Source organism: Xenopus laevis, chromosome 6L (assembly GCF_017654675.1).
Source record: "Xenopus laevis strain J_2021 chromosome 6L, Xenopus_laevis_v10.1, whole genome shotgun sequence".
NCBI lineage: Eukaryota > Metazoa > Chordata > Amphibia > Anura > Pipidae > Xenopus > Xenopus laevis.
In genome coordinates, this window is record NC_054381.1 from 114953071 (window position 1) to 115018618 (window position 65548).

At 38.3% G+C, this 65548-nt stretch overlaps 1 protein-coding gene across 1 annotated transcript; it reads left to right on the forward strand.

Moving 5' to 3' along the window:
• Window positions 1-8139: 8139 nt before the first annotated feature.
• Window positions 8140-58511, forward strand: yes1.L (YES proto-oncogene 1, Src family tyrosine kinase L homeolog; the record flags this gene model as incomplete). The annotated part of the gene is given in 12 exon segments (NM_001086469.1): window positions 8140-8185; window positions 35062-35319; window positions 42819-42918; window positions 48247-48345; window positions 49713-49816; window positions 51790-51939; window positions 52351-52506; window positions 53768-53947; window positions 54157-54233; window positions 54320-54473; window positions 55247-55378; window positions 56851-58511. Coding segments are annotated over 11 exon segments (1614 nt in total). The 3' UTR covers window positions 57060-58511.
• Window positions 58512-65548: the final 7037 nt, after the last annotated feature.

Here is a 65548-nt window from a genome sequence, read left to right on the forward strand (position 1 = left end):
CATTCCGTTTTAGCACAGTTGTTTTGCAGAGCACAGGATACCAACACTGCTCCCATTTGAGGGAGTAGGAAGTGAACCCGGATGGAGGATGTTTTGACTGTGTCACAAGGAGCGCTGTGTGGAATGCTGTATTGCCATGTATAAACAGTCAATGGAAACCAAATGGAAGATATCAGTTAGTTTTAAACGTCTATAGGTCTCATAAACACAAACATCACAATAAACAAGGGGTTACAGTAAGTGCTTGATTATTGTACAGTTGTAAACACTCAGTTAATTTTGGCATTTACCATACAGGGAATAATTAGAAAAATATACACAGATCTGTATGTCAAATTCAGTGTCGGACTGGGACACCAGTGGTCCACCAAAAAACTTCAAACTAGGGATCCACCCTCAGTACTATTTTATTCCTCTCCTCACTCAACCTCTATTCTCCTAGTCTCTTTTCTTTACATACTATAATCTATTATTCCATCAATTAAGTCTTTTTTTCTCATAGAAATAAGGAATGACCATGAAATAGTCCACTGACACCTGGGCCCACCGGGAGTTTTCCTGGTATCCCTGTGGGCCAGTCCGACACTGGTCAAAGTCTTATAACTTCCTGGCACATGTTGAAGTCCAGAAGTGATTACAGAAGTTTAAGCAGCAGGGCTTGACAGCATACATCTTCAATTATTCAAGACGCTAAGTTCAATTATAGTAAAACAACTCTTTTTAATTATTAACAGTAGGTTTTCCGCCTTTGGGTCCAACATATTGACAGAGCCCTTCTTTATCTCTTAACAAATTGACCTTTAAATTAAACATGTTTCTTCAGACCTCTTGCAATGTTCTAGATTAGAACCATCCTGTATAGTAAAGAAGCGATAACTCTGTGTTTTGCCTTTAGGCTGCTCTTCCAGAAACAAAGGGATTTGGGCAGCCCAAAATTGATAATGAGGTTAAGGACAATGTAAACTGTATTCCCCATTCCCCCTTAAAAGGCAAGTCAACCCCATAAAATAAAAAAATTGCATAATAAAATAAAACATAATGCTAAATATACTTTCCGATATACTATACGTATTAACATTTTTCAGTGCGCTTCATTTGAAAAACAATTTCTATTAAAAGCAGCCTTTGCTTAAAGGTGTTGTTCACCGTTGAGTTAACTTTTAGTATGCTGTAGAGGGGGGTAGTTTTTGAGTTATATATATATATATATATAGCTACCCTTCACAAATAAAACAGTGAACTTGCTAGCTGTTGACGCTACAGTCATTGTAAACATTTTTGAGATCTAGGGGTCTACTCTTACAAGAACCACCCAAAACTTCCATTTAAACTATGATATAAGGGAAAACTCCAACTTGGAATCTTCAATAGAGTAATTTGTTAGATTTTACCATTTTCTTGGTTTGAGATGTCTTCCAGCACAGGACTGGAACTTTTCTAGAAACATTGTCTATGTGACCAGTCATTGCTGGGTTTTAGAAATTATATGACATTTTTGCTTCATTTCACTTTTTTATAGGTAATCAATTATATCCTTCTGTTTTGACCCTTACAGATTTATTTTTAGCATCCTTTCTCTTGTCTAAAGCACATATCTCAAGGGAACATATGGGACATATGAACGTACGAATGGACATATTCCCTACTATTTGGCTGAAGTTTTTTTTTTTCTCCTGCCCATAACAGGACAGTTAACACAGTTCCCAAGATACTTTGCCAAAACTGAATTACATAAAATCACAAACATTTTAAACATATATATATATATATATATATATATATATATATATATATATATATACTCGCAATGTCTTTTATAAGGAATTCTATTAATATTCAGCCACAAGGGAATCAGACAAGATCGAGGAGGACCATTGAACTTCCCTCCAGCCTACCAAATGCCCAAGCAGCTTTACCAGGAGTTGGATTTTGAGATCAAAAGTGGCTGCGTAAGTTGTAGGCATGAAAGAAGATGACAGAATAAAAGAGGACAAAAAACAGATTGACGAGAAAATGTAAACTTCAAATAAAAGTATATATAACATGTTTCTAACCATATATAATGTGCTTAGGGTACTATTACACACACTGGCTCTCACTGTATATTGTACTTGGTGTGCCAGTAACCCCTGCCTCTCAAAGTCAAAGTAAACTTTATTGTCATCTCAACAGTATATGAATACAAAGTGTCACATTGGGTATCCCAAAACCCAATACAGATGCCAAGGTTCTGTTCACAGCAGAACCAAGGTTCTGTTCATAAGAATATTAAAGGCCGTCTTCCATTCGTCTCTCTCCCTCATCGGATTTAAATTACAAGCTCCCCTCAGATCAAGCTTAGAAAAATGTATGGCCTCCATAACTCTGTCAAAGAGATCGGAAATCAAGGGAAGGATGTAACCATTTTCAATCCTGATCTTATTCAGACCTCTATAATCAATACATGGCCTTAGGCCACCATTTTTCTCTACAAAAAAGAAGACAGCACCCACAGGTGAGGAGGAAGGCCTTATGAACCCCCTTTCAGATTTTCCTTAATATACTCCTCTATGGCCTTATATTCTGGTACATAAAAAGGGTATGTCCTACCCCTAGGGGGAGAGGAACCTGGAATTAAATAGCACAGTCCACTAAAGGTTGAAAAAGAGGAGAGCACTCATACGCAGATTAACCGCTTGTGATTATTTATTATTCATGCTGCTTTACACGACATGTTTCGGGCAGGTGTTGCCCTTTCTCAAGTGTCAAGGCTATCTTTGATCAGAACCCCCACTCTGAACTGACTGCGTAAGGCGTATTATTCCAGGACATCTCTACCACCCAGCTGCGGAATTCAGTACAATACTACTCGACCAACCGTTCACCCTGCCTGAGGTTACGGATTGCAGAATCAGCTGAAGCAGAACGATCAGGGTCGTCATAGATAATAGCCATGGCCTTAAAAAAGAGTCAAGAAAGATAGGCTGGATCTGAAGGGGATAAGCTAAAAGCCCATAAGTGGGGATCCCCTTGAAGTAAAATAGCAAAATTTACCCTAGACTCATTGCTGGGAAAGGAGCAGGGTAGGAAAGCAAAATTTAGTTTACACATCTCGTGAAAGGCGAAAAATTTACTACAGTCCCCAGTGAATTTTTTGGGGTACCAGATCTTGGGTTCCAATGCAGAGCTAGCCAGGCAAGTTGTAGTGGTCTGCTTTCCAGGACAGGTGCTGGGACAGAAGAAACAGGTTGTTGTTGTATAACATCCAACCTTACAGACAGTCTTTAAAGATATTGGACAATTTAAAACTGCTTAGCCTCTTGTTCCCAAAGACACTGGAGGAGACTTGCCAGGATTGTTTCAGTGGTAGTGAGAGAAGCAGCTGCTCTTCGGCATCCATGTTAGGCCCAATGTAATGTCACGTTTGGTATCCCAAAACCCAGAAGAGAAGCCAAGGTCTCGGTTGCAGCTCACACTTCCATCTATAACAGTCGCCTTTGGCTTCCGGAGGAGCCAGCCGCTACTCGGATGTTGCCCGGTCTTGAAGTGAGAGAACCAAGGCGAGAGTTTTGGGAACCATAACTTGTGACTGGAGGGATGGGTTAAGAGAGAATAAACTTCAGGAGCATTGGAGGATTGTACTTCCTGGTCAGACCTCCACCCAATCCTTACCCACGATTGTTGGCCAAGTTTTAACCCAAACCTGCAGGTCACCACGGTCAACCTGCACACTACCCCAGAGTGTCCTAAAAACATATTCTATTGCCCATGCCTGTGTCATTCTCCTGCCAGTGTTCTTTGATTGCTGTGACGTTGTAGGAGAATGAAGTGCTTTTAACTGCCAATGATGGACACTACGATACCAGCAAAAAAAAAGTCCAGAACTTTAAAAAAAAAAATTATTAAGCATTACACAAATACCAGAGCCGCTATTGTAACTGGCAGTTAGTGTCTCTTTTTTTGCACAAATTACATTGCAAATAAGTGCTGAAGGGAGCACTTTCTACATATATCCTATAATTTACTAGTGTTTACATGCACTTTGGCAAGAACACATTTTACATCATTCCTTTTCTTCCAGACTCTGTATAATCACTTTGGGAAGAGGGGATATTTTAGTTAATTCTCCAATATTTTAGAGTTCAGCAGAAAAAGAATATTGTAAAGCATATTCCAAAGGTGAGAGAATTAGCACTTCCCCACAATGTAATAACGCCTCCAGTTAGCTGAGAGGTAATATTCCCTTAAAATTTCAAGCTCCTAGAAAAATTAAAGCATTACAATAAGTCACTTTCTCCTGCATTTCAAATAACTTATTTCATCTCCTAGCATAGTTAAAAAGGCCACAGAAATGAAAATTTATTTTTTTTCCAGGCTGAACGGTCATGGTAGATTGTTCAGTAATAAGACATGGTACCATAAGGGCACTGGTAGGCAAGGAGATTAGTCAGCAGAGAAAAATCTTCGCTACCATGGGCGACTAATCTCCCACAAATGCCCCCTTGCGAGGCTTCTTTGGTGGCTTCGGGAAAAAAGAAGAGCCGCATACTAGATTTTGTTAAGTAAGGGTACTGACAAAAAAGGCGATTATTTGCCCAAATCTTCGCTGCTGCGGGCAACTAATATTCTGCAAATGCTTTCCCGATGGCAATAATGTAAATCACTAGTGGGAAAGCATTTGCAGGACATCAGGTAGCGAAGATTTATCACAGGCAAATAATCTCATCGTCTGTCTGTACCCTTAAAGGGATCCGGTCATCTGAAAACATGTTTTTTTCAAAACACATCAGTTAAAAGTGCTACCCCAGCAGAATTCTGCACTGAAATCCATTTCTCAAAAGAGCAAACAGATTTTTTTATATTCAATTTTGAAATCTGACATGGGGCTAGACATTTTGTCAATTTCCCAGCTGCCCCAGTCATGTGACTTGTGCCTGCACTTTAGGAGAGAAATGCTTTCTGGCAGGCTGCTGTTTTTCCTTCTCAATGTAACTGAATGTGTCTCAGTGGGACATGGGTTTTTACTATTGAGTGTTGTTCTTAGATCTACCAGGCAGCTGTTATCTTGTGTTAGGGAGCTGCTATCTGGTTACCTTCCCATTGTTCTTTTGTTTGGCTACTGGGGGGAAAAGGGGAGAGGGGTGATATCACTCTAACTTGCAGTACAACAGTAAAGAGTGATTGAAGTTTATCAGAGCACAAGTCACATGACTATATGTCTAGCCTCATGTGAGATTTCAAAATTGAATATAAAAAAATCTGTTTGCTCTTTTAAGAAATGGATTAGTGCAGAATTCTGCGGGAACAGCGCTATTAACTGATTCATTTTGAAAAAAAAATTTTTTCCCATGACAGTATCCCTTTAAACAAAATCTAATACAGATTTGAAGATAGAAACAAAGTGATTTTCAAATTCAAAATACACGTACTGAATCCTGTAAAGTGACATTTTCAAACCTGCCCAATGAAAATGTAGATGCTTCCGACTACTCTTTGCATACCTTCCAACTGTCCCATTTTTCACAGGACAGTCCCGATTTTGACAGCTCAACCAGCAGTCCTGGATTGTACTGAAATGTCCCGACTTTGTTTTTGATCTCCTGCACTGAACAGCCAAAAAAGATACAAAGTTTCTAAAACGTAATTGGCTTTTTGGCCCTGCCAGAATATGTGGCAGGTGCACTTATATACATTTGTAATAATTTAAGATAAGCAAAGACACAATTGTAACTATTTAAGATAAGCAGGGCTTTTGGGGAAACTGTGACTTGCAGATTAAATGGCAATTCACCTTCATTAGCAAAATTGTAATAACATAGAAACCACAGAAATGTTTTAAAATTTTCATAACCTGGCCACAAAAACGGGCATGGTCAAAAAAATGTGACCACACTCTGCACGGCAAATCTTTTTGTCCCTCTTTCTTTTTCTAAAATATTGGGAAATATGTCTTTGTACCCTTGGGATCATCAGGGTTGCCATCTGGCTGGTATTTTACCAGACTGGTTGTTAGAAATGATGACCAATACTAACGTTATTAATAGGCATAAGATAGAAAAATATAGAAAGGTCAGTGTTCTAAGTACAATAATTATAGGAAGTGGTGCCTAAAACACATTATACAAGCACTGCCAAAATAAGGTAATGCAGTCACAAAAAAATAATAATAAATGAAGAGAAGAACTCACAATTCACCCAGTCCAGGTGCACATAAATAAACCGCAAATCTCAGAAGTAAGAATCTTCAAAAATTACATATGCTAAATTAGTAAAAATAAAGCAACATTTATTTGGACATAAGAGACAATGCCCAACACGTTTCGTGCCTACTGGGGCACTTACTCATAGGCTGGGCATTGTCTAGGAGGGCTACTAGTTACTGGGGGTGCCTATCAACACCCAAATGTTTCTCCCATTCCCTCTCCTATACCAATAGTAAAACAAACATTACACACAACACACACTGTATATATATGTTTATCTGTGTATCTGACTTGCAATAATAGTTACAACTGTCTGGGTACTCAGATCCTGTGGGCATCATCCCAATTTCTTCAGCTAATATAAAGCTCACACTCAAAATATTCATTATTAGTTTTGACACCAATGTGTGTTTTTTTTAATCCCCTGGCCACCAATGTATTATTTTAATACTCTATAGGCCCCTGCCACCAATGTTTTTTTTTTAAAAAAATATTCTCTGGGGCCCCAATTTTTTTTTAACTTGTAAGAGTGGCCCTGACGCCAATGTTTTTTTTAAAAAAATATTCTCTGGGCCCCAATTTTTTTTCACTTGTAAGGGGGGCCTTGGCACCAAAGTTTTTTTTTAGTGCTTTTTTTAGCAATACTGTTTTGTGAATAAACTATTACTGAAAATTACCACTTTCGTTGGTGTCTGCTTGGAGGAGGTAAGTCCACTACTACCTCCTCTGAATTACCCATTGGGTTTTTAAGTGCTTTTAGCTAATTTTATCCTTTTTGGCGCCTCTGTTTTGTCTTACTACTATATCGAGTCCACCCCGAGTGGAGGGGTATCATCCCCTTTTTCTTCTTCTACAGAGAGCGACGTCTTATTCCTGAGTGGGGTCAGGATAATCTCCCCACCTGCCTATACAGTGGTTGCCTATCGGTAACCCTGGTTTGTGAGTATTAACTTGTTTACTCTACCATTACTCCCTGTAAAAACATATTACACTATTGGGGCTCTTGGTGTTCCTTTTTGTCTTCTTTTTAGTGCTGATGTCTGTGTGGTCTTCTTACTGTGGGGTGGGCGGGCCCCAAAAATGTTGTTGGGCGGGGCCCCAAAAATGTTGCATGCCCGTGATTTCTAATGGAGGCCCTGTATACTATATTTGTCTCTGTTATCTGACTTGCAATTATAACTACGTCTAGGTACTAAGACCCTGTGGGCATCACCCCAATTTCTTCAGAAAATATAAAGCTCACACTCAAAATGTTCATTATTAGTTTGGTCTCCTAATCAGCTGGTTTCCTATGGTAACACATAGAACTCTTAACTGTGGTGAGACTGATTTATGAATTCAAGGCACGTTACCCACAGAGATGGCAAAGTAGGAGCAGAAGAGCGCCTTTTATTGTGACAGGGAGTGCTATGCCTGTGTACTCGGCAGAGTGAGAGGTTTCAGTCAGAGAAGCTGGAAATTGAAGCCGCGCGACAGCTGGTGGTGGAGGTTTTTACTTCCATAGTAGGAAGACAGCGCACGTTTTATCTCCAGCTCAGGTGCCCCTCCCCCTTTGCTGGGAGCAAACCACTCACAAGAGGAGAAGGGGGGAATCCTACTCTCCTCTGCTAACAGCAAAAGCACCACCCAGTAAGTTTGCACCTTGCCACCGCTTGCTCTCCTGTATTTTCCTGCCTTTGCACTTCCTGCTGGAGCAGTTGCTTCATTGCGTTCTTCCTGTTGCCGAGCGCAGGATCTGGGAGAGGACTGGCTGTGGGAGCAGTCCCTGGATGTGTCAGTCTGTGATTTCCCGGAGTAGGAGGGGGAAAGGAATCAGCGTGCGCCCATAGACAACATGGAGTGAGAGAGAGGCTCAGGCAGCAACTCCAGTCCGTCCTGCACTCTCCATAGCGCTTCTCTGCCTTCATAGGGACACGGGAGGGGAAGTCTGTGCTGCTTATCGTTCATCTCAGGAGGAAAAGGAACTTACATGAGTCTCCAGAGGGATAGAGACATATAGGCAGGTAAGCGAGGCTCGTTCACAGTGTGAGGATTGTGTGAGGATTGCCTAAGCAATGCTTCCTTTTATTTTATCATGCACTGCCTGTTTAATTGCATCGGGTCATTTTCTGAAGGCCTCTTCTACTGCTGTTTTTGCTTGCCATCAAGGTGTTCAAAGGTATCGAAGTCCATCCCTTTGTCCCAGTCAATTCTTGGAAAACTTACAGAAAGATTGTTTGTAAAGCTGAGAGTTGTAGTTCAGACACACCTAGTGGGCAGGACGCTATTGGCATTTGCTGGCTTGTTTCCTCTGTCTTTTAACTGCTGTGATTGGGGACAATCCCACTCCTAGGCCCGTGTATCCCAGCCCTTCCCCAGTCTTCCTTCCTGAACTGGCCCTTAGGATAAGCAATATCCTCATTGCAGCTAGGACTGGCTCATAGAGGTGTGGTGCCTGGAGATCACAGAAACAAACTGCTGCTAACTATCCTACTCTGCTGTCACTTCTCATTAGCTAAGGATAAAGGCCTGAGCCTTGCAGTGATTCTGCTGAATGAATGCCAGCCATTAAAATGCAGCTAAAAGGAGACTGAAAGGTTAAATCTCTGGGGAGGGGTGTGATTGTAGAGTAAATAAAGTACCCCCTCTTGTAAAATATAAAGATATTAGTTACCAAGGAGTTGCATGACCATATAAAAACACAAGGCCGAGCTGACTTCTAATATCCTCATATTTTGCAACAAGGGGTACTTTATTTATTATAATACACAAGTTTCAATAAGTCATGTGACAGAAATGAAATCACTAAGCTCCGATTATAACATGACATCACTAAGAACCGTTTAGTGAATAAAGTACCCTCTCTTAAATTATAAGGATATTATTTATTATAAGGATATTTTAAGTTACCGAGGAGTTCTATGATAAAATGAGACTGACGGCCGAGTGTTTTTATACAACATGGAACGCCGAGGTAACTTCTAATATCCTCATATTTTCCAACAGGGGGCACTTTATTATAATACACAAGATTCAGTGAGTCATGAATGAAATGACATCAGAACTCACCGTTTATAACTGATGACATCAGTACTCCCCATTTATAAGGATATAATTTACAAGATATTAATGGCTTTTGTGTATTATATAGTGAATAAAGTACCCCCTCTTGTAGATTATAATGATATTATAAGTTACCGAGGAGTTTCATGACCATATAAAAGTACCAGGCTGAAAGCCGAGCTTCCACGCTGGCACCATTCCCGAACCCCAAAAAAGTTTATTAGTTAGTAGAATCCAGGAGTCCAAAATTTTTTATAAAGTAATAAAAAATCTTTATTTACATCTTGTATAAAAAAATAATAGCCTGACACGTTTCGTGTCCCCACAGGACACCTATGGGGACACGAAACGAGTATTCAGTTTACAAGGTCGGCGACCCTCTCTCCCAGAAAAAGGACACTACAATTTACATTTCAATATTAGAAAAACGGTGACATACTGAAAATAAAAAGTAATTTGGAAAAAGTCGTTATTTCTGCTGATCCATCTGAAAAAGACTAGTTGTTTGAAGGTGAACAACCCCTTTAAGTTTGGGTTTTCAGTCCACTGCACATGTGCGCCCTGTGTGCGAAGCAGGAAGATGGCCGCCCCATGGTGCTCATTTCATAATACCTCAGGTCAGTTCAGTTTTCTGCTAACAGGAGCTTCAGCTTATTTGCCATCCCCAGTGATTTAAAGGGTTCTTCACCCTTGAGTTAACTGTTAGTATTATGCAGAGAATGATCTGTCAAATCAGGCGATTTGCAATAGTTTCTTTTTTTATTTGGTTTTTGAGTTATCTTTTTATTCAGCCGCTCTCCAATTTGCAATTTCAGTAATCTGCTTGCTAGAGTCCAAATTCCCCTAGCAGTCATGCAATGATTTAAATAACAGACTGGAATATGAATAGGGCAGCACCTGAATAAATAAGATGCATTGAAAAGTTCCTTGGAACTGACCATTCTAGATAGCAAAATTAACTTAAAGGAGAACAACCCCTTTCATCTTTCCTCCGTTAAGGAAAATTACTTAAATGCTGAAGTTAAATTGTAAAGTACTGGGCAACAGTGCCTTATTAGTCCAGTGAGGGTTAAGCCTACTTCAGTGTAATTTACATTTAGGTAATTTACTGTTCCTGTGTGTCCCTGATTCTCTCTTTGAACTATAATCGCTAAACTAAAGGTGGCCATAGATGCAAAGATCCTATCGTACGAAGCGAGGATTTTCGGACCGTGTGTAGAGTCCCGACATATTTTGTGTCCGGCGGAGATTGGTCGTTTGGACAGGTTTGATTTTGTTCCGACCGCCCCGCTGGAGCCCATTGCACTCTCATCGTAATCTGATCATTCGGCCATAGGGCCGTACGCAGTAGCGTAACTACTGGGGGAGCAGGGGGTGAAATTGGGCCCGCACCCCCGCAGGGCCCCCCGGCAGTCATGCTGGCTGGAGTCGGCTGCAGCGCCGCATGGACGAGGGTGGGGGGCGGGTCCCGGCTGCACGGCCCACACCAGGGCCCGCCCCCACCTAGTTCCGTCACTGGCCGTACGTTCAGATTACCCCCGATATAGCCATGCCCGTTAGTGGCATATCTGGGAAAGATAGGCTCGTTTGGCGATGTCGCCAAACGAACAGATCTTTTCGTCTATGGCTATCTTAGTTGTAGTGGGGTAGGATTAATAGCTGCCGTATTCAGTGCTCAGATCTTGCTTGCTTTCACACATAAAGATTTGGAGCTCCCAAGGGAGCATTATAAACACTGCTTACAGTTTCAAGGTCTAATATATTTTACCCCCTTTTTTCTGCCTTGACAGTCCTTCTTATTTTGGCTGTGCCTAACATGACTTTGCTTATAGAGTCATCACGCTTTCCCACTGTGCCCTGTTATAATTAAACACTAGTGTAGGGCATTGGCTTTTGAGAGGTTTAAAGGCTTGTGTGTTTGGAGAGGAAATAAATCCCATAATCTTGCTTTTGACCCACTTCCACATGAATAGTCGCAGAGAAGGAAGAGGAAAGGAATTCATTCATAAATGCCACCCCCCTTCATGCTTACAAGTGAACTGCTGTCCTGTCTAGTGACAGCTGAGAACAACTGCTTTCAAAGAATCACTGGTCTCTTTCTTCTCACAGTTTGACTGAAGATGACAAAAAATAAATATTTATATGGGGTTTTCACTTGATTACGTTTTCAGTACACATTGATTTAGTGTGTGACCGGGTACTGTTGCCCACTTTCTAACTTATCCATGCAAATTAAAAAAAAAATATTCTACATCTGTAAAGAGTTGCTGCTATACAGCAACACAAACAGAGCAAAACTAAATGCTAACAGAATAAATCCAAATGATGAGGCTTGTTCTGGCAAATGACCGAGGGGCTGCTGTAAGATGCTGTAGACAGTCACCATTTATTGGGCTGGTCGGGAGTTGTTTTTGGGACTCTTGGTACTTAAAATGCCAGGGGCTATTTTGAAACCCAGTCCAGACCTGCAATTGATCTTTCGTATAGGTAGCTTTGTTGCAGTCACTAGCTGTCCCCCATTTATGTTGCAGTAGAATGAGTTGTAGCCCGTTGGGCAAAATAATGTTGACATCTTTGTAAAAAGCAATTGGATGGGGGCGTATCTTCTGCCTGAGATAAGTTTATTAACTTGCTTCATGGCTGGAGCACCCCTGCTATCAAAATTGGGCACAGATATGCTGATATTGCAAAGATTTGTACTGCACACATGCTTGCCCATAGCAACACAGGGGGTGATTCTTCTCATAAGCTACTTGGGATAAGCTACTCGAGTTACTGGGGCACCCCCCAAATGTTTCTTTCTCCCATTCCTTCTCCTTTAACAATAGCAACACAATTATCACACACTAGTCACACTATTAACCTATGTTTATCTTTACAACTGACTGTGCAATAATAGTCTTGCCTGTCTGGATACTGAGAGCCTTGTGGGTGAATATTTTATAAAGTTCTTGGAAAGCATGATCCCAAATTCTTCTGGGAAACTGAAAGCTGAAAATCTGGGTGTATTTTTATCAGTTGGTATCCCAAATCAGCTGGTTTCCAATGGTCACACATAGAAGTCTCATTAAGTGTGGTGAAACTATTCAAAGCAGCCACAGAGATGCAAAGGAAAAGACGGAGCAGAAAAGCAGCATTTATTGTAAAAGTATTTGCTATCCATGTGGCAGAGTGAGAGGTTTCAGCAGGAGATGGTGGAAATTGTAGCCATGTGACAGCTGGAGGTGGCCGCTCTCCACAGTAAGGAAGACAACACACATTTTATCTCCAGCTCAGGTGCCCCTCCTCCTCTTCCCATAGAGCTGGGAGCAAACCACTCACAAGAACAGGAGGAGGGGGATCGTACTCTGCTAACGGCAAAAGCACCACCCAGTAAGTTTGCACCTTGCCACCGCTTGCTCTCTTGTATTTTCCTGCCTTTGCACTTCCTGCTGGAGCAGTTGCTTCATCGTGACCTTCCTCTTGCCGAGCGCAGGATCTGGGAGTCGGGCTGGGAGAGGACTGGCTGTGGGAGCAGACCCTGGATGTGTCAGTCTGTGATTTCCCGGTGATTTCCTGGAGTAGGAGGGGGAAAGGGATCAGTTGCGCCCATATTCAACATGGAATGAGAGAGAGGCTTAGGCAGCAACTCCAGTCTGTCCTGCACTCTCTATAGCGCTTCTCTGCCTTCATAGGGACACGGGAGGGGAAGTCTGTGCTGCTGGCTGTTTAACGTTCATCTCAGGAGGAAAGGAACTTACATGAGTCTCCAGGATAGAGCTATATAGGCAGGTAAGGGAGTCTCGCTCTCAGTGTGGGGATTTGCCTTAAGGTATCTATAAGATGACACCATGAAAAGCAATATTTCCTTTATAAGGCACAGCCATACTGCTGGTGTATTTGCCAAGGGGTCAAGTCAGTTTCCTGGAGGCCTCTTCTGTTTTGCTTGCCGATCCAGGTGGTCAATGGTATAGAAGTCCTCCAGTTTAACCAGTCATTTCTTTTAAAACTACAACTTCCATAAAGATTGTTTGCAAAATTGTGAGTTGCAGTTCAGCCACAGCTAGTGGGCTGGACTCTACTGGCATTTGCTGACTTATTTCCTGTTAAATGCTGTGATTGGGGAAATCCCACTCCTAGGCCTGTGCATCCCAGCCCTTCCCCAGTCTTCCTTCCTGAACTGGCCCGTAGGATAAACAATATACTCCATATGGCTGGGGCTAGCTGATAGCAGAAGTTTGTTTCTATGATCTCCAGGCACAGGCATAACAGCAGCACCTCTAATTATCCTACTTTGTTGTCACTCATGAGTTGCTCTGGTGTCCTGTCACCATATGAGCCAGGTGTGTTACCAGGTTGCTACAAGACCTGGTCTATGTAATAAAAACCTGTGGCTTGCAGTGATTATGTGGAAGACCAGCCATTAAAATGCAGCTTAAAGTACAAGAAAAGTCAAATTGTGAGGGGTGTCAAATGTTAGGCACTCCCCAGTGATTTTATTCACTTACCTCATACCCCAGGCCAGAGCTTCTGTTAGCGGGAAAACTAAACCAGCCTGGGGTACTCCTGAGCAAGCACCATCTTCTTCTTTCTCTTCTTTGTTCTTCAATGGCCCTGGGCCAATGTGTGTACAGTAGTATGAGAAAACTGGATTTTCACATAAAGGTGGGCTTTTTACGCTACTGCACATGTGCACTTGGTTTGAAGCAGCAAGATGATTGATCCATGATGCTCGTTCAGTAGCACCTCAGGCCAGTTTAGTTTTCTGCTAACAGGGGCACCAGCTCAGGGTACTGGTGAGTTCCTGACATTTGCCAACTCCTATGAGTTAATCTTTCCTTCTCCTTTAAAAAACATTTTTAAAGTTATGTTTATAAAGTACTTGGCAGCATTGGTGACAGTCAAGACCACTTTAGGGTTACTTACATTTAGGTTGTTTACTTTACCTGTGTCCCCCATTCTCTATTTGAACTACAATCTCTAAAGGTGGCCATAGACACACCAATAATATTGTACAAAACAAATGTTTGTGCTATTTTCGATGCGTGTATGGTGGGAGACCAGCCGACATTGGCAGATGACTTGGATATCAGTTGATCGGGGTGGGCGGAAAATTTTGATCGGGCGCCTTTGAAGGCTTAAAAGGTTAAAGGGCTTCTGTGTTTGTAGAGGAAATAAATCCCATACTCTTGCTTTTGACCCACTTCCGCATAGTCGCAGAGAAGGAAGAGGAAATGTATTCATTCATAAATGCCACCCTTTTGTGCTTACAACTGAACTGCTGTCCTGTCTAGTGACACCTGACAACTGCTTTCAAAGAATCACTGGTCTCTTTCTTCTTGCAGTTTGATTGAAGATAACAAAATCAAAATATTTATATGGGTTTTTGTGTGCCCAGGTACTGTTGCCCCCTCGCATGCAAAACTATTGTACATCTGTAATGCAGATGTAAAGCTATACAGCAACACAAACAAAGCAAGACTAAATGCTAACACAATAAACGCAAATGATCTTTCATACAGGTAGCTTTGTTGCAGATGCTAATTTTGCCGAAAATTGGTTTCTTTGTTCTTAAAGGGGTGGTTCGCCTTTAGGATAAATTTTAGTATGTTCTAGAGTTGAAGCAACTTGTCAATTGGTCTTAATTATTATTTTTTTTTTTTTATAGTTTTTTAAATTATTTGCCTTTTTCTTTCTTCTGTTTTCAAAAGGGTGTCATGGACTCCATCTAACATCTAAAACAAATGTTCTGTAAGGCTACTAATTGTTGTTGCTACTTATTATTCCTCTTTCAATTCAGGCTCTCTCTTATTCAAATCAAGACATGGTTACTATGGGAATTTGTACCCTAGCAACCAGACTACTAAATATTGTAAATTGGACAGCTGCCAAATAAGTAAAAAAAAAAAAACACAAATAATAAAAAATGAAAACCAATTGCATGTTGTCACCATATCACTCTCTACATCAAATTAAAAGTAACTCAAAGCTAAACAGGTATGGAGACAGACCTTTTCAATCTCTGGTGTTCCCCCATTACACTAGAATGAATTGTAGCCCAATGCAAAATACTGTTGGAATCTTTGTTAAAAGACAGTTGGATAGGACATAACCCTCTGCTGGCAGGTCTTAACTGGGGGAGTAATGTCCGGACCACCTCTAAATCGCCCATTTATACTAAAATAACAGAACAGGTAATGGCACTTTTTAGCCCACATTTTGGTCTGGAAAGGGCTAGTACCTTTGGAATCACACATTTCTCATTCTTGTAGATGGGTTGAAGCACTACTGCTTCTGGACACTTTTCCACAGGATAAAACATATCAACGGAGAATGTGCTGAAGACTTGGTATAATAGTGCTACAGATATGTAAGGCAATGCTTCTGCTACTTTTCACATTCTGGGCCTCATGCATTCTGGTTTTGTTTATAATCCACCTCTCGTGGTGTCCTTTGTAAATTTCAACTTTCAAGCATTTAGGCCTGTAAAAACAAAACCTGGGCTGAAAAGTCCCAAAAGTACAATGCTGTTCTTAAACAGTGGTGCCCATAAAAAGTTCTTGTTGGCATCTGTTTGCTTAAAGCGATACTGACACACGTTCCTATAAAAATCATAGGAACGTGTTAGTATAAATTAAATGCTGCACCCATAATGGTTCCGAGAAAAGACCCCCTTCGAACCTGTGTGCTGCCGACCCGCTGACACTACTAACAGACCTTCTGGGTTGCTTCAGTGACACTGGACTGGGGGCGGTGTCATCCTTCCATAGGCTGAATTACTGTTTTCATTCGTAATCAGCCTATGGATCGATTTCGCCGCCCCCAGCCCAGCACTACTACTAAAACGGCTCAAAGCCTTTTAGCAGGGTCGGTGAATTCAGTAATGCGGGGGCTTTTGGGGCGAACAATTACTGGTGCAGCATTTACTTGATACTGACACGTTCGTATGATTTTTATAGGAACATGTCAGTATCGCTTTAAATTCTGTTACTGAGTATAAAATTCTTGCCAAACTTAATGTTTATGTGCAACTTTTGCTCTTACTGCCACTGAAATAGGTAAATCAATAGCCAGATAGCCACTGAAATAGCCTTCTGAGGGCAATGTAGTAAAGAGAGATGCTTACACATGTTCTCTCTCCTAACTTTCCTTGATGGAGGGAGGGCTAACAAAATACAGAGCATTGGCATGGATCACTTCCACTACTAATCCATGGCAAACTCTGGTTATAGGTTTGCTTGGGGCTGGAAAGTCTTGCAAGCTTTCCCATCTGTTCTAATAAGAAGTGTTCCACAACAACTTGCTGGCATACCAAAAAATGGAGTAAAATATATACTTCTACAATGTTTTCATGTTTTGGTGATGAAGATTGTCGTGATATTTCAGTGCAATTCGCTCAAAAAATGACTTTGTATGCATTTCTGGGTGATTATGCAATTTGAGTGTTTTGGCAAAGATATTTCTGGGTGATTATGCAATTTGAGTGTTTTGGCAAAGATATTCTCATTTGTAGCCACGACAAATCTCAGGCACCACCATGTGGTGTTACCCTAAAGGTTCCTGTACACAGGTGTTATAGGCATTGGAGTAGTTGTTAAAAAAGACATGTTTCCCAGTAGCAGTTCAGTTTGCTCTTGTTGCAAGGATGTCACATCCTTGATGGAATTAATTGGGCTGGATAGTTTTGTTTTAGTAGTAATGAAAGAGCATTTTTTTTAACACAAGGTTGACTTCTGTCACTGCTTATTTATTGGTCTTTTCTGCATTTGCTATTGTGTTGAGGATTAGTGCATGGATTACTTGAAGAAATTGCTTAGAAGTAGTATTTGGGACATACGTGAGTCCTGTATAAGGCTCTCTGGATGTCGCAAGAAGCCTTTCAGAAGTTGGTTGTTGCAGAATGATTTAGGTTATAATTATTTCAGCCTTTAGGATATGAATTGTAAACATCCATCTATTAAGAACAACAAAGTCTTGTACAATAAAGGAAGGAAATATTTGTTTCCAGATTAAATAGAGGTAGTTAGTATGGACTTTTGCTTTGGGGGCACAGACACAATGGTAAAATGAGAACAACATAATAAAGGTTTTAGAGAGTGATGCTTTCTCAGTGGCTGACACTCTACACCGTTTACTGCAAATGCTCTCTGTTCTTTTTAAAAGAATTCTTTAGAAAAAAAAATGACGCTATGCCCCATAGCCCTTTTCATTCTTTGAATGTTATGACATCAGATATTGTTACTTGCCTTGGGTTACTTGTCACTTAAATCAGTGCATGCTTTGTATCACTTATCTTCTAACTGAAACAAGAGTACTTCTTCTGTATAAAATTGTTCTAAAAATGTATGGCATAGCAGAGTAAGCATTCTTCTGTACAGGTACTGCATTTTTCCACTGTAATAATGCCATTATGAATGGCACGTTGTTTTGATTCTGACAATCATGAATCACATAACTCCATATGAGCAGATGATATCGAGAACATTTTTCACTGTGTGGCCAACATTATGCCATAATTTAGCAATTTAAGACCCAAACCAAATTCTGCAAATATAACGTTTGACGATTTCGGCTACTCTTATGTTTACGTGACTGTAGTAGTGAAATTAGACTGTAAGCTCCACGGGGCAAAACTTGTGTGAAGGATCAGACTTTCCTGTAAAGTTCTGTAAAGCTGAATAAATAATGGCTGATTATTTTTTTTAAAGGAAAACTATACCCCCAAAACAAATACTTAAGCATCAGATATCATATTCCTACCAAACTGAAACATATATTTCAGTAAATATTGCCCTTTTGCCTTGTGCCATTTTGTGATGGTATGTATACTCCCTCCAAGATCACCTGACCAGAAATACTACAGCTCTAACTAACAGGAGGAAGTGTGGAAGCAAAAGACAGAACTTCCTTAATTAGCCGATGTGACCTAACATGTTTGGTTTGTTTGTATGCAGCATAAATCAACTAATCTCCCTTAAATGCCTTCCCGCCGGTGATTTGCATTCTTGCATGGCATACACGACGCTTCGGTTTTCCGAACTTCGTGGAAAATTTGTGAGTAAGGCTACTTTATTGGCATCCTAACAGTTCCCACTTATACAGTATGAATAAATATAGATGGTAATTAAACTCAATCCTGCATGTACAGAGAGGTAACGCTTGGTAATTCATCCATTTCTGAAAAATATATTTGTCAGTGTCATCCATTTTGGATTGTCAAATCACACATGATTCCAAATTTCCAGGTGAGAAAATGACCAGGAAATTGTTCACTTTGTGGCCACGATTTAGCATTAACGTTAGTAAAGATGTTTGGATTCTGTGGTTTCTTTTAAATCCCACATTTTTATCTTTAGACCAACTATTTGTGCACATTTATTATTCACATTCCCTTGAGCAATGGAATTCCATTTCCTTCTACTTGGGTGTGGAATTCCTGATTATCTTCCTGCTTTGAAACTCCTTATTTACTCTGCCTAACATGCTAAAACAATAAAGCGCTGCATTCCATAAGACTAAGGCGCAAAGGAATATTTTCTGCCAAAACATGACTGTGTATGTGCTGGTTTTGTCCTGCCTGCCACTAGAGACAACACTGTGGTTACACCTTGTTTGTGCTTTTGTTTCCAACCAGATTTTGTTTTTCCTGTAATGGGCTGCCTATTCTTTTTTTTTTTTTTTTTTTTTAATGGAATTTTTTGTAGTATGATTTTTTTTTTTTATTCCTTTTCTCATTATAAAGTGGGTAACGAAATAATAGAATTAGTGTTAGGTTTGTTTACAACCAGATTTTGTTTTTCCTGTAATGGGTTGCCTATTCTTCTTCTTTTTTTTTTCTTTTTTTTAATGGAATTTTTTGTAGTATGATTTTTGTTTTTGTTTTCCTTTTCTCATTATAAAGTGGGTAACGAAATAATAGAATTAGTGTTAGGACTTTAATTCTGTTTGAGTTTACTCATACAAATTAACCTGGCCATACATGTGCAGATTTAGTCAGCGCTCAAATTCAGACTGTAATTCCCTGTATTCACACCTGTAACACCTCTATTGTTCACACTCCTAAAAGCCCTTCACATCTCAGACTGAAAGTGCCATACTCTGTCTGCCATGTGCTCCCATCTGTGTGTGCCATACTCTGCCTGCCCTTCGCAACCTATGGGACGTGAGGTTGGTAGGGTTTGTTTTCGGGATTTGTAAGCATTTGGCAATTGTTGTTAGTAGTCCTTAGTTGTTTAATAATGTACTGGTGGGTGATGTATTATCCACGGGGGGGGGGGGAGGCATATGGATTTAAGGGTATGTTTTAATATGACTTAAATTTCTCACATATGAGTGATATTCCTGCAGCAAGCACCAACCATATCCCTACAGTGAGCACCAACCATTTGGTTTTTTGGTGTGCTACCACCATTACTGTGGATATGGTGTTAAAAGTTCATGGTTGTAACATGGATGTGGTTTAAAGTAGCTGTGGTTTAAAAGGGGAAGTGGTCAAAACTGTCTTCCATTATTAGCCCTCGGTACCACAGAAGTTGGTTGGCGCAATCTAAATGATTAACCCATTCATGGTAAACGATATACAGTTAGGTTCATAAATCTTTTGGACAGAGACAGAGAACTTTTTTTTTTTTTTATAATTTTGGTTCTGTACATTGCCACAATGAATTTTAAATGAAACAACTTGCCCACACCTGCCCATGAAATAGCCTTTGAGCCAATTGCCCAATTACTTTTGAGCCCCTGAAATGAAGTTATTGTGTTGAAAAAAGGCTTTAGTTCCTCATATTTTTATGCAATCTTCTTGTTCAACCCACTGAATTAAAGCTGAAAGTCTGCAGTTCAACTGCATCTGAGTTGTTTCATTTAAAATTCATTGTGGTAATGTACAGAACCAAAATTAGAAAAACAGTCGTCTCTGTCCAAAGATTTATGGACCTAACTGTAAAGTATGAGAAGACTTTTTGGTTGTATATTTGTTGTGTAGGCTGCAAGATCTCACATATAACCTGATGGCTGGCTGTTTGTTTACTTTTGAAAAAGGTGAAAAAGGGATGTGCAATGAACAATCATTTAACAATAATCATATGACTGTACCAACCACCTGTCTTGACTGCTGGGACTTTTTTTGTCAGAACAATACATTTATTTTCATCCCATCAATGTAACTATAAGTAGATATTTTTATTGGATCGTGCTAAAATTGGACGTTTTGCACAATTAAATGTGCCACCTGATTTTTACTTGTACCTTCTCACTCTTCTGTAATTCCTCTCCATCCTATTAACAACTCATTACATTTTCCTAATTACCGACTTTTTATCCGGGTTGACTTAAGCTCAATGTTTGTTTTAAAATTAAGCTGTTTTCTTTGTGTTCTCTTGTTTCTAGCTTTTGGCGTAATGTACTTGCTTGCATACATATAGGGGCTTATTTATCAAAAATAGAGTTGGAGAACGACATGGACAAAATAAAGTATTTTCTGAAACCTTGAATAGTCTGCATTTTTTTAAAACTTGAAAAGTCACCAGAAAAAAACCTGGCAAGTAAAAGCTGCCGAGGTTGTATAGAAGTCAGTGGGAATATTTTCTAAAAACTTAATTTATTTTCTAAGTTCATTGAAATATTCAAGATTTTTAGCAAATGGTTGCACTGTTAAATACATGTTGTTCTAATCTCACCTAAGCACATAATCTAATTTATTGCATTTCATTCTGCCTTAACCTATCAAACCTGTATTTTAGTACAGTTACATTAAAAGGAAACATGCCGCATCTAGTATTATTTTTCATTTACATAATCAAGGGACCTCACTGGAATCAAGTAAAAATATACAATAAGCTGTCAAACTATTTTCAGTTCTCCACTTAGGAGCGATTTTCTTCCTTCCATTGCTTTCCTTTACATTGATACTTGACATTATTACATGATTGTTACAACTTGGTGCTTCTATATGTCCCAAAAAAGCAAATACAAACCATTGAAAAGAAAAGGTAGCATTTGTTATGCATTAGCCATGCATTCAGAGTGTATTAACTTTCATAAAGGCATTTTTGATTTACATGCACATACTTGAAATAGTGAGCTTTGAAGCATTCCGCATACATTTCAGTAGAAGCACATTCAGCCAACCTTGTACAAAGACCCTTAAAATGTATTTTCATGTTTTAGACACTACTCTATGTAGGGTTGCCACCTGGCCACTATTTTACCAGCCTGGCAGGTTGAAATGATGCCAGTGTTATTAGTAGGGTAAAAATATAGGAAGGCCAGTATTTATTTTTTTTTTTTCTTAGAACCTTGCTCATTCATCTTGTAGTGTGCACCCACTTTGCATTCTTCCTCTCTATTGTTACTAACCTTGGTGCCTATATATTGCCCTTTAAGCAGAACAGGGAATTCTGAGCAGTTCTTTGTTTATTACAAGAATACACCTTTTCTGCTTGCTGCTTCTCCATTAAATTGAACAAAGATAACAGTGAGTCATTGTTTGATTGCATCTAAGCCTCCATTCTGCTCTGCTCTTGCACAACTGCATTTTGTCATAGTAATAACCTGAAAGAAGGTCAAAATCGAACCAAGGAAATTTTTTTTTCCATTTTTTTTTCTCAGTTCAGTAAATCTTAAATTATGACCAAGTTAGTTATATTTTAAAACTTCACTTATTATTCTGAAGCAGCATATAATGAGAGCTGTCATTGGGGAGGGGGGCAAGGATTGCAACCCTGGATGCAGTCTCCCTTAAAACAAAATATCCTGCTATAAAATATATTCAAATTGGTATCCTAACCAGGGAAGTATGAAAGTTATTTGATCAGAATACATAAAGGGAAGCTTTGTTTGTAGTTTACTGTTGCAAACCAGAACCATTGTCTGTTAATTAATTGCCTAGTTTACTGCAGGGCCTGAGTGATTTCCAAGAGATTATTAATAATATTATTATCATCTAAAGGAATCCTTTCATTCGTGTTTGAATGGGGCACATTCACACGAGGAGTATTGTTTGATTCTCCCCGTCTACATTTTGAAGGCAGACGGAGAGAAGTGGCTCCACTGCAACTACTTGGAGCAGTGACTGTGCTGAAAATTAAATTGCGAAAACATACATTCTCTGGCCAATCTCCACTCTGTGTAGCTGCAATAAGGCCAACGCTGGTTAGTGCTGGAAAATATTTAAAAAACAGGACTGGAAAATGACATCCCGATACTTCAGAACTTTATGGATAATGGGTTTCCAGATGATTGCATTCCAGGCACAGTGATCCACATAATGTAAAGCCTCCTTATCTGCTAAACCTAGTCGGAAGCATTCCAGAAAAAAGATCTATGGTAAAGGGCAAACTCGTATCTTTAACTTTTCAAACTGCATTTATTTAGTGATAAGTATAAGTTCCTTCATGTAAGAGCACCTTGCCATTTAGTTTAGTATTCTTTCAGTAGATTCAGAAATGCTGTTTATGCAAACATAGTTAGATGAAATAAATATTAATATATGTCTAATGCCAGTTGTTTGCTCTACATTTGTGGTTGTGTTTGCCGTCCTTGAGACCATTCCCCCAAGACTGTGAGACAGGATAAAATGTTTTTACGAGACTTGCGTTCTAGGCAGCATTCCAATAGACTGCCGCCTAAGGCTTCCAGGATATTGGGTTCACCTTCATACCAATAGTTTGTGAGGACACTTTTTTTTTTTTTTGCTTTTTTTTTTTTTTTGCTTTCTTGGAGAGCGAAGATGATTTCTCAAAAGCATTATTTAGTTAAATGTGGAAATATTTTAACATGCAGGTATCCAACCTGTCCCTGGGAATCAGTCCACTGTGTTAAATGGATGTTAACTCTAAAATATAATGTTTTTGTAGTCATCTGCAATTTAACCATGTTTGCATTTAGTCTTACCATCAATGCTCTCTGCTGATGTGGTTTCAGTGGGTAAATCAAGAAGTTGCCAAGACCGGTAACCTTGGGAGCACGTGGGCTGGGACAGTTTTTGGTTACTAACTACTGGGCTATAAGCATGAAATAAGAAATCAAAGGGAAGCAAGAGAATATTTTTATGAACGGATAACACTGCAGTTTTGTTTTGGAGCAGATATAGTGGGTGGCTTGATTGGCAATGGACAAAAGACTAGTAAAAAAAATCAAAATAGTGACTGTTTCCTTTTATGTTCTTTTCTAGCATTTAGGTTAAAAAAAAAATAGTAAGAAAAATTTTACAATGTCTTGAAGTGACAATAAATTGTCAGTCTAATATTATTTTCAAGAATATCTCAAACTGCCAAAATCTGGTTTCCATAACTACCTTACATCGCCAGCTGCTGTTTAAAAAGGTATGTTTGGCATTCTGTGTTGTTGGTAATGTTTTATTGTCAGAGATTTTCGCTTCCCCAGTATAGCAAAATGACAACTGACCTTTCAATGTTTTCTTTTTCTTTTTATTAAATGCCCATTATTTTCACATATTACTTTCTGCAGTTGGGGGGTATTGCATTTTTCACATTTTCCTGCAAGTAAAATGTTTTATATGCAGCGACCCAACAATGGAAAAGCATTTTCTCCCACGCTAGCACATATTTACACCAGGTAACAAATATTACCATGTGCCATTACTCTTATATTCGCTCAAACATATTGCCCCTGTCCGATGTACATTCACCCGCAGAATACGCTTGATAATTGTTCCCTTTATGTTGTGCTCTCATTTAAATGTTGTGTGAAAACACACAAACATTACAGGAGTGTACTGCTTGGCATGGCACACACATCTCCTTCGTGGTTTTGGTGCGGCCCTTCACTCAAGGAAAGGGTAAATATTGTTGTAGTCAGTAATGGGTGATTAGGCACATTTCCACCCCAAAGGTTGATTCTTTTACTCTGACCTATAATATGTTCTTTCTGAATTCATGGGTAGCCAAGTGAAACATTGAGTAAGTTTGTTGGATCTCTTCCCTTTTAAAATGACTCAGTCATGTTTTACTTTCATACTCTTCTGTTTGTCCTTAAATATCCTTTCAAAATGCCTGTCATAACTACTGGCTTAGAAAGAGGCATGATAATTGTGAGTCATGCGGTTATGTTCATGGGATTTTTTCTTAGTAATCTAATATGCCCCTGATGAAACCCCATTAGCAGTGAAGTGCCTAGGGCTGCATAGGTGGACTGTGAGTAGTGGCTAGTCCCTACATAGATAGGCAGAATTGCTTGGTTGAGAGCCTTGTGTAAAACTGGAGTGAAACATTACAGGTGATTTTGCTCAGAGCAACCAAGCAGATATTTGCTTTTGTTTTTTAGCTGCTGTGAAATCTAATTGCTGAGCTTAGGTTCCTTTGAGTGCTGGAATATAAAGGGACAGTTGCTTTTCTGTTATTTGTTGCGTGCAGTTGTATACATCATCTTAACAATACTGGTACTTTTTACCAGTATTGATTTATTATATATATATGAGTAAACGCATCCCCTATTTAAAATAAGCTTTTAATTGTAGTCACTTTAGAAGGATTCAACTGGGTGGCTTTACTAATATTTAGTTACTCAGGTGATCTTGTAATATTTGGTCTTAGGTCAGATCTCTTCTGTTTTGCATCCAGGGAAATCAAGGATGCAATTTTTCTGTTTTTTCTGTCTAATGTACCCTATTGTAAAATATATAGTGAATAAAGTACGCCCTTTTGTAAAATATAGGGATATTATAAGTTACCGAGGAGTTTCATGACCATATAAAAACACGAGGCCGAAGGCCGAGTGTTTTTATACAGGTCATGGAACTCCGAGGTAACTTCTAATATCCTCATATTTTACAACTGGGGGTACTTTATTTATTATAATACACAAATTTCAATGAGTCATGTGACAGAAATTACACCAGAACTCACCGTTTATAACTGATGACATCAGAACTCACCGTTTATAAGGATATAATTTACAGGATATTCATGGCTTTTGTGTATTATAAGGATATTGTATGTCACTGAACTCCATGACCATGTAAAGGTTATGAAGGTGAAGGCAGAGAGCTGTTATAAAGGTCAAAGAACACCAAGGTCCTTATATTCTATTTACCTGTCACAGGATGCCTGAGGGGGGGGGGGGATTATGCGGTATGCTACTCCAAATTTTTTTCTAAGTATTCAGTGGCATCCCTGGGCTTGTATGCTTACTGCACATGCATGGATATCACCAGAGAACCTGTAAAACTTTGGGAATTTTAGTCCAGCAGGTTTTAGGTATGCAACACTGCTATGGAATTTGTGTCCACTTTAATTTGGTCTTTATGAGCCACACATATGTATATCTACTTAATTAGTGACAATAAATTAATTCCAAAGGAAAGCTATTCCTAAATTCAACTACACTTCTAAGACCTGTGCTTTAGGGATGTGCCGACCCGATAGTGCCTATGAGTAAGTGCCCCAACAGGCACAAAACGCGTTAGGCCACCACCTGTATGTCCTAAATAAATTACTTAAATTTTTAACTATCCTGGTTATATTTTTTTCACAACTTTCATTTTTGCTATTTGTTCTTGCACCCATGGACTGGTGTGAACTGTGAGTAGATTTCTTCCTTTTTATTATATGATTAACCATGGACACTTTACTATAGCTGTGCATTTATGGGCAAATAGCACCAAATCTGTGCTTTGTGCTGACCCGATACCCAGGCGACACACACAGAAGGAATTCCGGCCACAAGCGGGTTCAGGCTGAACTCTTCCTGCAGCCCTACCTGCCTGCAGCCTACATGCTGCTATTTCGGGAGATTAGTCGCCAGCAACAAAGCACTTCTTCTTCGGGCAACTAATCTCCCCAAACTCCCTTTCCACCGGCTAGAATGTAAGTCGCCTGCAGGATGGCATTCGGAGCGCTTAGTTTTCCAAAGTTGCCTTACGAGGAAACTTCCTTTCAGTCGAAGAGATCAGACTGCCATCGCACCGGCATCAATGGCTGATTGATCTCCCGAAATAGCAGTGTGTACCCTAAGATTGTGCCGCTTCCAGCGATGTCTGTTTATAGACGTGCACCTGCTCATGGATATATAATGGGAAGTCGAATGGCAGCTTACTAATACTTGCTGGTTACCCATAGAATCCACATTCTATGTTCTTGCAACAGTGAGAGAGTCTCTTTGAATATAAACTACACATATCCCGCATTCTAGTGTTAATTGGAGGGCAGCCAGTTACCCATGCATAACGTACCACTGGGGCAGAGACACATGCTGCTATTTTGGGAGATTAGTGTGCTAACACAAGACTCTGCTGTAAGGCTACATCACAGATCATATTGTTAGGTAGAGATGACCAAATCCCTGATTTGGTTCAGGATTTTGCTGAATCTGAGCTACTTTTTTTTATTAGGATTTAGATTCTGCTGCATCCAAGAGCCTGCCTGAACCGAATCAAAGCCCTATATAACGGTGTGCACATTCATTTAGGCTTGCACATTGATTACGTCTGTTCATCCTCCAGCTTTTCTGGTGCAGAAGAAGGATTCTACTTTTGCTGAACCCTGAAAAGCAGAGATTGGTACATCGCTAGTTGTAGGTCTTAAAGAAGGACATTTTTACTCAACCAGTTGCCTATTGATCTTTTCGTAAAAAAGTATGGCTTTTTATTATTATTTCTTGTAATAAAGAGGGAATATATACCTACTCCATGTTTGGACCTTGTGACAAAAAAGTTGCAACAAAGGAATAATGGAGAGCGTCATATACTATTAATTTCATTATCACCAAACAACCAAACATAGAGTAGCTTCATTCTCACTGTTGAAGAAATAACAGGAAGACACATGGAGAGAAAAAGATGCAGGAATTATTTGCCCACCCAGCCCTGGAACCCTGTGCCAGCCAGCAACACTGTCTAAGGGCCCTGCCAAACTGGCCCACAGTTGATAAGACCCCCCCCCTCTGCCATAAAGCACTGGGTCCTAGTTTAGGCACTGGCCCAGTGGAAGAAGGTAGTTTAGTGCCATGCCACCATTTTTCTTAATTTTCCCATGGATCCCTCGGGATATACTGAGACTCTTGCATGTGCAGAAGATTAACATTTTAGGATGTTAATGTGCTGGGCATCCACATGGTGGAGTGTACTACATTTTACTCTGGACCAATGCTGGACCCTTTTACTAAAATAAACCGTGTCCCAGAAAAAAAAAAAACTTTACAGATTGAACACATTCAAGGGTGTATTCACCTTTCCTTGTCCTTTAAAAATTATGGCAAAGATCTTTAGGCTTACTTCAGTGGTGATATTTAACAACAATATGAATAAATTCCCCCCCCCCCAATCATCGTAAATGTAACTCTGGTTTTTATTGATACAAGCTTTGTACATTGGCTTTGTACATTGTGTGTATCCAAGGAACAACTGGGAAAATATTCAAACCCTTATCATCTATATTGGTTGTTTCAGTTTGGGCAGGTCTGGAAATTTTGGTTGGGATAATTCAAATGAATGACTATTAATACAAGGATCAGCTTGACAACCAATCTTTTCTCCTATGAATGATGATATTTCAGAGGTGGCAGTCTTCCACTCATATGTAATAAAAGGTACAACTTTTTGCCCTGATGCTGTGTGATTTGAAATTTTTGTTAAAGGGAAAGTTTACCTTGGCAAATATATATATATATATATATATATATATATATATATATATATATATATATATATATATATATATATATATATATATATATATATATATATATAAAATGTTGGTATACATGTCTTTGTATTGTCAAGTGTGAGAAGTATTGTGTTGCTTAAGATAATAACACTATGTGCCTTGGTTTGTTTCCGAACTCTGTTTACAATATGTCAGGCAAGTTTGTCAGGCAGAGCATAAAATGAACTTTAACCACGTGCATACAGGGAACCTTAAATCCTTTAAGAAATTAAGTTTTGAGCTGCGATCGCATCGGACATTGGTGGAAATCTACCGTTATCTTGACAAACGTAAGAACGAAAGGAACATTTTAATTATATCATCCGTTAACTGATAAACTGCAATAAAATAGCCTGCCAACTAATTTTTACTATACCAAACTAGGAAAACTGCAGGAAAGTTAAACGTCCACTAATGTGGCCAAAATTAGATGAATGACCTCTACAAGACAACGGGCATTAGTGGAGCCAGTCACCTGAAGATATTTGCTGGTGCTAGAAAGTCACAGATAGAATGTTCATGCCAGCCAATAGGAGGTTTCCGATCTGTTTGGAGGCTATAGAGCCTGAGGAAGGCTTTCTGTCTGTGCTACCAAATAAGGTAGTAAGAGCTGGCATAGAGGCAGAAGTTATGCTCAGGACTGCAGTACATGCTGACCTAAGTTAATATTTAACCTTATGTACACGAGCATGTCCGGGGTGTGCTTGCTTTCCTTTATTTGCTCAAACACTATTCTTGTATGCACTGACTGTAGCTACTTTTACTAAGACATGAAAAACTTGTTTTTTGGTTTTTTTTATTTAGTAGACCACACCCCCAACTGACAGCCCCACCTCTCAAATCCCTTTATTTAACTGCCTAATAACATCTCCGTGGACCAATAACAGGCACTTTTTTAATTTTTTTAATTAGTCTCCAGTTTCCATTTTTCTTTATTTACCTCCCTATTTTAATCTTTTGCAGTCTGCAATTTAAAATTTAATCTGGCTTCTAGGTTTACTCACCCTAACAACAAGGCCTTTGTGTAAAAATCACAATGCTTTGTCTAATCACATAACTAGAATAGAGCCTGAATGGTCCGCAAACTGCAAATCTACATAAACTGGCTCCTTTGTAGCAATGGAGGCTGCTATGAAAAGTCTTCAGGGGCTGTGCAGAGCAGCTAGTATGCAATTACTTTGTCGCTTTTTATATCATCTGCTATATAAAGTTTATGTAAGAACCCCCAATATTAACACTATTCAGTGATGTCATCTGCTCTCTTACCATCATGACCCCATACTGCACATTGGGTGCTGCAATGATGGTAAATACATAGGGTCAAAAAGGATTATGATGTATAGTTTAGTCACCAACTTGCAACTTGACCTTATATAGAATAAAACTGTACTGTTTTCTTGTCTCATTTAAAAAAGTTTCCCATATTGCAAGACCTACTGTCCTCTAGTGGAGCCCAAAGCAATAAATGACTCTGCCAGCCTGGATGACATTTCTTTTTTTGGGATGAATGATTAGTTTCACAAGTGATCATTTTATGTGATCTTAGGAGTAGGTCCATTTGAGTCTATTTTATGGCTTAATCTTCTTTTTGGTATTGAGCTCAGATTTCTATATTTATGACAACCTCCAAGTGAAGCCATAATGTGAGTCACGTCATATTTAATCCTAGAACAGCCAGACCCCCTATGTGATCTGTTTTCACACCTGTTGTGCAGATTCCTAAGGGCAAGTGTTCAAAATACATCAACCTTTCTGTTTTGTAATCTGATCTGTCTATGAAATACTATATACCTAAACCCCTCCTACCTAGGACTAAAACAGCCATTACATTCCTGTAACACAACAGTTGTGGTCAGCCATTTTGGGTTTGTTCCTTCACATACACAGTTTTAATGGGTTGTACATTTTAAATGTTGTAGTGATAAATCAATTGTAACCGCATTTGAAGACACACAGTATGTATTTAGCACTCCAGTTTTAGCAGAGCTACAACTTTCTTCAGTCCTGAACATTCCGGGAAATGTAGTTTTACAACTAGAATGCCGTCATTTCTATATCATAGTTTAATATTGTTTGATAGCGCTATTCATATTCATTAATTTTATTTGGATAAAATGGAGTCTATGGGAGACTTCCTTTTTTCGTAATCTGAGCTTTCTGGATAATGGGTTTCCAGTGTACAGGTGGATAAATCCCATGACCCTGTCCATAATATCTCCTACCTATAATATGTTATCTAAATCGCTAAGGAAATGTCACGCAAGCTTACGGACTTTGTAGTTTCTATTAGCCGAACTTGGACTGATTCACTTCCTAGAAGTCAAAATAATAATCAGCATATTTATAGTAAATTATTACGTGTTCACATAAACACTTTTATAGTAACCTTGACATACATTCCAACTCATGCCATCTGATACCTACAGCTCTATAGTTACAATAGGAATTAAAAATGTCCCACCTAGAACCTATGATGTATGTATTTATTTTGGCCCTACCTTTTTTTATTCATTGTGTTAATTCTGCTATTTCCTATATAATGAAATTTAAAAAAAAACCTGCTTTTAAATAAGGCATCATTTACACTTAAAATATAAACTTACCTAGTGACACCAGAGAAAGAAGCCAATTTTATTTATACATAACGTTCGCTTTACAGTTCATGGGTAGGTATTATCTAAGACTCCACTGAACAAGATAAACCAGGTAGTGCTCTGTTTAGACAACATACAGTGTATAAGGTGGTTGTACACAGCAGAGCATTAAAGGGGACCTGTCACCCTAAGAAATAATTCCAAATTCTTGTCTGTTCTTGTCTTGTGCTTGTTAAGCAAAATAAACTTTACTTACACTTTATAAATTATTTAAATCTTGGTTGCAGTCAGCCTTGAAATTTACCACCACAGTAATCAGGCAGCAGCCATTTTGAAGACACTGTTATTAAGACAAGCATTGAAACACCTCAAAATCTTGTTTATGCTCCAGAATGGGGGACCTAATGGCCATGCTGTTGCATTGGTTACTCAATTATAGACTGTGAACAGGGAAGGGGAATGTGGGGAGTGCAGCAACATATAGGGAATGCAGAATATAAAGTAGGGGCAGGCAATATATGATTGACAGCTGAAAATTTTAAATGCATTTATAACAAGTATGGATGTTTTAATGGAAAAAATAATTCGGGTTTCATGTCTAATTTGGAAAGGACTTTTACTATACAGCTTTTTATGTCTGGGTGACAGGTCAGCTTTAGCTAGCATGCAACATATGATTACCTCTCAGTAACCATATGGAGATTTTTTTTTTTGGCAAAGGCTGTTGCACTCCATTGCTGCTATCAGTATAGATATGGGGTCACCCCTCCATAAACATACAGAAGGCTTTACAGGTCTAAAGATATGACTTCTACTAAAAATATGCTCTGTTTTACATCCTATGCTTAATTTTATCAAAAGCTTAAAAGCATGCTCATATGTTTTTGAGGTGTGGGAGCAAACTGCAGGAAATCCACAGACAATGGGGGGTATGTACAAACTCCATGCAGACTCCTACAGGGCAAGAGTAATCTTAAAGTCTACTTTTCAGCTGTTTTTGGTGGAACGCAAATATTTTCCCCAAAAGTGAGTGCTTTGTTTTTATTAATATATTTAATAGTGAAATTGCCTACATGCTACTTTTCCTCACCTGTCATTGTGCATAATTTTCACGATCTCGCTGTTCTTAATTGCATAGATGGAACTGGCATCTTGACAGCGATGGTGGAAGTAAATAAACTTCAAGACCATTAAATACTGTCTTATTGAATTAATCTTAAATGAGTGCTAAAAGAGCACTGGTTTGCATTTCTGCATCAAAACTATTGTTAGTTTTGGAAGAGTAAAAAACATAATTAACTTAAGCAGGGATGCACCGAATCCAGGATTCAGCAGTATTCGGCTGAATCCTTCTGCCCGGTGAACCAAATCCGAACCTAGGATCAGGGAGGGAAATAACGTGACTTTTTCTCACAAAGTAAAAATGTTATTCCCGTCCCACCTCTAATTTGCATATGAAAATTAGGGTTCAGTATTCAGCCGAATCTTTTGTGAAGGATTCGGGGGTCCGGCCGAATCCAAAATAGTGGATTTGGTGCATCCTTAAATTTAAGGTTTGAGTTTCCCATGAATAATTTTATTTTTCAAGGGCAAAAATCGGGTATTTGGGTAAAAATAAAAAACCTTGAATCTTATTTATTATACCCGACCCTGGAAATAGCTCAAATCTGAAATCTACCATCTAAAATATGTTGAGGTCATGTAGAAGTCAATAGCAGAGGTCTCTTGAACCATTTAAAGATGTAAATAGCCTGCATGATGATTTTTTTTTTTTTTTTTCGGTGGGTTTCGCTAAAAAACGTGATTAGTATAAGAAACCATTCAATTAGAATAAGAAACCACTGGAGGTTTTAAAAACTCTGAAATCCAAACTTTGATAAATTACCCCCGAAATGTGTTATTCAGAAGAAAGTAGGCAACTCTAAATCATCAGAGTTGGGGAGGTGAAGAACTTAAAGGTGGCCATACGCTATAAGATTCAATCGTTTGCCAACCCTTCCCTGATATGCCCGCCAAAATATGGGTGGTATAGGGACTAAAGGAGCAAAATCAGAAGCTTAAATCTGCCCATGTATGGTCACCTTAAGTTTCCATTTGATTATGCATTGGAAATGTGGTGACCTAGCAGTCACATTATCTCACTGTATACACAATTCTCCATGTGGCACAACAGCATGGGATAAATAGTTATTGTCCTTAGGTTAAGCAAGTAGGAGCACACAGTGCTTTGTAAAAAATACAGGGTCATAATCTTTTACAAGGGGAAAAATAAAAGGTCATATTCTATTATCTCATATTCTAAAAAATTTTTATGCTGTTCAGAGAATGGGAAAACCCTGTGTGCCATCAGGCTTACAGAAAGAAACTGATTTAACTTTTGAATTGTGCTACATTTTCACATTGTGTGTGTCCCCAGACAGCCGAGGATCACAATGGTCTATTTTATTATGCTCATTTATTTTGAGACTATGAGCCAGTTGGTTGAATACTTCACAACTAATGTCTTTGGTGGCTAATCTTTCTAAAGGCTTGTGCGCTGCTGAGCAAATGCAGTGATTGTGAGCAACTGCTGATACTTGCTTGTGGTCCTTAAATCCATTGGGAACAATTTGATATCGGAGTCTCTGGGGCCTCTGAAAAGTTACTTGCTGTAATGTTATTCTAAAAGTCTGTTTGGGTTTTGTCCATGCAGCTTTACAGCAGTGATTGTTGGCCTTAATTTTTTAATTCAGTGCATATTTTCAGTTGCTGCCCCTTTAAATGTATATTTAACAAACGACATCACTACACAGGCACCCTTTTGCTCTGCAGTGTTGTTGTCTTCATCAGATGTTGCTACCAACGACCCCAATTTGTTTTTCAAGAAACACGGACTACCAGGAAACAAAAACTGTAAATGAGTATGGATATTCCCCTTACTTATATCCTATGTATGTTTAAAGGTTTGCTTTACTCATGAAGTATGTGTTATGGTTTGCATTCGTCTCTTATACCCCGTGTAAAGGCAGAACTAGACAAGCGTTTGGAGCTGACACGTCGCAATGCGACTTAACGCATGCGACGTGTCGGATGTTCTAATGAAAACGGAAGTGAAGGAGAAATCTTAGGTAACAACTACATTTATCCGACTGTCGGATGAAAACGCAGCGCGATTTCTGCCTGATGGAGGGTTTCCTCCTTGAAACGTTGAATTACTAGTGGCATAATAAAAGGGGTATCTCCCCCCGACTGCATTCAATTGAGTGTGTGCGGATCTGTTTCCAAACAATCACTGTTGCATTCGTCTTTGCCTTGTTCTCTATTGTCTAAATAAAGCTTCACTGCCTTATTTGCAAAGGGAAGCTGCAAATATTTGTTATTTGAAAACATTGTGCTTTTCAGAAATCCTATAGATTGATTAAGAATACCTTAATTATGTGTAAAAATGCAGTTAGGACATAATTGCTGTTTTGTGGTCTGCCTTTTGCATCAAAATTTTGCATTGGTATAAATATACAAGTTGAAGTTTTCTAAATAAATTTCAACTTTGTTTTGTGCGTTAGATTCTTAGACTTAATGATTACATAGTGGAATAGCACAGTGCAATTTTACTAATGATTAAATTGCAGAGTGTTGTCCTGATCCTGACAAGATCCCAGTGACCCAGTTTGTTTCTGCATTTGCTTATTTCCTACTTCTCTTTGTATGCTTAATTGTATCAAGGGATTAAGCCACTAATTAAGCAGGTTTTTTTCCCAATAAATTATGATTGCATGCCTTTAAATAAATATCACCACTGTAAAATTTTGTGTCTGGGAGTGTTCTTTTTCAAATGACGATTGTTTTCATAAAAATGGTGTCGTTTACTGCTTTTTACTTTGATGCCAGAACACCAAGTCCCAACCATTGTGATAAGCAATGTTGTTGCCATATTTATAGCACATTACGTCACTGAAATTGTGACAGCAGTAAAATTTGCTGTTTCAGACACACCTATATTCAGTAGCTGTGATTGTATTTAAAACTGCAACTCATTCCCTTAAAATACAGATTGTCACAACTTATCTAAATAAAATGTACTGTAAAAAAATGGTGTCAAAAGCAATTAATTGTACTGATATGAAATATGCAGCAAAATCCAAACAAGACAAGGCGATTGTATTGTTCCTCATCAGTGGCACCATCTATATAGTCCTTTTGTTTGACAAGCTAGCCCATTGTCTGTTTCTTTCATTCGGTGTAAAACTGCTAGTAATAAACTCCAATTTAATTTTTTTGTCACTATGCAATTTGATCGTGGTGTGCAGTTATTTTGAATGAAAGCCACATTGAATCAAATCGACTAGGCAATAGACTGGACTCTTTTGAATGAATGGCATAAATATGTGTCTGGCAGTTTGGCCATGTGCATTGTCAGCTAAAATTATATGTATTTCACACTTATGTTGTTTCCTTGCATAACTAAGTACCTTACATAATGCACATTAGTAAATCACAGTGTAATGAGGGTTGCTCCAAAGTGCATCATTTGTTTTTCTGGAGAAACATGAGGAAACAATGGAATCTTATGCTTTGGATAATCTTTTAATCCTTTAATTACATTTGTTGTTTTTTTTCCCCCAGATATCATGGGCTGTATAAAAAGTAAGGAAGACAAAGGACCATCCATCAAGTACAGAACAGAGCCCAAGCCTGATCCAGGAAGCCAATATGGGGCTGACCCAACACAAGCAACACAGTCTCCTGGAATTAAAGGACCAGCACCCAATTTTAATAGTCATTCCATGACACCATTTGGGGGTTCTTCAGGAATAACCCCTTTTGGAGGAGCATCATCCATCTTTTCACCAACACCAGTCCCTTACCCTGGGGGATTAACAGGTATTTTTGTGTTTTTTTTTTAAAAAAAAATATATTGTATGTAAAAACTCAAGTGCCGGATAGGTAAGGTAAAAGGATACCTTTATTTATTTATTTTTTAATTAACAGGACATGTGCTGACCTTACTTTTTGCCTATTTTAATGAAAAAAAAAAGTATGGAATTTGTTATCAAAGGGCAAAGATTAAAGTGAAACATCTTGCTCTTACCAACTCCCTTCCAACTTCTGTTTACTAGCTAGCACTTAGGGGAAACGTAAAAGTGGTTAAATTACCTGTCTATAGGCCCTCTGTATAATACCTTGCCTCAAATGCTGACAAAAACTTGCTGCTTGCTGCAGAGACATGTTTGTATACAGAATTAATCTTCATTTAAAGGTGTTCTTCACCTTAGTTAACTTTTACTATGATGTAAAGAGTGGTATTCAAAGACAATTTGCAGTTGGTTTTTATTATTTGTGGATTTTGAGTTTAGATTTTTATTCAGCAGCTCTGCAGGTTGCGATCCAAATTACCTTAGCAACCATGCATTGATTTGAAGAGACAGGAATATGAATAGGAGAGGGCCTGAATATAAATATGGATAACAAAAAGTAGCAATAACAATACAATTTAGCATTATAGAGCAATTGTTTTTGTAATTGGGTCAGTGACCCCCATTTGAAAGCTGGAAAGAATCAGAAGAAAAAAGCAAATAATTAAAAAATCAAAAAAAGTAAACCAAATGAAAAGATGCTTATAACATACAAAAATGTAATTTGAATGTGAACCACCTCTTTAAATAACTTGCCTCATTACATATGGAGAAAGTAATTGTAGAGGTAAATATAAAACAATTATCCATTATTTAAAGCACAATTAAAACGGTCTGTACGTTAACAGACCTGCTTGTCTGATCTTTGCCAGATTTGGCCACCCAGGTTTTGGGCCACATCAGGTTTATATGAATATCTTGGGCCCCCAGTCCAATGTTTGGATCCTAATACCTGTAAGTAGGGGACCACATCTGTTGTAGTCCTTGCCCAATGAGAAACTTTAGCCAGGTATAGGGAAGGCTGTCTTGAGGCCTCTGTATATGGGTCAATGCATGGCCCATCCTTCTGGCGATTTTTATTTTTATTACAAATTTTAAATATACACTTATTTTCATTAAAAAGGATACACCTCTTTAAACATGATTGTGTATCATAGGTTTGTCATTATTTTAAGGTGGCCATAGTCGCAAAGTTCAGCTTGTTTGGCGACATCGCCAAACGAGCGTATCTTTCCCCAATATGCCATTAACGAGCATGGCAATATCGGGGGTAATCTGAACGTTCGGGCGCATGGCCAAACGATCCGATTACGATGCGCAATGGGCTCTGGCGGGATCGGTCGGGTCAAAATTAAACTTGTCCGATCGACCAAACGACCGGTCTCCGCCGGATAAAAGATGTCGGCGCTGTCCACACACGATCCGAAAATCGTACGAATCCTCGATTCGTGCGATAGGATCTATGCGTCTATGGCCAGTGAAAGGCAGTGAAAGTCAAGGTTGCTTAATTTGTGTGCTAGTTGAAGAGACATAACGGTACTATTTTTGCTGTACAGGTACAGCAAGCTTTCACTTCAGAAAGCAGTGTGTTCCCAGGGCCGCCATTAGAAATCTCGAGGCCCCACCCAGATCCTGCCCACTCCACACCACACAGACATCAGCGCTAAAAAAGGTACCCCCCCCCCCACACACACACACACACAAGTTATAAAAAGCTATTGATGGTCAGGGCCCCCTTATAAGTAAAAAAAAAAAAAACTGTGGTGCCAGGGCCCTCCATAAAAGTTTTTTTTTAAAAAATTGGTGGTCAGGGCGCCCCTACAAGTTACAGAAAAAATAATTGGTGACCAGGGCCCCCCTATAAATTAAAAAAAAAAAAAAATGGGTAACAGGTCACCCATAAAAGTTTTTTTTACAAAAACATTGGTGCCAGGGCCCCCCTTACAAGTTAAAAAAATTTGGGACCCCAAAGAATATTTTTTTTAAAAAACCTTGCGCCAGGGCCCCCTTTACAAATTAAAAAAAAATTGGCGCAGCAGATAATATTTTTTTTTAAAAACTTTGGCACCAGGGCCCCCTTACCAGTTAAAAAAATTGGGGCCCCAAGAATATTTTTTAAAAAAAATTGGCTGCAGAAAATATTTTTTAAAACAAATTTGGCGCCAACGCCCCCCTTACAAGTTAAAAAAAAAAAATTGGGGCCCCATAATTTTTTTTTTTTTTTTTTAAACTGCAGCCCTGCCGGGCCCCCTTCAGGCCCGGGACACTTGTCCCCCCTGTCCCCCCCTGATGGCGGCCCTGTGTGTTCCTTTAACTTTGTTTGGTCAATTACATTTCCATTATTCTCATGTCAAGGGAGCTGTAAACTGAAGACGGACAATGAATTTGAATCCATTAGCATTTTTTCTGTGTTGAAGGAAAATGAATAATTAAAATGTTGGTGCTTTTCCAAAACATAAAAAGGCAATAAGATACAAGACAAGTATATTGATGCAGTAAATAAAATATGTCAATCTGGTCTAAAAAGCACAGTGAATAGACATACATTGCAATGGTCCAAATGTATAAAATACAGAAAAATTTTGTTACGTGCATTTCTTTTTCACATTCACTTTTCAGCATGGCTTAATTTTATGGTTTATTATTTACCTTCCTGGTTTGCCTTGTGGTAGCCTGCACCAGGAAATGTTATCTTGTTGAAATCACCCGAACAAACAATATCAAATTAGTTGTGATGCTTTCATACCGTTATTATGCTTAAAGGGATAGTTAACTTTTAAATTGAAATGTAGTATGAATAAGATATTTTAAGGTAACTTGCAACTGGGCTCCATTGTTGGTTTTTGTGGGTTTTAAATTTAGATTTTTCATTAGCAGATCTCCAGTTGCAGCAGTACGGTATATCTCAGCAGCCAGTTTTGAATGATAGACTAGTTACATGGAATAAATGGAAAGAATTAAAGTAGTGGTTAACTTTTTTTAAATTAATTTTAGTATGTTCAAGAATGGCCAGTTCTAAGCAACTTTTCAAATTTATCTTCAGTGTTTATTTTTTATCGTTTTATAATGATTTGCCTTTTTCTGCATCATACTAAGGGGCAGATTTATCAAAGGTCGAGGTGAAATTTTTTTGTGTACTTCGACTAGGGAATAGTCCTACTTCAATTCGAATTTGAAAATACTTCGAAATTCGGAGGCCGAATTTTTTTGAAGTACTGTCTCTTTAAAACTTCGACCATTGCCACCTAAAAGCTGCCGAAGTGCTGTAGCCTATGGGAGACCTCCTACAACCTGTATGGAGGCAATTGGGGGGAGTTTGGGAGATTGAAGGTCGAAGTTAAAACAATTTCGAATCGAAGTACGATCGTACGATTCAAAGTAGGCCCGAATTCGGCACACTTCGACTACAAAAAATCTCGACCTCCATTCGATTGGTCTTTTTGAATTCGAAGTTCGAAGTTTTTTTTAACTTCGACCTTCGATAAATATGCCCCTAAAAGGTGAACAACCCCTTTAATAACAACATGTAACTGTAACAATAAAACTTCAGACTCAAAGATCTGGGGAGTCATTCACCCTCACCCCCATCCTGAAAACCAGCACTTTAAGTTTGGAAGCAGCAGAAGAAGAAAGTAAGTAATTCAAACTAGAGGGCCAGTGATTAAGGACGTTTTACATACTAAGGTTAACTTAATGGGACAGCATACCCACTTTTTCCACATTGCTTCAATTAACAGGGCTTGTGATGAGCATATGATTTGCCTATTCTTGTAATTAGAAAATATGGTTTTTGTTTTCTTGCCTTAAATAGGGTAAATTTTGGAAATGAAACAAAAGCCTTGTCCTCCTTCCTAATCCCAAGTAGCAAAATCAAATAAACCAGCAGCCCGCTGAGAAGCCTCTGTATTAATAAACCTCTCCCTTACCCAGCTAGAGCCTATTATCTTTTAAGATAAATAGAGGCCCATTATACAGAAGCTTCTCCGTGGGCTGCTGGTATATTTGATTTTGCTCCTTGGAATTAGGAAGTAGAATGTGGCTTCAATTTCAAATGTTGCCCTGTTTAAGAAAAAACTGAGATATTTCCTAATTACATGAATAGGGAAAATGTGTTCAGTACAAGCCCAATTCATTGTATCCGTATTGAAAAAATTACGTACTGTCCCTTTAAAGCGAATCACTTGACTTTTTTCTTATCTTTCCTTATCTTCATTTCTAATTATCTTATAGCAAGTAGCAGTTTAGAATTCCAAGCTTAATGGCATATATATTCATATGATACTACTGTCATCACTATATGAAAATTCTATTTAAGGTTAACGAACTCTTGAAATGTAAAATGAAAGCCATGCTTACTTGGTAATTTTTAGTTTACAACTGCAGACAATTTGTCTTTTTATTATCATCTGAGATTACCAAGCTTTCTTTTGTGCCTGGATGACTTTCTTTCCTTCCCACGTCAACATAATTATATTTACCCTCCCATACTCATGCCCCATTTCTAATCCCTTTTCTCTTCCCCCTTTAAAGGGCTTGTACAAGATCAAGTTTGTTTTAGAACGAGTTGCTACATGCATTTTAAGGGCTAGTCCACACGAGGAGATTCGGGGAGATTTTGTTGCCTGGCGAGTAATCTCCTCGTCTTTTGAGCGACCATCTCCCCGAACTGCCTCAGCGGTTTTCCCCATAGGGTACAATGAAACGTCGCCTGCGCTAATGCACGCACGGCGATGCGTTTTCAATAGTCGCCCAAAGTTGCTTCAGTGAGGCAACTTCGGGCGACTATAGAAAACGCATCGCCGGGTGCCCGATCTCCTCGTGTGGCCTTACCCTAAAGGCATTCAGCCCAATCACCGTTTGGCTTACGGTTATTTGCATCATCTTCCAGCAAGTCTTGTACAGGTATGGGACCTGTTATCCAGAATGCTCGGGACCTGGGGTTTTCCGGATAATGGATCTTTTCGTAATTTGGGTCCTCATGCCTTAAGTCTACTAGAAATTAATTTAAACATTAAATAAACCCAATAGGCTGTTTTGCTTCCAATAATGATTAATTATATCTTATTTGGGATCAAGTACAAGCTACTGTTTTATTATTATAGAGAAAAAGGAAATCTTTTTTAAAAATTTTGATTATTTGGATAAAATGGAGTCTATGGGAGATAGCCATTCCGTAATTCGGAGCTTTCTGGATATAGGGATCCTATACCTGTAAAAAAAAAAAAAATTATTTAAAGGAATATAAGGGCATTTTTGCAAGCTTATTCCTTTATGAATCCTGTTTTTAGCACTTGACCAAATTGTGCAAGGTAACCGTTTTTGGCGTTACTGATCCTTTAATGGGAACCATATTTCAATTGATACTGCCTTTTTAAATGAGCGAGGTATTGGATCTATTATTCAGGATGCCTGGGACCTAAAGTTTTCCAGATAATGGTTATATCCATACTTGTTCTACTAAAAGTCATTTAAACATTAATTGAACCCAATAGCATTGTTTTGTCGCCAATAAGAGTCAAGCAGCATAGTTACCATCAAGTACAAGGTTCTGTTTTATTATTACAGAAAAAGAATATAATTAAGAATTTTAAGTACTTGCTTATAATGGAACCCATAGGAAAGGCCTTCCTGTAATTTTAAGCTATATGGATAATGGGTTTTTGAATAAACATCCCATACCTGTATATTGTAGTAGAAAGTAAGTCACTATAATTAAGTGTGTCATATTTTGGGTCTTTTACATATATAAATGTTGGCATTTTGCTGTGTGTGTTTGTGTCCCTACTGAAGAAAAATCTCTTATATTTTCTACATATATATTATAGTTTTATAATGCACAAAAGCCATGAACATCCTGTAAATTCTATCCTTATAAACGGGGTTTCGTGATGTCATTTTTGTCACATGACTCACTAAAACACGTGTGTTATAATAAATAAAGTACCCCTTGTTAGAAAATATGAGGATATTTGAAGTAACCTCAGAGTTCCATGACCGGTTTAAAAGCGATCGGCCTTCGGCCTCTTTGATCATGGAACTCCTCTGTAACTTTAAATATGCTTATTTTTGGCAAGAGGGGTACTTTATTCACTATAAAATACAAAAGAGCCATGAATAGCTTGTAAATTATATAGTGAATAAAGTACTCCCTCTTGTAAAATATAAGGATATTATAAGTTACTGAGGAGTTTCATGACCATATAAAAACACAAGGCCGATTGTTTTTATACAGGTCATGGAACGCCGAGGTAACTTCTAATATCCTCATGTTTTGCAACTGGGGGTACTTTATTTATTATAATACACACATTTCAGTGAGTCATGTGACAGAAATGACATCAGAACTCACCGTTTATAAGGATATAACTTACAAGATGTTCATGGCTTTTGTGTATTATATCCTTATAACGTTGCTAAGTGAGGTCATTGCTGATAATGTCTTCGGTAGTGATGCTTTTTCTGTTACATGATTCACTGAAACTTGTAATACATAAAGTACCTCCTGTTGCAAAATATGAGCCTATTCGAAGTCACCTCTGAGTTTCATGACCTGTGTAAAAACACTCTGCCTTCGGCCTTGTGCTTTTATATGGTCATGGAACTTTTCGGTAACTTATAATGTCCTTTATAAGGGAGTATTTAATTCAGTATATATTTTATCTGTCCAAAGCTCCCTTAAATAATCGTTCAGAACCATTACAGACATATATGAATGTTCAAATGTGTAGTACTTCTTCAGAGAAAGCTAAAATAAATTCTATATCCCCGTGATTATCCAGTAATTACATCTAAAATGATTTGCTGTGTTGTTAACTTGCAGCGTGATGGTTTCTTCCACATCTGTGTGATATTACAGAAATTTGCCGTCTCCTCGCAACCATCACTGCCACAACTTTTCTGTTTTTCTTATTAAATACTTTTCTTTTTACAATATTATACAAAGGCTTGACATAGATTGTGCTATTGCTTGCCAGTTACACACAATATTAGAACATCTGATTGCAATAACACCATGGTTAAATCACATGTGATAGCTGTAGACGTTCTGCACACACCATTTTCAGAATGATAAAAGCCCAACAGCTGCTTGGAACACTTGCTTACCCAAGGAGACTTAGCCCAGGGAAGCAAATTCTTTGCTAAACGGCTTTCGCCTTAATGATTTTCCTTCTTAAAGTGACATACATTTGTATAGCTTTGCCAGCTGGTTGTAAGCACATGCTTAAAAAAAACCATCATTTCTTATTTCTGTATACATTCTATAATGCTGCTTATGTTTGATTTTAGCATATTTATGGGTTAAAAAAGTGAATCAACTACAGGTTACAAAATAATAAAAATATTTGTCCTAAAATTTTGAGAATACAACCTATAGTTGCATGCACTAGTAGAGTACCTCTTGCTAGAATGTTAGGGACAATTGCAACTTTTTTACTCATAACCAAGATTTTCTCCTGTTGCTTATAGGTGGCGTTACAGTTTTTGTGGCCTTATATGATTATGAAGCTAGAACAACAGAAGATCTTTCTTTTAGAAAAGGTGAAAGGTTCCAGATAATAAACAACACGTATGTAAACACCTTTCTTTGCTTTCATTATTGCATTTTACACCTGTAACTGTAGATTAAGTATTGATCACTTTCATTACTCTCAGATTTCCAAAATTGCTAGTTAATGATTCCATTTATTTTAATTAAAAGAGAATTACAAGTTGGAACAGGTAGTGAGCAAATTGCTAACCTTGTGACTCTGGCCTGTGCGTGTTTTTCAAAATTGCACCAACCTGACATACTTTGCATACTGTGCAGCCATGTTTGACCTATCTTGTAAGTAACCCCTCATGAATAATATAGTACTTTTGACTATTCTGAGCATGCGCCTGCCCAGGGAATGGAAAATAGTAACCAGGCAATTGCTATTTTTTTTAAGATATCAGCCTAGACCACATGGTTTGCAGTTTTCCTCACAAGATGGCACATATTGGCATACCTCCCAATGGTCCACCTTTTTTCTTGTGGGACATTTCTGCATTGCAGACCTTTATAACCGAAAGTGGGCAGACGTTAAGTGAACTGTAGGAGTGTCTGGGCATAAGTGGGCATCATAAAGAGAAACAGGAGCGTCTGATCTTCATTTGATGTTGGGTTATTATAGTGTTTGCTTTTGCCTTGAAACAATGTATGTGATTTAATAGTTACAACTACTTTTCTACATGCATATTTACTGGTGTATATACGGAGCTCTCTGATATCTTGTAGCTATGATTCAGTGATTCTGAATTTCTTTTATTCCCTTTGGCTAATGCCATATTGTTTTCTCATTTAATACTGTTTCGAAGTACATATTTTCAGGCCAAAATCTGCCCAATGTACTCTCTGATAGGTGGATGCAGTTAGAGTCCAAGTTAAATACACCCGGCTTACATACAACTCATACTTACATACAGAGGCTATTACAGTAATGTACTCAGATTTGATTGGCCTTTATTAGAGTTTACCTTTAATAAACCACCTGCACCAATCCCCTCTAGAATGTGTTGTCTACTGCAGAGCACAGAAAGGTACAAATAAATATGCACAGACAAACATCTGTCTTGCTGCATTTAATAAGTAAATGTTTATGTTTCAATTTACATACAAATTCAATATCAAACTACAGACCCTATCTCCTAAGTAACCCGGGGACTGCCAGTATTCATTTTATATCACAACCATACAGTGAAAGTTAAGAAGATAGAAAAAAAAAAGGAAAAAGAATTGCTTTAGGTCTATGGTTTAGGGTGTTTTGACCCCTGCTGTGCATAGGTGGAAGAAAATGTTGGTCAAAATGCCCTTATCCACATTTGACTATTTATATATAGCTTAATGGCAAGTAAACAGTTGTGGTGGTAACAGGCAGTCTGAATAGACAGACCACCATTCGAGCACTCACTTCAGTTGTGTCAGTTTATACTGAACTTGATTATAACCGAGGACATTAAGAATCATGTATTCAGTTTGGGATAAAAACTCTTAAAATCATGTGACTTGGACATACATTAGCCTAACGTGTTTCATGCCGAGGTGGGCACTTACTCATAGGCTGTCCCAGGCTGAGAAGGGACAGTCAGGTTGGCAAAACAGTCAGGTTTAGGAACATCAACTAAAAATTAATTTAACAGACCTCTCAGCAAAAACAATCAACATGACCTATAGGTAACTTTTAATGCACATTGGTTTCATATTTTAAAAAGTAGTTTTTTTAGCATCAGTATCACTTTAAGCCCTATGAGTGCTCTATTTGTTCCTATGGATGACTTTTCAGCACCAGGGTTATTTGTTTGTCGCAGCAGCTACCTTATTTACCTAGGTTTATATGTTCTTCCTTTGGCCCTTGGGAGAGTATATTAACATTCCTTGAAGTAGCTTTGGGTTTTTTTTAGATTAATAAACATAAAATTGGTCTTTAATGAAGCATAAGATTTTTTCAAGTCCCATTGTTTTATTTAAAGAAATGCATCTTTTGCAATATTTCTGTTACATCATTTTAATTTGTTGCCACAGACTGAAGCATGGGCATGCCATCAGCTCAGAATTTTGAGCAGCCCTGAAGTAATGTATTATTTGCTTGCTTTATGTATTCCCTGAATGCCTTGCAGTTGGCAGCTACAGATGGCGTATCCTCTGCTTAATATGACAGTTGTCAAAAGCAAACACTGTATGTGACAGGTGTACATGTAGTAAAGCAGTTGTCCATTGTAAAATCTGTACTAAACCAGGGTTGTTTGTGATATATTTTATATCCCTGTCAGCTGCTAAATATGCAACAAGTGTGTTTTACACTTCTCAAAGCTAATATTATAAAACAAGTCTTGGAGCAATGCACACACGAGGCATAGATGTGATTAAATGTTACCTTAATAATAATTTTATTTTGCACACAAGTCCATGCACATTTATACTGCAAGCCTGTATAGAATATTCAAGGATGCAATTGAAGATGTCTGGAAATACCATACTTAATGGCATAAGTCCTTTGGTAGGAATTCGTTATGTTTTATTAAATTTTATATTCAGACTCAACACTTGGGGTATAGGTGCTGGTCAGGGTTGGACCAGGTTGGCAGGAAAACAGGCCTGCTCCGAATTGTTACCTCCCCACTCCCGACCGTAGCAAGTTAAGGGTAAAAAAGAGCATGTTAAGGAGTTCTAATTTAAAAACTTGCATTATAAACTTACAGCTGATCATTGCAGCCGAGTGGATGCAGAGTTCCGTGGGGAGGTAAACAAGCATTGGAATCCAAAGATCAGATCATTAAATCTTTTGTACTAGTGGAGGAATACGGTTTAAGGCACAATAAAGGAATAAGATGATTTTAACATAAAAATATACATATAGCTTGTTTCCCATTTCTCTTTATTGAATGCATGAGATTGGATATTTTAGACATGAGCTAGGTTGTTAATAATTTGTGGGAATAGGAAAGTTGTGTCAAATGGATGGTTAGAATAAGAATGGGTAGAATGCATGAGATTAAAATAGGATAGCTAGAATGCATGGGATTAAAAATAACAGAATATCATGGTTAGAATGCATGGCTAAAATTCATTGTATTTAATGGCTTGGATAAAGGGTGCAATTAATTTTCATAATGCAGGCAAATAAGATTCTAGATTGTGTGAAGTAATGGAACGGAGTGTTAACTTTGTGTGAATGAAAGTGAAAGTGTTTTTAAAAAAGGTATGCTTACCTGGGGCTGACAGTTCCTCAAAGCCATGTTGCATTAATTCTTCTTCACTGGCTTAGGCTGTCCTTCTGAGAATGTAAAAGTTGTACCTGTCAGCTGTGGATTAGTTAACAAAAGCTTCTAAATCTTGTAAAAAATGTCCTTGCAGGCTGGGAATGTATGCTTGTTTACATGAAAGATCTGTTTCTATCTAAAAAAAAAAAAAAAGAAAATTTCCGTGCAATAGCGAAATGATTTGCAATTATATATCCATCCAGGATAATTAAATCCGGCAGTTCTGTATTGTTGTAAATGCACGACAGATGGAAATGTGTTTGTAACATTACAGCATATCTGGAGAGCAAAGCATGGCTTGTAGTATAATGATATCACATAAAACACCAGTGCTGTTGCATTTAATGATTCAACTGTGCTTTAGATACTTCTATATTCAAACGAGAACTATGCTCACTCAACGGGAATACTTGTGAGAAAAAATCACGATCGCTTGTTTTTTTTCACAAGTATTCCTGTTGAGTGCGGTACTATGCGTGTCAAATATTGTGTTATCTTAGATGCATTAAAAACAAAGCAAGAACCTTTTAAATGAGAATTAAAGTTTAATAAAGATGTAGGCTAGAAATGCTGCACATTATGTTTTAGGGTTTTGTACCAGTCCAAGGCAAACACAGTCCTTTAGCAGTAAAGATCTGTGCCTCCAAAAATGCCCAACTTAGCTCCCCATTTTCTTTTCTGCTGATGCACATGCTCTGTGCTACCTGAGCCTAGAGAATTCGAATATACTGTGTGTGTGCATGAATTATATTCTAGCCATGTCCCAACCACTTTACAGGTATTCCACATGTATCGGCCCCACTGCAGGTCCACATAATACAGTTCCAGGTGTCTTCTTGCTATGGCTATAAACTCCACATGCATGTGAATGCTCAAAATCAGGTCCGGACTGGGAATCAAAATAGGCCCTGGCATTCCAAGTACACAGAGGCCCAAACAGCCCCCCACCAGCCCATTAAATAGTAACTGTCTATGGGAACTTACAGCAGCCCATCTGGCATTTGCCAGAACCCAAAGATTGCCAGACCGGGCCTGCTCAAAATCCATGCAAAAAAGATTTATATCCATAAAACTCTAATGTTCTTTTAGGACCTGACCATTGGGCACTAAACTGCATGGCAAAGCTATTTAGATCTAACAGTGCCATTGCAAGATCTTACCCGAATCAATGAAGGTTGGACCAAGAGCCAATTTACTATGCAGAAAGCAGAGTTCATTCTAAAATGAGCAGAACAGCACACACAGTTGTGATCATCACTGTCCATACCAGCAATTCAGAATATGGGGACAGAATATTTCAATTGTCCACAAATCTCATAGCAACCTGGTTGGTACTACAAATTGCCAGTCTTCTATGGACATATAAGAGATCTATTAAATGCAGTGGAAACTTCATCAAACGTTCGCTACATGGTTTGTGAGCCTGTTAAAGATGCCATTGGCATACGCTGTAGGAATTTGAAGCTACTGTTAGAAAAGCAGACACCCGGTACAGAGATGTGGGTTTTATCATATGGGTCCAAAAAATCCTTCTGAAATCTGGTCATGCTAGCATATATTAAGCAAACTGCCTTAATGATTGTTATGCTCTCTGGATTTATGCATCTGTGCCTTGTTGAACAGACATTCATTATTTCTGACCATTACTGGAAATCAATTACCTGTGTAACACATCATTGTTATATGATTTGCCCGAGTACCATCCGTGCTAATGCTGTCGCTATAGATTACATTTCAGATTAGCTGTGTTTAATAGTGAGATGCACATTTATAGATCAGTATGTTTAAATTAATAATTGTATCTTAATTTTTCCGCAGTAGCATTAAAATATAATATATCTACAGTAATTGTGTTGATACTGAGATTATTTCAGATGTGACATATACCATTTTAACCTGAAAAAGAATTAAAGCCTTAAGAAAATGCAGTTTCTATTGCTAAGTTATGGTCCGTATAGGATACAAAGGAAGGATTTATACATGTTGTCATTACTAATGCAGCACAGACTGAACATTTTGCTATGATCATACATGAATATTATTATTATTGATTGGGAAGATGTAATGCCTTAAACTATTTTAATTGTGTCTGTATATTTTTGTTCTGCTGTTGCAGGGAGGGTGACTGGTGGGAAGCAAGATCAATAGCCACTGGAAAAACTGGTTACATACCCAGCAACTATGTAGCTCCTGCTGACTCGATACAAGCAGAAGAGTAAGGCCCTCATCATTATTTTTTATTCATTTCTGTACCTTTGTTTCATTTTGTACCTTTTTGCTAAAACCATTATAGAAGAGGGTCACATAAACAAATACAGCTAGTGATTATATAAAATAATTATTTTACAACCATTTTAATGACGCTGTTGATTTTGAAGACATATGATGTGGTCAGAGGATATGTGTGTTAGGCGCTCAGTCTCCCAGGAATACATTTTCTAGCAGTTACAAACTTCTTTTATCTATCACCTATCAATCTACCATCTATCTTTCTCTATTATCTACGCAAAACAATATATTGTATACAATAATTTTTCGGCAGCTCTCCAGTTTGCAATTTCAGCAGTTTAGCTGCTTGAGTCCAAATTTGAAAGCTGGAAAGAGTCCAAAGAAGAAGGCATATAATTAAAAAAACTATACAAAGAAAAAAAATTATTGAAAAGTTGCTTAGAATTTCACCTATAACATACTAAATGTTACCTCAAATGGGAACCACCCCTTTAAGGTTATCAAGAGGATGAACATTTTTAATGCAATTTAATATATAAATGAAAGACTGCACCAGATATAGGAACCCATAGCAACCAACTAGGTACTTGCTTACAAACAGTAGATCAGTAAAGTGTACCTGTTTGATTTATATAGATTACTATTTGTGTAGTTAACTTTCATTCTTCAATAAAGTTTTAAATATTCTGAAAGCTGTACTTAGTGGTTCTGTATAAGACATTTGTGTACCATATAGCAAACAGTTAAGTAAAGGGAGACTTTTAGGGATGGCTGGAGCACCAGTAACCAAGCTATGAGCTTGCTCCAGTGCCTGTAGCCAGAACAGAATTCATCCGTTTTTGTGTAGCTTCCCCGGACCTGGAGTGGATCTTATATAATAGCCACAGAAGTACTAAAATTAGAATGGAACAGACTTATGTTCATTCTCTTTATGCTAGATGAAAATATTGATAGTTTAATGCCATTTTATTTGGGTAAATCCCAGCAGAAGTTTTGGAGCTGATTAAAAGTAACAAGTTGGTGCTCAGAACGGCAGCTCCAGAGAGGGATTTCTGGAGATGGAAGTACATTTGTCATGGCTCTGGAGTCTGAGCAGAATTATCATTGAAATGTAGCAGACTGAATTTTTTTTCTTTTTATATATATTTTGGATAAGCCTGGTATAATAACGTCACCGGCTTACAGGCTTTTCCATTACTTTAAGGTAACTTTTATTTGTTATATTTGTTGCTAAACTAAATTTCTCGGTGGTAGCAACCTGTATGTGGTAAGTTCATAATGCTTTCTATACTGTGTTGTGTTGTTTATTGTCTATATATACAAATGTGCTCTGAATTCCTAATGTTTTTTTAGATGGTATTTTGGCAAAATGGGAAGAAAAGATGCAGAAAGATTACTCTTAAACCCAGGGAACCAAAGAGGAACATTTTTAGTGCGAGAAAGTGAAACCACTAAAGGTAATGTCATCTAAATCTCTTGTAGGTCGTTGCTTGGACCTGTTTGATATCCTCCAATATTTTATTAAAGAAACTAGTTCCCAATAAAGTACACAATCGCAGTTTTCTGGCTCTTTTGTTGTAACTACAGCTTTTCGCCTCCGTTGGGTATTTTAATTCACATCCACTGAAACCATGCTGGTATTATATTAAAAACTAGACATTAAGCCCGTTAAATTAACGGGCGCTAGAACATATGTAGTCAAACATTTATAAAAACAGAATTGTTCTAGGTTGGCGAACGGTAACGTATTTAAGTTTTTCAGACTATCACCCACAATGGTAAAACACACCACAGCGTAAGGGTGCGAAGTTGCGCGTCAATCTACGTCGCTAGCGTAAATGTGCCAGAGACGGTCCGTGGGGCACATGCGTAGTAGCGCAATCCCACGGACACAGGGACTGAACGCAGAGATACTTCAACTTTATTATATAAGGATAAAGTTGAAGTGTCTCTGCGTCCAGTCCCTGTGTCCGTGGGATTGCGCTACTGCGCATGTGCCCCACGGGACGCAGAGACACTTCAACTTATAACGTCACAATCAGCCATTAGCTCCTCAGCTTCACGCCTCCCCTTCCATTTCCTGGTCACGTGGCTGCGCCGTCCAACGTACGGCACGTCCAATCAGGCTGACGATATCACGTGGTGCCGCCCCCGTCTCCCTCCCTTGCCCAACTGGCTGCTATATCCCGGCATCCCTTGCGCCCGCCTCTTTCTCTTTCCGGTAACCAAGATGTCTAAGAGAGGTGAGGGCTGAGCGCTTGTGACTTAAATCCGTCGTCATCTGCCGCTTTGTTCGCGTTGCTGATGGCTGAAATGATGTGAGGCCTCTTTCTGTTCCCCACTCTCTCCCCTCGTGACCATGTTCATATGAGCGATAGTGGGAAGTCTGGGAGCTGCGGGGAAACCTTAAATGTCCTGGGAATCTCTTGCTGATGATCTGAGGGGAAGCCATGTTTTATCTACCGTCACATTTCTCTTACATTCATGGGCTACAGTGACTTTATATATATATATATATATAATACACAAAAGCCATGAATATCCTGTAAATTATATCCTTATAAACGGTGAGTAGTGATGTCATCAGTTATAAACGGTGAGTAGTGATGTCATTTCTGTCACATGACTCACTAAAATTTGTGTATTATAATAAATAAAGTACCCCCAGTTGTAAAATATAAGGATATTAGAAGTTACCTCGGAGTTCACATTTGTTATTGTGTGTAATGTGTGTGTGCATAATTATGTTTGTGTGTATACACACACACCAGCGGGCCCCGGGCCCCCCAGTGCGACCCTGCTCCAGGGCCCCCCGCCCCCTACTGCGCCGCACCGAGTTCGGCCGCCGCCATGCGCATGCGGCGCTTCTCGTGCGCATGCGCAAGTAGCACTTCTCGTGCGCATGCGCGAGCGGCGATGCACATCGGTGAATTCTTTTTCTCCAAAATTTTTATATGTAGAGGGGGTCTGGCCCAGCACTGCAAGGGAGGGAGACAGGGGGGCGGCACCACATGATGTCGTCAGCCTGATTGGACGTGTCGTACGTTGGACGGCGCAGCCAATGGAAGGGGAGGCGTGAAGCTGAGGAGCTGATTGTGACGTTATAATTTGAAGTGTCTCTGCGTCCTGTGGGGCACATGCGCAGTAGCGCAATCCCACGGACACAGGGACTGGACGCAGAGACACTTCAACTTTATTATATAGGATTTATGCCAGGAAAGGATATTGAAACAAATGTTGGACATCCCTGAGCTACATATATTTTTGCAACATATCACACATTGTCCCGTTTTCTTGTTAATAATGAAATGACTCTGTCTGGATATGGGTTTTGCCTATAATGGGCATAGGAATCTAACAAATAATGCTTAAATGCTAGATACTCTCTTTATATGCACTGAGACTATTTCTGAACAATTCTGCCTAACAGGAGCCTACTCTCTTTCCATCCGTGACTGGGATGAAGTGAGGGGTGATAATGTGAAACACTATAAAATCAGGAAACTTGATAATGGAGGATACTACATTACAACAAGAGCACAGTTTGAATCTCTTCAGAAACTGGTTAAACACTACTCTGGTAAGAAATTATAAGGACTTCTTTACTTTTATGTAGTCACGCACATTTGCCCTATATAGGGATGCACCAAATATTTAATTTTTGGATTTGTTGGCTATTGAATACTCATTAAAGATTTTGAAGAATACCCAATCCATTTTGAATTGCATATTCAAAACAAACTGACAAATGTGGGGGTTAGGATTTGTGTGATTATAGTTATTTTTGTAAAAGGGTATATTCTAGTGTATGCAAGAAAGTTATTTCTAAAAATACTGTATAAAGTTATTTGTCCCTAGCTCACAAGCAGTAAGTCTAATAAGACTAGTTTCTGTTTTAGCAAAAGATTGCCTTTAAAAGGTTGTATACATAGCCTTGTATTCAATTTGTTTTGTTTTTTTCCGATTAATTAAACTTTTTTCCATCATTCAGAGCATGCTGATGGATTGTGCTATAGATTGACCACAGTATGCCCAACTGTAAAGCCACAAACCCAAGGACTAGCTAAGGATGCTTGGGAAATACCTCGAGAATCTTTGCGGCTTGATGTTAAATTGGGCCAAGGATGCTTTGGTGAAGTCTGGATAGGTAAGATTAATAAAATACATTAATTTTTCAGTGTGCTTAATGTAATTTTGATAATGTTACATGCCATTATAATCTTGGTTTTATAATGTGTAAAATACTGTTTCATTTTGATAATAAGCAAGAACAATAAAAGCCTTGATGTACCTGAACAGTCGACCCACCCGAATGACTACCTGTGTTAAATTGTGGTTGACAAAATTAACAAAATATTGTATTGTTGCCAGCTATGTAAGTTGCCACAGGTAAATTCATTTAAATCACATAATGGTGTAAAAGCACCCTTTGAGGTGGCAGCTCAGTCTTTTAGCTAACGTATTCAACGCAGGCAACAAAGCAGCCTATGAATCATTGACCTTCTAGTTATTTTTTTTGTGTTATGCTGGTGTGTTGACCTGTAATAAAGTATCCTTCTGTTGCTGTGTTCTGTTACTTAATGCTATCCTTCAGTCAAATGATTTCCCAGACTTGCTGTATAATCCTCAGCCCATCTATGGACCCCTGTATCAAGCAATTTAGCCCATCAAAGGGTTCCAAAGGGCGAAACCTGAGAAAATAGCTGCCCCGTTTATCTAGCTGTCAGAATTCTGGGTTATCACATGACCTCAATGTGCCACACTACATAGACTAAATGTACATAAGTATTTACTCTAAAGTTTCCACAGATGTGGCATGTCGTGTACAGCTCTGCAGGATAAGGTAGCCACATCTATATTGGAAGCTGGAGGATTTTTTTTTATTTGCTTTTAATTTTAAAATCCTGATCCTTAACTTGATATTTGTATTAAAAATAAATTTATATTGCAAATAGTATTCAAATATCAGGCATGTTAACATGATATTTTCGGCTTGTGAGTGAGCCACCTTAAAAAAACATCTGAAACCTGTACTTTTCCAGGGTGTCACCCCAGCTGACTGCTTTGGTATTGTAGGGGGTTCCGGCTTTATCAAATGTTTTATATGTTGCCATAATTCTAGCCGCAAATAATTGAATTCTATGGTATGATGATTTCAGCACCCACAGCCTTCAAATAAGATGGTGTTGTCTTCTCCATTATGACCCACATGGATATTTGTCCTGCGCTTATGGATAAACGTAGTCTAAGAATCAGGCCCTAAGATTAAATAAACTTTCACGTGTGCATGTACCTGGGCTGCATGTATCTGAAGGCCGAGAATCAGCCCTATGCAGCTGTAGCCTTGGCAATTTGTTTGTTTGGTGCTGTTTGTTTAGGATATTTATGCAATGTTTTGCTTTGTTTAGGAACCTGGAATGGAACAACAAAGGTAGCAATCAAAACGCTAAAACCAGGAACAATGATGCCTGAAGCTTTCTTACAAGAAGCACAAATCATGAAAAAACTCAGGCATGACAAATTAGTCCCCCTTTATGCTGTTGTGTCAGAAGAGCCAATCTACATTGTTACTGAATACATGATCAAGGGTATGTGTGACTGACATTGACAGGAAATACTGTATTTATAAATATATAATGTTTTATAATGTTTTCATAGAAAAATACACTTACAGGTCTTGACCCCACTATTGATCAATTTTGGCTAATGCTTTTGCACAAAGACTGTGTTTGGTTGTAATAGGATTACAATAGATAGATGGCAGAGAGAAATATAACTTTTTTTCCTATCTGTACAGGTAGTCTACTGGACTTTCTTAAAGAAGGAGATGGAAAGTATTTAAAACTGCCACAACTGGTTGACATGGCCGCACAGGTAAAGTGACCATTGGCATTGGTACATTAGCTCTGCTGTAATATACTTTGTCATACTAATGTTGGTTAATTATACGTTTACTTTAGATTGCAGATGGCATGGCTTATATAGAAAGGATGAATTATATTCACAGAGACCTCAGGGCTGCTAATATACTTGTTGGAGACAATCTTGTATGTAAAATTGCTGACTTTGGTTTGGCAAGATTAATAGAAGACAATGAATACACAGCAAGACAAGGTATGATTTGTGCAGTTCCCTTTTATTCACATTAAAATGTACTTCTTATATTTGTATACAAATCACTCTTTGATGTTCCATATCAATTGTGTTTATGGCAATGAGATGTTTATTAATGCCCACTACAATCCACAATTCTGATGCCTAGAGAAGTGAAGACTTTAGATCCAAGCCAAGGAAATGAAGTAGAGATACTTTATGATAGTCCGACCATTTGGCCACACCCCATTCTGCTCAGACCAAGTACCATGTTAAGCCCAACCACATCCAACATAAGGGGAGGACTTAAATAAACCCTTCCCTTTTGTAGTTCCAAATGGGAAAATTCCAGCGAGAAATGTCAGTGCAAGGCTAGGTTAGTGTTAAGGTAAGATAGAGAAACAAACAGGCGGCACTCCGGATAAAATACAGAAGGAATTTATTCCAACATGAGATGGATCCACATCGCCTTACGCGAAACGCGTAAGGCGATGTGGATCCATCTCATATTGGAATAAATTCCTTCTGTATTTTATCCGGAGTGCCGCCTGTTTGTTTCTCTATCTTACCAAGGCACAGCTGAGGTGCTGGTGGCTGAGCACCCGGTTTTGGAGTGGCATTAAGTGGGGGAGGAACACCTCCGAGGGGTGAGTTTGGAGCAGATCTTTTTGATTATAGGTTGGCGTTAACAGTAGAGAAGTGTCAACTTTAATGTTTAATTTGCAAGTACAGCACTTTTCTGTTGTCTTTTATTAATTGTGAACATGCATATTATGTTTTTTACTGTATTTTAGGAGCAAAATTTCCAATCAAATGGACTGCACCTGAGGCTGCATTATATGGTCGATTTACCATAAAATCTGATGTATGGTCATTTGGAATACTCCTAACTGAGCTGGTCACCAAAGGGAGAGTTCCTTATCCAGGTATAAGGGTGTTTCTTTTAAATGTCATTTGTTTTACAGCCATTAATTTAGTGTGCTCTGCATTCAAGAAATAGAATATCATTAAAGAAAAGGGCACAAGCATCAGCTTGCTCAGCTGAGTTGAGCTGGTGCTGCCTTTCGATTGCTTGAAGTACTTTACTATGGATGCTTCGAATGATGCCAAACTCTGAGAGAGAAAATGCAACAGCAAAACGTGGAAAGAGAAGAAGGGTCTAATGTCAAAGAAAAGATATTTAAAGATATGGGAATAGTACACAACAGCATTAGACAGACAGAAAGTATCCTATATTAAATACTGTTAGAGGATTATTTAAAGAAAAGCACAGAAAAACCAGACCAAAAATGGGCAGAAGGAAATGATGTACATATATCCTATTTATGTTTACATTTTAATTCTCTCCCATTTAAACCACAGCTCAATGTTCCTAGCCATAATAGAAAAAGAGATTATTGTACATAAGTATTTCAAACATTTTATTAAAAATGAAGTGCATTTGTGTATCCTTGAGTTTAGGTTTTATGAAAAAATAACCTTTTGAAATGATAATTTAGCCACAATTACTATTGGCAATGCAAATGAACAAGAAGTAAGTCAACCAAAGTGTTTTATGACCAACACTCACATAGGACAGATCTTTATGTAGCAAATAGTGGCAGCCTGTCCAAGCTACTGGACCACATGGATGAATGTGGGGATCTTTTTATTAAAAAAGTTGCTAAATTGTGGTTACCCATAACAACTAATCATATATTTGTTTGTAGTAGACCATTCATATCTAATGAACTTGCGATTATATGCTTTTGGCAACTGCACTTAGTAACTTATTAGTAAATGAGTGCTCTTGTTGTGGCAATAGTCTGGCTAGGACACATTATTTATCTGTTATAATAGCACAAGTATATTTACACAGCACTTTGCAGAGATTATACGCCTTTCACATCATTGCCTGCCCCAATGGAGCTTACAATTTAAGGTCTCTATCAATTTTGCACATACTAGGGTCACTTTTATCTGGATCAAGTTACCCTACCTGTGTATTTTATGAGTCTGGCAGGAAACTCACACAGGCACTAATGTAATTGTTCTATTAGTTTGGACTGTTGGATCTGACAAAAGTTCAAAAGGAGAAGCAACTCTTCTCTCTTTCACACCTGTGAAACGGTGGCAGTAGCCTGGTATGAACATAACCTACAAGGACAGATTTAAGATACCAGTCTGCCTAAGACATTCAACTGGAATGAGATTGAGATTGGGGGTTTTTGGAAAATAAGGCTAGAAACTATTGCAATTGTTAAGATGGGATATGATATAAGGAATTAGTGTTTCAAGAAATGTTCTATAGATGGTTCTAAGGATTTAGAGAAACCTATATTTTATATTTGGTACAAAAGCATCTGTTGGTAGCCATTCATTTTTCCTATGTTTCATGACTGACTCTTAATATTTTTAGGCATGGTAAACCGGGAAGTTCTGGAGCAGGTAGAGCGGGGCTACAGAATGCCTTGCCCTCAGGGCTGCCCAGAATCCCTTCACGAGTTAATGAAGTTGTGCTGGAAGAAGGACCCTGATGAAAGACCAACCTTTGAATATATTCAGTCATTTTTAGAAGACTACTTTACTGCAACAGAACCACAGTACCAGCCTGGGGACAATCTATAAGTGTAAAAACTAAGCAAGAAAAGTGAAATGTACAATTCTGCCAAAAGTACAGAGACTTTCTTAACACTAGCTCTTGCTAATGGGAAATGGAAAAAGAGAACATTCAGTATATCTTTGCATGTCAATGGCAAACTGGAAGCCCAGAGTACCATTGCACAAGACCACTTTTAAAGTATTGTAATCTTAATGGACTATGTGATTGGTATAAAACCTAGAAGAATTAATAGCTATCCCACAGTTCTAATCCCTGAGATTGTTTCAGGGTTACAGACGAGTTTAACAGTGGGACCAAACATTTCATTCCTGTATAATGCATCTTTTCCATTTAATCCAATCATGGCAAAGAATAATGTATTTACTCTTGTCTTCTAAATATAGAGCAGGTCCCACAGGCAGTTAAGCATTAGGGATTATTAAACTGCTATTGGTCACTGAGTTGATCAAGGTCTATAAAAATCTTACAAGTCACTTGTTGTAATTGACATACAAGTAATATCATTTTACTTAATATATCTAAATCTTTTATTTTTCTCTCATTATGCAGTTTGGAGTGCATGTATGGGTTCTGTTCTTATAGAAATCTTTTTTTCCCAGGTAATAGAACTTATACCGGTAAGAATCTTCATTAACTGCAAAAAAATGTGCTTTGATCTTGATTTTTGGTCATTAAAGACTCCAGTTTGTACAATCATGATGCCAAGATATCGGTTGCCACTTGAATGATAGCACTTTGCTTTTCTTTGGGAATTAAAGAGCGCGTATTAGGAGAAAGGTGGTTCTTACAATGTGAATGCTTTGAATACAGACACTCTAAACAAGTTTACCTAACCTGATTCTGGGCAGTGGCACAAGCCCGTTGTGGTTATTAGTAGCACATACACACAAGGGCCAATCCATTACAATTGCTATTTCCCCTTATGGAGAATCGCATAAATGTCCAATCCTGGTGGAGCACATGGGCTTGCACTTTTATGCAAAACACCTAAAAGTCCCCAGTGTGCCATTGCACAGGGTCTTTAACTGAACATATTGCATATAGACAATTCATGTGTCCATCACAACTTGTAATTATTAACCACTGCATTTAACGAGTATGGAAGTGCTACAAAGATATGATGGTGTATGGGGTATACTACTTTCCTTTCCAATACATTTTTTTGGTTTCATAGAAAATGAGCAAAAACTGATTTTCGAGGTGGTGCCATTGTTCTACATCACTACTTTTCTTTCAACAGATGAGTTGTTTTAAAGGGCTTTATATTTAAAAAAAAAAAAACTATGGAAGTGTATCTTTTCTAAATCTTTTCAAGCCAATTTAACGCTGTACGTTTGTTTACTAAACAGGAGGGCAGAAAGCGTGGCGTGCGGCGGTTTTGGCGCCACTCATGTTTTCATTATTACTTCAAAACTATGTAATAACGTTTGTACAGTAAAGAATTAAAACACTAATGACTGCATTTATTTTCAGTGATTATATTAAATGATGGATGGGTCATTAACACACATTCATGTTTAACAGGATGTATGTACAATAAAGGAACTTCTTTTTTTTTAATGAATGTTTTATTCTGTTCTACTGCTATCCACAGCAATATATGGGGATTTGGATTAACCTAATGTAAAGGACAACTTCAGCAAACGGCATTCCCCCTCAGAAGGTATATATTGTATGGAGTTGACTTGAAGGATGCTTTTAATGTTAAATTAGTTTATTTTAGCCTCTTACTTTATCCAACCCCCTTCCTAACTATTGCAGAATGTTAAAGGGGTTGTTTACCTTTAAATTAAATTTTAGTATGATGTAGAGCAGGGGTCCCCAACCTTTTAAACCCGTGAGCAACATTCAGATGTAAAAAGAGTTGGGGAGCAACACAAGCATGAAACATTTTCTGGGTGGTGCCAAATAAGGGTTTTGATTTACTATTGGTAGCCCCTATATGGACTGGCAGCCTACAGGAGGCTCTGTTTGGCAGTGCACTTGGTTTTTATGTAACCAAATTTACCTCCAAGCCTGGAATTCAACATCCAAGGGGTTGGGGAGCAAAATGCTGCTCACTAGTTACTGGTTGGGGATCACTGATGTAGAGAGTGAGATGTAGAGAGTGATATTCTGAGACAATTTGCTATTGGTTTTCATTTGTTATTATTTGGAGTTGCGTTATAGCTTTTTATTCAGCAGCTCTCCAGTTGGCCATTTCAGTCCATGTTACCCTAGCAACCATGCATTGATTTGTATAAGAGACTAGAATATTAATAGGAGAGGTTTGAATTGAAATTGATAGTAATACAAAGTAACTAACAATTGATTTGTTGCCTTTAAGAGCATTTGTTTTTTAGATGGGGTCAGTGACCCCCATTTGACAGAAAAACTCAGAAGGTGGCAAATCATTCAAAAACTATAAAAGATAAATAATGACTTAGACTTGGCCATTCTATAACATACTAAAAGTTAGCTTGAAGGTGAACAACCCCTTTACCCCATGTCTGCGGTGATGCAACTGCATAGGGTATAGTGATAGAACTTATATTTCCATTGTGTAGAGCGCGTGCACAATCTGCCTCTCAGCACTGTGTACAACTGTGTGTTCTGAGAGGGCAGGGTATATTCAGGATGTTATTGTCCTTGTAAAAAAACATTCCAGAGAAAAACGGAAAACAAAAATAGGTCATGAGAAAGCATTTCTGGTACAGATATAGGATCCATTATCTGGGAACCCATTATCCAGAAAGCTTTGAATGTCAGGAAGGCCATCTCCCATATAACAGGTCCCATTCCTGTATTTTTATCTGTGCCTCTATGGTCACATACTGTACACTGGAAGCAAAAAAAAAAGGCTAGAAAGTAGAAGTTGGGTATGGAGAATAAAACTAGACTGGGGGAAAAAAATAAGAGTTACAGTCTGGGTGAATATTTTGCATATTTTATTAGAGGAGAATCAAAGATGGAAGGCAGACTTGTGGAATGAATGGGTTGGCTATGAAATTGGAAAAGGAGAGATTTTGTTTTACAATGGTTCTAATGATATAGCACAAAGGGACTTGGACCCCTGGTCATCACTCTAAATGATTTTGGTGTGTGTATGCTCCCCCCCCCCCATCTAATTGTTCTCTTTCAATTGCATTAAAACAAGTGATTGCCAAACTCCTTGGATGCACACTGTATACTAAGAAACCTTGAGATTCAAGTATTCGCCTTAACAAAAGCAAGAGTTTCCCAGGTGGTGTGCCAAAGAAAACAAGAGAAAGAAAAGAACCAAAATTAGAGGAGCTACACCAAATCCAGGATTCAGTAAGGATTCGGCCAAGATTATTTTTGGCAGGATTCGGATTTGGCCTAGCTGAACTGCATCCAAAAAATCACGTAACTTTCATTACACAAACAAGGAAGTCCAAAAATTTTATTTTTAAACTCTTTCCCCCTTGTTTTCCAAACTTACATCTGTAAATTAGGGTTGGGTTCAGTTTCTCAGCAAACCTTTCACAAAGGATTCGGGATTCGGCGAATCCTAAAATAGTGGATTCGGTGAATTCCTAACTACAACACAAGGTTTATAAATGTGCACAAAGCTTTATTGCTTTCTTCTGCAAAAAATAATATACCTTTGTTAATAACCACAGATATCTAAAATTAGGCATAAAGGGTAAATCGTGAACTCTGTAATTGGATAGGGCTCATGGGTCCCAACCTCAAAAACCAAAAGTCACTGGTCAGTTTTTTTACGGAAAATTGGCCTGACTGCAGTAGGGGATTGGTCCCCCCCCCCCAAAAAAAAAGAGCCAAACCGCTGTGACAAATGTGACCGATGACTGGACATCAATTTACATTAACTGGTTATGTGAGTATACAGTCAGTGCTGGCAGGTATCTGTACAGATCAAATGAATATCAATTTAATATCCATGGTTTACAGCTTTAGGACTATGGTATACATGACAGGAACTGAACAAAGAAACATGGAGTGGAGAAGAGCGATGAGGTTAAAAGAAGAAAGGAACAGAAGATTTAGGGGCAGATTCATCAAAGGTCAAGGTAAATGTTCGAATGAAAAAAATTTGAAGTTTGAGCTATTTTTTGTGTACTTCGACTAGGGAATAGTCCAAATTCGATTTGAATTTGAAAAAAATTAGAATATCAAAATTTTATCATGCACTGTCTCTTTAAAAATTCGACTTCACCTCCTAGGATTCAATTGGTGGACTTTCGATCGAATGCGATATTCCTTTGATTCGTACGATTCGAATTCGGCCGAACACGTACCTATTCGATCGAAAACGGACCTATTCGACCAAAAAAAACTTCTACTTTATTTCGGTTGGTCTTTTTTAATTCGAATTTTGACGTTTTTTTCAATTCGAAATTCGACCCTTGATAAATATGCCCCTAAGAGTAATAAAGGGTGATGGAATGGGGTAAAACAAGGGTAGTGTGGGGCAATGGCAGTTGACAAAGATAATGGCATATTGTGTTATAGCAGGTGAAATGTTTTTTAGTTCACTGTGCCTTTAGATACAATGACTGTACAATATTTCATACATGTGATTTGCGGCTTTGATCCAGGAAGGGATAGTTTGTGTGTTTCCCTTGATATACTAGTACATTTCCATATCTTTGAAGTAATGAGAATCTTGATAGGATTAAAGGAAATACTTTGTTCCCTGACTAAGGAGAAAATGTGCAAATGGCCTTTTGCATAATTTCCATTCCAGGAATCTCTATGGTTCCAGACCTACGTATAACAAGCATATTTACCACAAAACCTTGACAGAAAATAAACACTGATATTCTAATACATCTACAGTCAGCACATTTCGCCGGCATTGGAGTCGGGTTATAAAAAGCTCAGAGAATTCCAACCTCAGGGGAAAGTTGAGATTTTTCATGTTTTGATGAGTAGAAGATTTCCACTGCCAGATGGAATTTTTTGCTTTTTCGAACAGACTGCAGAGAATAATCCCTTGTGGTGAATCCCACTGTTCATATGAGAGAGGCTATCTTAAAGTGGACCTGTCACCCAGACATAAAAATCTGTATAATAAAAGTCCTTTTCAAATTAAACATTCAAATTCTTTTTTTATTTAAGCGTTCATAGCTGTTGTAAACTCATGTAAAATTCTTAGCTGTCAATCAAATACTGTCTGCCCCTCCTCTATGCCTTAGGCCTAGAGGCGGGGCAGACAATTACTTTCACTTTCCATTCAACACTTCCTAGATGTCACTGCTCTCTACACATTCTCCAGTTCTCTTTTACATTTAATTGTGTAGCCTGTATATAGGGATGGACATCAGGTCCCCCATTCTGGTGCAAAAACAAGATTTTGAGACGATGCAAGGACTTTCATTATAAATTTTACACAGGGACTAAGTTTTACCTGCAACTTACTTGCTGCTTTCCCACTGGCAACCAAGTTTGGGAGTTTTACTTTGAAAGCAGCAAGTAAGTTGCAGGTAAAACTTAGTCCCTTTGTAAAATGTATAATGAAGCAATAGAATTCTTAATGAAACAGATGAAAATTGAGCGTAGGACTGGCCAGATATGGGATGACTTTGACGTATGTTGTAGTAGAATTAAATGATATTTTGCCTTAATGGACAATAGATCCAGAAACCTTGATGTATCGTGTGGTGATGTTGTGCAACCCCCCGGAAATAACGTCACAGCAGTCGTTCTTAGCTGGGGTCCAGTATTCTGCCTCCTTCTACAATGGCCAGTGGTTTATTATACACCAAGACAAAAGGTGGTCTTACAATATATCCAATCAATGAGCATGTTATGCTATGAATAAATTGGTGGAACCAGCACACAGACACATGTCCATAGAAGAGGGGGGGGGAAGGTAGACTTCCCTAGGCAAACAAAAGACACCAGGACAAAAAGCACTTCCCCCGGTAATATACATATGCACAGACACAGTGGCGAAATATGAGAAATTTCCACGTCACGTAGTTGGCCAGCTTAAATATATTGCAATATATGGACAAACAATCCCTGTTTTGTTTAAAGGGTAAGGCATTTTTCAGTAGCAGTATGCACAAAATGTCTCAATGTCTTAAATATATTGATAATGGGTTGAGTGCAGAGGACTTGTATTTGTCTATATGTATTTTGTGGTCACAGCCTCATTGCAACCTTGCCTAATGGTTTAAAAAATTAGTGGTGATCACAGCTTTCCCTTGTTTTTTAATCTGTGTATGCACCTTTAAAGAAGGTGGGGCTACAACCAAGTTGCTGCCGATCACTTTTACAAACACATTTACAATAAAAATGTCCCCTGTCCTTTTAAACGGGGCAATGCCTTTAACGAAGATCACATTTCCAACTTAATAGTTGAACAAGTGTAAATGTTACTTTCTCAGTGTGACCTGTGGGTAATAAGTGCTTGTGGAAAGTACATTGCTCGCTGCTGGAATGGTCCCTTGGTGTTAAATGAACGTGTGTGAGCAAGTAGCAAACATGTTGTGCAATGCATTTCTGTCAGCTCCCGATAAATCATATGGGACATAAAGGCTGTGCTTTTATAGAGGGAGTGTAAATCGTGTTAAGATTAGCAAATGACGTCACGGAGCTGCAGTTATTTGTCAAACAGTGAGATACACTCTGTGCTCAGTGACTCACACACCAGCCTTGGCCAGATTTCCATGATAATCATTTAGATGAATCTACTCAAGACCAGAACCCCAGCGCTGTGACACATGGCTCTATATTTAATCATCATGTGCCAAAACTGATAAATAGACTAGCTATATAAAGAAGATGCACATTACCCTGCCAAGAGGTTCTACCTTACCATCTGTAAAAGAAGTAGTATAAAGGGTGGCTGGGAATAAAAAGGGTCATTAAAGTTTAAATCAACTTTTAGTATGGTGTAGTGAGTTCTATTCTGTGACAGTTTGCAATTGGTCTTTTTTTCATTATTTGCAGTTTTTGCATTATTTCAATTTTTGTGCAGCAGCTCTCAGCAGCGATCTGGTTGCTAGGACTCAATCGAACCCAGCAACCAAAGAGACAGGAATATGGATAGATGAGGGCCAAAATTGAAAGATAATATGAAAACAATAACAATAAAATGTAAGCCTCGCAGAGCAATATTTATTTTGGCTGCTGGGATCAGTGGCCCCCATTTGAAAGCTGTAAAAACGGTAAAAACTATTTTGAAAAATGAAGACCAATTGAAAAGTTGCTAAGAATAGGCAAAAATTAACCTAAAGATGACTCATCCCTTTAAACCCCTTAACTGCCCTTATCCCCAACATGGGACACAGAGGGTATTATGGTTTGGTCTAACAAAACAAAGAAATGAGTAGCAGTTGAGAGCTTTGAACCAAAGATACTACTGAGAGTACCTTTGTAGGATTTATTTGGTAAAATGATAGAAGTCTGCCCTGAACTGCTTGAATACATTGCCAACCTGGCAGCATAAATTGCTTTTCTTCCCAGCCTGACATTTATCTAAGGGTAAGGGATATTGTTTTCCTGTCTGGCTTCCTCTTCCATCATTTCATACCCCTGCAATCATCATCATCATCATTGCTACCATTGATCTGGCCTGGGGAGAAGTGTGTTGGCAGAAAGGCCTTACATTAGTTCATTTTATTTAGATTTAGTTTCAGGGCCGTACAGTAGCTACAGTAACCTACTCCAGTAACCCAAGAGGATCTGCTTTTTTAAACTAAAAAATTTAAATGAAAAAGATTTGGATTTCGAGTTATTTTTTGTGTACTTCGAATAGGGAATAGTCTAAATTCGATTCGAATTTGAAAAAAAGTAAAAAATTCGAATATCGAAATACAGTGTCGGACTGGGACACCAGGGGCCCACCCAAAAACCTTAGACCAGGGGCCACTCTCAGTAATATTATTCTTCATCTCCTCAATCAACCTCTATTCTCCTAGTCTGTTTTCTTTACATACTATAATCAATTATTCCAGCTATGTAGCCTCTTTGTTCTAATGGAAATAGGGAATGGCCATGAAATAGGCCATAAGTTTAGCAGCATGAGGGCCCACTGACACCTTGGCCCACCGGGAGTTTTCTTGGTATCCCGGTGGGCCAGTCCGACACTGTCAAAATATATCATGTACTGTCTCTTTAAAAATTTGACGTCGACCATTCACCATCTAAAACCTGCCTAATTGCTGTTTTAGCCTACGGGGGACCTCCTAGAACCTATTTGGAATGAATTGGTGGACTTCAAAGCTTTTTTTTAGAAAAAAACGAATCAAATTCGATTGAATGCCATGTTACTTCAATTGGTACGATTCTAATTCAAACAAAAACGGCCTATTCATCCGGAAAAAACTCAATTCCATTTCTTTAATGTATTTCGGTTTGTCTTTTTTTATTCGAATTTCGAAGTTTTTTTTTATTCAAAATTCGACCCTTGATATATCTGCCCCTAATTGTTCAAAATGTACTGCTTAAAATATCCGAAAATTCTCTATTTTTCAAAAACAATTTCCACACTAGACTAGAGGACGGCAGTGTAGTCAAT